Source organism: Odocoileus virginianus, chromosome 23 (assembly GCF_023699985.2).
Source record: "Odocoileus virginianus isolate 20LAN1187 ecotype Illinois chromosome 23, Ovbor_1.2, whole genome shotgun sequence".
NCBI lineage: Eukaryota > Metazoa > Chordata > Mammalia > Artiodactyla > Cervidae > Odocoileus > Odocoileus virginianus.
The window spans coordinates 32,298,610-32,370,698 of record NC_069696.1 but is presented as its reverse complement, the minus strand read 5'-3'; the positions used below and the strand labels follow the sequence as shown (position 1 = coordinate 32,370,698).

Sequence of the window (72,089 nt, the reverse complement as noted above, 5' to 3'; positions counted from 1 at the left end):
TGGGGACATATTTGAAGTAGCCACCTTGAGACCAAAAGGGGAAAGTCAAGAAAATGTAAGATAAGGTGATTCAAAATGCTGATATTACTGAGATGCTTAATTAATCACCCTAGATGCAGATAATTCATCACACGAGGTAATAAATGTCCTGATTGGGCTTCCCTAGTGGCTCAGTGATGAAGACTCGGTTGGCCAGTGCAGGAGACACGGGTTCAATCCCTGGCTGAGGAAGATTCCACGTGCTGCAGAACAACTAAACCAATGCATCACAACTCCTGAGGCTGTGCTCTAGAGCCCAGGAACTGCAACTACTGAAGCCCAAATGCCCTCGAGCCTGTACTGCACAATAAGAGAAGCCACCACAATGAGAAGCCTTCCCACCACAACTAGAGAAGAACCTGCACAACAACAAAGACCTCGCATATCAACAAATAAAATTATAAAAAAATAAATATCTTTATTCCTTAAGCCAATAGTATCTAGGTATACTTTTGCCTCCAACCTGTTAAAGCTCTACTGTTAAATAAGACAGTCAACCATTTGCTTTGCTCGTCTATTAATTGCATGTAGCAAAAGCTCTTCCAGAGGAAAATAAGTCATGGGACCAAATCTGAATTTAGTTCAGTTCACCAGCTAGAAGCTAAAGAGAACACAAGTTTCCAGATTAAGACAGAAACTGTATGGCTTCATGCCCAGAAAGTGAGAAAGGAAGGTCCAATCTTACTCTCTGGTGCAGAGAGGCCCTAAGTACTAGACAAAGTCATGGACTTGCTTTGGCTTCCTGAAGATGATTCAGTGTGGGCAGTAGACAGCAAAGGAAGCAGAAAAGTTTGTAGTCCCTGGAGTACCTTGGTATCTGTGGTCAAAAGACAGGCTGGGTAAAGAGTGGACCACTGGCCATTCCAAGACTATGTCAATGACCTTTGCATTGACATGACTCCTGGGAGTAGTGATCAATGGTGGAGATGATGCTGGAGAGGGGGAACATGGCAGGTGGTATGTGGAAGCTGCAGTACTGGTGGAAGCTGAGCTTGACACAACAAATGTTAATTCATTGATTCATTAAGCTCTCACAGAGCTTACAATCTAGTTTTGAGGGGCTGTGTGTCACATGAAAAGGATGATTGTAGCCAGACAGATCTAGATTCAAATCTGACTCTACCATTTATCATGGGACTGTGATCACACTGCTTATCCTCTCTGTGCCTCAGTTACCTCCTGTATAAAAATGAGGATGATAACAATACCTGGCCACAAAATACTGGTAAGGATTAAATAATAAAATGAATGTGAAGTGTTTAACACAGTACATGGATCATAGGAACCATTTCCTAAACAACATGATTCTTGTTCTTATTGTCAGTTTTTTAATGTGTTGTTATATTATTGTTGTTGTTCAGTTGCTAAGTCATGTCTATGACCCCATGGATTGCAGCATGCCAGGCTTCTCTGTCCTTTACTATCTCCTGAAGTTTGTTCAAATTTGTATCCAAGGAGTCAGTGATGCTGTCTAAGCATCTCATACTATATTATTAACTAATAACAATAATTGTTACTGTTGTTATTCATATTATAATTATTCACATTTGTGCTCTTGTATTAAAGAGGATATGCTTCCCTGGTGGCTCAGTGGTAAAGAATCTGCCTGTCATTGCAGGAGACTTGAGTTTGATCCCTGGGTTGGGAAGATCCCCTGGAGAAGGAAATGGCAACCCACTCCAGTATTCTTGCGTGGGAAAGCCCATGGACAGAGGAACCTGGTGGGCTACAGTGCATGTGGTTGAAAGAGTTGGATACAACTTAGCAACTAAACCATCACCACCACCTCTACCACTACAGAGGATAGAATTTTGCTGAAATTAATCTATCCTAAAACTGAATGTAGCCATTTCTGCAAGACCACCAAAGGAGGTTGGGTTGGGTTCATGTGCTCCCAATGCTGGAGTCAAAAAGCATTCATTGCTCTCTTTCTCAACACCTTTCACATAAGCACCTGAAAGCTTGAGTGTCACAGGCTGTGAAGGTCTCAGGAGTCACATGAGTATGCTCCCTCCAATCAGCCATAATATCTCCTGGAGAGATTACCTCAACCTGAGAAGCAATAATGCACTTTTCCAAATGCACAGAAAACATCACTCACTTTGGAAGCAATTTGTACCGTTAAAAGTACCCCCAAGCCAGAGGTCTTTCAGAAAAGACTTTTCTCTCTCCCCCTGGTGCCTCACGTACTATATCTCAAGGAAGAAACTATGAAAATAAGAAACAAATTATTTCTGTATCCACACAAAGGAACTTTAACTGTGTAGTGTGGTCAGAATATCACATTTGGCATTGTTTTGAAAATGCCTGGATCTCATCAAGTGCCATCAGTAGGACATTTGGCCTTGTATGGGACTGCTTGTTAATCAAATGCTCTTCATTTAGTAAACTCAAATGTCACCAGAGACACTACTGCTTGTTCTTATTCTGGAAAAAAAACAACCACACAGACAACAGAGGCATTTGGTAAAGCAGTAGTTCAATTACTAAAAGAACTCCCTTAACTCAAGTATCCTTAGTTTCATCCTTTACCTAGACCCAAATTTCACTTGCACACAGTGACGCCTAAAATAATAACGACAAAAAAACCCACACTTTTCTTCCTTCAGGCTTCCCAGGTGGTGCTAGTTGTAAAGAACCCACCTGCCAACATAGGAGATGTAAGACAGTGGGTTCATCCCTCCAGGGAAGATCCCCTGGAGGAGGGCACCGCAGAATTCTTGCCTGGAGAATCCCATGGACAGAGGAGGCTGGTGGGCTACATTTCACAGGGTCACAGAGTCTGACATGACTGAAGTGACTTAGCACCTTTTTCTAAGGTAAAGAAAACTTTTGCTCAGAAACATTCCTTCCCTCAGTAAGTAAGTCTTCAAATCTCATTGGTCAGAACTGAATTACATGTTTACATCTAAACCAATCACTGGCAAGGGGATTGGGGCCACTATGATTGCCTTGGTCAATCAGCATCTAATCCAGAGTCACGTCCAACAAGGGTAGATACCTGAGCAATAAGAGGAGGAAGTGGGAAAAGGTGACTGGAGCGGCCCTGCTAGAGTATTTTGTGTTTTGCCCTGTTTGTTAAGCAACATCACTCAGAAATTAGTCTGTATCAATCAAATCAGTCAGGAATTTCTTGGCGGCCCAATAGTTAGGACTCCATAGTCTCACTGCCAAGGGCTGGGTTCAGTCCTTGTTCAGGGAACTAAGATCCCTCAAGCTGTGTGACATGGCCAAAAATAAAATAATAAAATGTCAGTTACAAATTAAAAGAAATAAAAAACCATCATCCTAAGCAGTCAAATTGAGACAAAAACCATGTAACCCTTGGTTAGTAACTATTCTGTGACACTGAATATTAACCAGTCTCCTAAAAACCATGATTGATAGAAAAAGAGATCCAACAACTGAAATTTAAAAAAGAAAACACATAAAAACTAAAAACTTAATTGATTTACACTTCATGAAGTTATATGAAAATTGAAACTAATCTCCTAGGTAACTAACAGGTCCACCCTCACACACACAATCACCCATTTCAAATTAAGTGTCCTGTGGGCGAATTCTAACTTTCTCCAGTTCTGCTTGGCCATAAACCTGGGAACCCTTGATTTGAAGATACTGTCTCATTCAGCCCTAAACCAAGGTGAGCAGTATAATGTTAGGCAAAATTTCACTGGCCAATTAATTTAATTTTGCTTCCTTGGGACCCAGTAAGAACTGGACATCTTACTACATTTGTTGGCTCAATCTGTTCTCTCCTCTCTAGCCTAGGGTAGTTTCAGGGTCTGTAAGAATGACTTCAGCTAGCATAACTGGGAAACCCACCTGCCATACACAGAACATGTTTTCCTTTTTTCCCTCTAACCTTTCATTCAGGTGCAAACCTCTCACAGATCTTTTTCCTCCCTCGTGATGCCCCACCCCTTTTAAACCTTGACTCTCTTGCCCTTGTTGTTGTTGCTGTTGTTCAATTACTCACTCGTGTCCGATTCTTTGCGACCCCATGGACTGCAGCACGCCAAGCTTCCCTGTCCTTCATCAACTCCTAGAGCTTGCTCAAACTCATGTCTGTTGAGTCAGTGATGCCACCCAACCATCTTATCCTCTGTCAGCCCCTTGTTGCCCTCAATCTTTCTCAGTATCAGGGTCATTTCCAATGAGTCAACTCTTCACATCAGGTGGGCAAAGTATTGGAGCTTCAGCATCAGTCCTTCCAGTAAATTTTCAGGGTTGATATCCTTTATGATTGACTGGTTTGATCTCCTTGCTGTCCAAGGAACTCTCAAGAGTTTTCTTCAGCCCAGATCTCTCACACAGATATCCATAGCTTATTACCCTTCAGCTTTTAAATATTTTGAAGCAACAGTTAGAATCAGACATGGGACAACAGGCTGGTTCCAAATTGGGAAAGGAGTACATCAAGGCTATATATTGTCACTCTGCTTATTTAACTTATATCCAGAGGACATCCTGCAAAATGCTGGGCTGGATGAAGTACAAGCTGGAATCAAGATTGCCAGGAGAAATATCAATAAACTCAGATACTCAGATGACACCACCCTTATGGCAGAAAGCAAAGAAGAACTTAAGAGCTTCTTGATGAAAGTGAAAGAGAAGAATGAAAAAGCTGGCTTAAAATTCAACATTCAAAAAATGAAGATCATGACATCCGGTCCCGTCACTTCATGACAAATAGATGGGAAAACAATGGGAACAGTGACAGACTTTATTTTCTTGGACTCCAGAATCACTGCAGATGGTACCTGTACCCATAAAATTCAAAGATGCTTGGAAGAAAATCTATGACCAACCTAGACAGCATATTAAAAAACAGAGACATTACTTTGCTGACAAAGGTCCATCTAGTCAAAGCTATGGTTTTTCCAGTAGTCATGTATGGATGTGAGAGTTGACCATAAAGAAAGCTGAGAACCAAAGAATTGATGCTTTTGAACTGTGGTGCTGGAGGAGACTGTTGAACTGCAAGGAGATCAAACCAGTCAATCCTAAAGAAAATCAGTCCCTAATATGCATTGGAAGGACTGATGCTGAAACTGAAGCTCCAATACTCTGGCCACCTGATGCAAAGAGCCAGCTCATTAGAAAAGACCCTGATGCTGGGAAAGATTGAAGGCAGGAGGACAAGGGGATGACAGAGGATGAGCTATTTGGATGGCATCACCAACTTGATGGACATGAGTTTGAGCAAACTCTGGGAGTTGACGGACCGGGAAGACTGGCATGCTGCAGTCCGTGGGTTCTCAAAGAGTTGGACACAACCAAGCAACTGAACTGAGCTGAACTGAACTGAATCATTCTGAGGAAATATTTCTTAGTGATTACACTGCTAGTATTGCCATGTCATATGGGCAAATAATTTCTGTTATTATACATATAGATAATGTGGTGTCTATATAGTCCCCGTTTAGATTCTTGCTTTTGTGGAAGTTACATTTCTGTGGGAAGAGACAGATAAACAATAAACCTGATACATGAGTAAATTATATATTATGTTAGAAGTCATGGCAAAAAATAGAACAGAGGAGAGAAATTGGGAGGCACAGGGAGGGGATGAGAGGACTGCAATTTTAAACATGACAGTCCAAAGAGGTCTCATTAAGAAAATGACATTGAAAAAAATGAGATATGATTCATATAGCATAAAATCCATCATGTTAAAGTGTAAAATTCAGTGATTATTTAGTAGATTCACAAGATGGTGCAACTGTCATCATTACCAAATTCCAAAGCATTTCTTTACTCTAGAAGAAATCCTGTGCTCATTAGCAGTCACTCCTCAACCTCAGCCATTCACCAACCTTGTCTCTATGAATCTGCCTGTTCTGGACATTTCACACCAAAGGAATTGTACAATAGGTGACCTTTTGTGTCTGACTTCTTCTGCTTAACATAATTCTTAAAGAGTCATCCATGTTATAATGTGTATCACTACTTCAATATTTTTGTAGTTGAATAGTGCTCCACTGTACAAATACATTAAAAGTTGGTTAAAAAGTAATTGCAGTTTCAGACTGTAAGTTTTTAAATCATTATAACTAGGTTCAAACTCATGTTTATTAATCAGAATAAGAACTATTACAATCAACACATTTTTGCAATGAGAAATAAGTTTGTTTATTCCTTTAACATAAAAATCCATATTTCAGGATTCGGCGAACTCTTGGAAAGCATTTTCTGCATTTTGCTGATTGTGGAAGCATTTCCCATGCAAAAAGTTGTTGAGGTGGTTGAAGAAGTGGTAGTCAGTTGGTGAGAGATCAGGTGAATGTGGCAGATGAGGCAAAACTTGGTAGCCCAAGTCATTCAACTTTTGAAGCATTGGTTGTACAACATGTGGTCAGATGTTGTCGTGGAGAAGACTTTGGCCCCTTCTGTTGACCAATGCCGGCGGCAGGGCCTGCAGTTTATGGTGCCAATTTGCTGAGCATACTTCCCAGGTGTAATGGTTTCACCAGGATTCAGAAAACTGTAGTGGATCAGACTGGCAGCAGACCACCAAGCAGTGACCATTGCCTTTTTTGGTGCAAGTTTGGCTTTGGAAAGTGCTTTGGAGCTTCTCGGTCCAACCTCTGAGCTGGTCATCACTGGTTATCGTATACAATCCACTTTTTGTTGCACATCACAATCCGATTGAGAAATGGTTCATTGTTGTGTAGAATAAGAGAAGACACTTCAGAATGACGATTTTTTCAGTGTTTGGTCAGCTCATGAGGCACCCGCTTATTGAGCTTTTTCATTTGAGCAATTTGCTTCAAATGCTGAACAACCATAGAGTGGTCGACGTTGAGTTCTGGGGCAACTTTTCATATAATCAGCTTTGATGATGGCTCTCCATTGGGCATTATCAATGTCCAATGGCCAGTCACTGTGCTCTCACCTTTGAGGCTTTTGTCTCCTTAGCAAAACTCCTTGAACCACCACGGCACTGTACATTTGTTAGCAGTTTCTGGGCCAAATGTGTTGCTGATGTTGCGAGTAGTCTCTGTTGCTTTACCATCCATTGTGAATTTGAATAAAAAAATTGCTTGAATTTGCTTTTTGTTTAACATCATTTCCCTAGTCTAAAATAAATATAAAATAAAGAGCAAGTAATAAGTCATTAGCAAAAAACATAAAGTGATAAATGTGCATTTAAAAGTGATATATAATATAACCATGTTTGTTTAAGAATGTATTCTAATATCAAATGTCAAATTTCAACTATGTAAAACTGCAATTACTTTTGCACCAACCTAAATATCACATTTTGCTTACCTGTTCATCAGTTGATGGATGTTTGAATTGTTTCTGTTTTTTAGTTGTTCTTAAATGCTGCTATGAGCATTCACATACAGGTTTTTGTGCATATATAAATTTTCAGTTCTTTTGGGTTATAGGTCATTGAAGGCCGTTGTAAAGATTTGGGCTTTTATTCTGAAAGAAATGGGAAGCCTTTTCATACTGTTCATGGGGTTCTCAAGGCAAGAATAATGAAATGGTTTGAAAAAGACCTGATGCTTGGGAAGACTGAATGCTGGAGGAGAAGGGTCTGACAGCGGATGAGATGGTTGGATAGCACCACTGACTTGATGGACATGAGTTTGAGCAAGCTCCGGGAGATGGTGATGGACAGGGAAGCCTGGTGTGCTGCAGTCAGTGGGGTTGCAAAGAGTCGGACATGACTGAGCAACTGAACTGAACAGAAATGGGAAGCCATTGAAGGTCTTTGGAGCAGCGAGGTGATGTGATTTGACCTACCATATCACTCTGACTGCTGAATTACATGTGGGCAAGGGTGGAATCACAGAGAATCAAAGAGAGAATTGGTGGATATTTGCAGTAATGGCAGCTTGCAAGGCAGTTGGTATCAGGGAGGTGACAAGAAGTGTCTGAACTCTGCATATGTCTTTAAGATACAATCAACAAGATTTTCTGCCAGACTGTGAGCAAAATATAAAACAAGAGTCAAAATTTGTGGTTCATTCATTTTTGCTGCAGGAAATAGTATGTCAAAAAAATTTCTTCTCTTTTAGTTCAGACCCCAAATTCTTAATTAGATAATGTAACGTGTTTAAAAATATCATCCAAGATAATAACAATAATAACAATAACACCCTACAACTTATTAAACATCAGATCCTTTAATCCATCTATCTCATGAGGCAGATATTATTTTCCTCAATTAATTAATGTGTAAACAAAGATGTGGTTAACATCTTCCCTAATTTTCATTCGCCTCTTAAACTTCAGACCAACCAGAAAAGTCAAACATGCACCCGCCAACCACTACATAGGATGCCCTGCTTCTGGTTAGTCCACCAACATCTTCCCCAGGCCAATAATCTTCGATTAGGGTACAATCAAAGCCTTCCTCTTTTTCCCCTATAAAGCTTTCCAACTCTGCCTTCTTGAGTCTCTGCTGAAACACATGTAAAGGTGATTGACTCCTTTGCTTTAACAAGCTCCAAATAAATAAACCTTTGTTTGCATTTGGTTAGTATTCTTTTCCACGGGTGTCTTGAGTCAAGTTTCCCTGAAGTGGAACTTGAAATGAAGGCCTCAGTTTAGATTTGAAAATGAAAGTGAAAGTCATTCAGTTGTGTCCGACTCTTTGAGGTCCCATGGACTACACAGTTTTTGGAACTCTCCAAGCCAGAATACTGGAGTGGGTATCCTTTTCCTTTTCCAGGGGATTTTCCCAACCCAGGGATCAAACCCAGGTTTCTCACATTGCAGGCAGATTCTTTACCAGCTGAGCCACAAGGGAAGCCCCAGTTTATAAGAGAATATTCTGAAGATCATCACATTTAAAGAGGGTGGTGGGAACAGGACTGAAAAGAGGGAGACGTTGAACTGCCATATATTTGCATTAGAGAACTTAAGCTATCCCATGGGAACTCTGAGTCTGGAATGGCCCTTAAGAAATGTACCTTGGCCTGGATCAGTCAATGGATATAAGAAAGGTAGAGGAAACTTAGGTGTGAAACAGGTCTCTCTGACCAAAGGCAAATCCCAGGGAAGATGCTAGCTGTGAGCTCTTAGCAGCCAGCACTCTGAGCAGCTGGGGAACCGTCCTTGGGTTCTATTTGAGTGAGGGTGTGGGGGTGCAGAACAGGTGGAGATTGGCATACAGTTGGCAGCAGATCATGACTTGAACTCAACTTGGAACACAAGTTTAAACCTCGTTTTGCCACAGCATAGCTGTATTCACTCAAAAAAAAAAAAAAAAAAAGACAAATGCAGAGTCTGAGACCACTCATTTTCTTTTCTCCTAATCCAAAACCAAGGCTATATTTGTAAAGTGATTCCAACATTTTTTGTAAGTGATCTTGAGCACAGCAGTTGACCAATTGAATATGGCATTTTAAAGATCTGAAATAAAACACCAACCAAAGAAGTAAACTGAATTACCACACATAGACATTTATATCACCTTAATATTACATTGCTCTACAAAGTGTTTCCCTCTCTCAGTAGAGAACACTGTGATATCCAACTTTCCATCTTGAGATGCTGACAAATGGGAAATAAATTGATGTGAAATAGCGCCATTTCTACTTTTAGGATCTTCATCCCACAGGGAAAATGATTCCATTTTAGTGAAAATCCTAATAAAACATATCTTGGAAGTTAGTAAAATATTAATTTATTCTTTAAAAGAATCTAGTTCCTCTACCTTACTTCTTTATTTGTGTTGTATACTTATTGCAATAAGTAGCTTTATTTAAGCTAAACTCAATGCTTCTATTTTGGTATTACAAATAAATCAGCTGATACTGTTCCCAGCAGTGAGAATTTACCTGAAGCTTATAAAAAACACACTCCAAGTTCTGTCTACAAATTGGTCTGAACAGTCTTTTTATCTATAAACAAGTCTGTGACTTTTTTTTTTTTCGTTCTGTCAGCATATTCTCACTATCACAAGACCTTTTGAATACATTACTCATTGTTCCCAGAGCTTTTAGCTCTTTTCCTTTCTGTGTGTCCTGGAAATTCCCTCATTCATCACCCTGATTCCCAGCCTGCCCCGTAAATTTACTCACCTCTTGTTTAACCTCGTATGAGATCTCAGTCAAATTAAAATTCCAGGTAACTATTGCCCGTAGCATAGCATGCTAGTTCTTAAACTTTGAGCCCCAAGAATTACTAGGGGAAATGATTAACATAGAAAATATCAGAGATTCACACTAGACCTAAAGATTCAGAATTTCTGGAAGTGATGCTCCGTGTGTGGTTAGTTGCTCATTCATGTCCTACTCTTTGCGACATGACTGTAGCCTGCCAGGCTCCTCTGATTGTGGGATTCTCCAGGCAAGAATACTGGAGTTAGTTGCCATGCCCTCCTCCAGGGGGGCATGGAGGAGCCCTGGAGGAGGCTCCTTCCCAACCCAGGGATGGAACCCAAGTTTCCCACATTGCAGGCAGATTCTTCACTGTCTCAGTGACCAGGGAAGCCTAAGAATACTGGAGTGGGTAGCCTTTCTCTTCTGCAGGGGATCTGCCCAACCCAGGGATCAAACCCAGGTCTCCCACATTGAAGGCAGATTCTTTACCAGCTAAGCCACAAGGGCAAGCCCAAGAATACTGGAGTGGGTAGCCTATCCCTTCTCCATGGGATCTTCCCTACCCAGGAATCAAATGGGGGCCTCCTGCATTGGAGGCAAATTCTTTACCAGCTGAGCCATCTGGGAAGCCCCAGACAAATGTGCAATTAAAAGTCTCTTTGTGGAATCCTGTTAAATATCACAGCTTGAGAACCACTCACAAGCGAACTTCACATTTTCAGGTACTGATGTAGCTTGCTGGCTGGAGGCTATCAGGATAAAACTGGCATTTCAAGTCTATTCTTTTCTAAGTTTGTGCGAATAACAGCAGTTTATGAAGTGGAAACAATGGGCTGGCTCGTCTCAGTGCTAATCCATTTGTTTGATAAGGCCTATCAGAATGGAAACATTATAAATGCAAAGAACAGGGACTGATTTGAGTAAATTTACTGTAGAAGACTATAAAGGGCCTGGTGATTCCTGGAATGTTAAAATGAAAAGATAGTAAAAGAATTGAAGATTACTTCAAGGGCATGAGGAGATGGGGACACTGGGAAGATGGCTATGAAGAAAATTTGTGATATTTCAATAAATATTGAAGGTAGCACTTGATGAGGTGATGGGAAAGCCACAGAGGTAAGAGCAACTAATTTAACTTGCTTCAGCACATATTTATTGAGTACCTACTCCATGCACAGCATCATCCTAAAGTGTACTAAAGCATGGTTCCCAAATGTGGATTTATATTAGATTCACCTGGGGAGATTTTTTAAAAATATTTATTTATTTGACCATGCTGGGTCTTAGTTGCAGTATGTGGAATCTGGTTCCCTGACCAGGGATTGAACCTGGATCACTACATTGGTGGTGCAGAGTGTTAACCATTTGACCACCAGAGAAGACAACTGGGCAGATGTTTACAAATCATGTTCTGGGGCTCCGTATTAACTCAGCTGAATCTAAATAACTGGAGATGGGGGTGGAAATCTCTACTATGTGAAGTGGATCTGATGCATCCAATCGATGGACCATAATGACCACAAAACGAACAAACTATGCTGTTGAGGGAAATGTGAATTGGTGCAGCCACTGTGAAAAACAGTGGGAATTTCTTAAAAAACTAAAAACAGAACTACCTTGTGACCCAGCAATGCCAATCTTGAGTATATACCTAAAAAAACCCCAAAACACTAATTCAAAAAGATATATGCATCACAATGTTCATAGAAGCACTATTTACACTAGATATGATATGGAAGCAACCTAAACTGTCCATCAACAGATGAAAAGATGAAGAAGACGTGATACACACACACACACACACACACACACACACACACACACACACAGAGTGGAATACTACTCAGCCATAAAAAATAATGAAAATTTGCCATTTGCAACAGTGCGGATGGACTGCGAGGGCATTGTACTAAGTGAAGTAAGTCAGACAGATAAAGACAATATACTGTATGATATCATGGATATGTATAATCTTAAAAATACAACAAAAAAGAAGCAGACTCACAGCTATAGAGAACAAACTAGTGGTTACCTGTGGCGAGAGGGGAGTAATATGGTAGGAAAATGTGAGGCACAAACTATAGGGTATGAGATAGGCTCAAGGATGTATTGGGAGAAGGCAGTGGCAACCCACTCCAGTACTCTTGCCTGGAAAATCCCATGGACGGAGGAGCCTGGTAGGCTGCAGCCCATGGGGTTGCAAAGAGTCGGGCACGACTAAGCGACTTCACTTTCACTTTTCACTTTCATGCATTGGAGAAGGAAATGGCAACCCACTCCATTGTTCTTGCCTGGAGAATCCAGGGACAGCAGAGCCCGGTGGGCTGCCGTCTATGGGGTCGCACAGAGTTGGACACGACTGAAGCAACTTAGCAGCAGCAGCAGCAGCAAGGATGTATTATGCAACACAGGGAATGCAGTCAATATTTTGTAGTAACTGTAAATGGAAAATAACTTTCAAAATGTATTTTAAAAAATTCTTTAATTAAAGAAAAAAAAAAGAACATGCAAGCATACAAAGTCTGTTCCTGACTCTGTCTTCCAATTATGGCTCCTAAGTTTTACTCATAATGTTTTTTTCTCTGAAATATCTTTTCCTCATCTTTGTTATGAAAATAGTATCCATCCTTCAAGACCAATTCAAATGTAAAGAGAACTGGGCTGCATTCCATACCTCCCTGTCACCATTCCTCCAACCCCATATCTGTTACCTAAACAAATATCATAAAATCCACCCTTATATATCTACCTCACCCATCATCTCCTTTTCACTCCCATTCTCACCTCTTTAGCTCAGCTGAACCACTGAATGACCTTTTAACAAATCTCTCACATTCCATCTGCCCACATACTCCAATTTATTCTTCATGGTTCTATTCATCTTGTACAATTCATTATAGCTATTTTTCATACTGCAAATAATGTTCACTTCTTCAACATCACCTACAAAACTTGGGATAAGAATATCCTAGTCTGGCTTTCAAAACTACTTTATCAAATTGTTGTTGCTGTTCAGTCACTAAGTTGTGTCCAATTCTTTGTAATCCCATGGACCACGTCATGCCAGGCTTTTCTGTCCTCCACTATCTCCCATTGAGTCGGTGATACCATCCAACCATCTCATCCTCCGCTGCCCACTTCCCCTTTTGCCCTCAATCTTTCCCAGCGTCAGGGTCTGTTCCAGTGAGTCGTCTCTTCACATCAGGTGACCAAAGTATTGGAGCTCCAGCTTCAGTATCAATCCTTCCAATGCATATTCAGAATTGATTTCCTTTAAGATTGACTGGTTTGATCTCATTGCAATCCAAGGGACTCTCAAGAGTCCTGTCCAGCACCACAATTCAAAAACATCAGTTCTTCAGTGCTCAGCCTTCTGTATGGTCCAACTTCACATCGCGTACATGACTAATGGAAAAATCATAGCTTTGACTAGACAGACCTTTGTTGGTAAAGTGTTATCTCTGTTTTTGAATGTGCTGTCTAGGCTTGTCATAGCTTTCCTTCTAAGGAGCAAGCATCTTTTAATTTCATGGCTGCAGTCACCATCTGCAGTGATTTTGGAGCCCAAGAAAATAAAATCTGCTTTTATTTTACTGCTTCTACTTCTCCCCATCTATTTGCCATGAAGTGATGGGACCAGATGCCTGATCTTCATTTTTTGAATGTTCAGTTTTAAGCCAGCTTTTTCGAACTCTTTTTTCACTTTCATCAAGAGGCTCTTTAGTTCTTTGCTTTCTGCCGTAAGGGTGGTGTCATCTTCATAACTGAGGTTATTGATATTTCTCCTGGCTATCTTGATTTCAATTTGTGCTTCATCCAGCCCAGCATTTCACATGATTGTGGCTCAGTTTGTTAAAGAATCTGCCTGCAATGCAGGAGACCTGGGTTCGATCCCTGGTTTGGGAAGATTGCCTGGAGAAGGAAAAGGTTACCCACTTCAGTATTCTGGCCTGGAGAACTCCATGGACTATAGCCCATGAGTCGCAAAGAGTCAGACACGACTGAGTGACTTTCACTTTCACTTTTCACTTTCAATCTGCATGGAAGTTAGATAAGCAGGGTGACAATATACAGCCTTGATGTACTCCTTTCCCAGTTTGGAACCAGTCCTTTGTTCCATGTCTGTTATAACTGCTGCTTCTTGACCTGAATACAGATTTTTCAGGAGGCAGGTAAGGTGGTCTGGTATTCTTATCTCTTTAAGAAATTTCCACAGTTTGTTACGATCCACATAGTCAAAGGCTTTGGCATAGTCAGTAAAGCAGAAGTAAATGTTTCTCTGGAACTCTCTTGCTTTTTTGATGATCCAACGGATATTGGCAATTTGATCTCTGGTTCCTCTGCCTTTTCTAAATCCAGCTTGAACATCTGGAAGTTCTTGGTTCACGTACTATTGAAGCCTAGCTTGGAAACTTGAGCATAACTTTGCTAGTGTTTGAGATGAGTACAATTGTGTGGTAATTTGAACATTCTTTGGCATTGCCTTTCTTTGGGATTGGAATGAAACTGATCTTTTCCAGTCCTGTGGCCACTGCTGCATTTTCCAAATTTGCTGGCATATTGAGTGCAGCACTTTCACAGCATCATCTTTTAGGATTTGAACTAACCCAACTGGAATTCCATCACATCCCCTAACTTTGTTCATAGTGATGCTTCCTAAGGCCCACTTGACTTCACATTCCAGGATGTCTGGCTCTAGGTGAGTGACCACACCATCATGATTATCTGAGTCATGAAGATATTTTTTGTACAGTTCTTCTGTGTATTCTTGCCACCTCTTCTTAGTATCTTCTGCTTTTGTTAGGTTCATACCATTTGTCCTTTATTGTGCCCATCTTTGCATGAAATTTTCCCTTGTTATCTCTAATTTTCTTGAAGATATCTTTAGCCTTTCCCATTCTATTGTTTTCCTCTATTTCTTTGCATTGATCACTGAGGAAGTCTTTTTTATCTCTCCTGACTATTCTTTGACACTCTGCTTTCAAACGGTTATATCTTTCCTTTTCTCCTTTGCTTTTAGCTTCTATTCTCTCCTAAGTTATTTATAAGGCCTCCCTAGACAACCATTGTAAGGCCCCAATTCAACTGAAGTAAAAATGGAGAGAATTCTGTACTTTCCTTTCTGAGATATCAGAGGTCAAAATGGAGGGAACAACCACCCATGAAAGTAATACTTAGTCTCAATGTCCACAAGGTTGGGGGAGAAGACAGGTTAGTAGTTTGAAAGAAATGTTTTTAAAAATGTGTGCAAAGATTCATTGTGAGTCATGAGGATAAAGATAACTGCTTTCATTTTTTTTCTATCTTTTATCAGCAATTTCTGCATAACTATAATGTCCTCCACGAAATATGCTCTAGGGTTTTGTTTCTTAATTTTATTTTTAATTGGAAGATAATTTCTCTACAACATTGTGATGGCTTCTGCCATACATCAGCATGAATCAGCCATGGGGATACATATGTCCCCTCTCTCTTAAACCTCCATCCTATCTCCTCCCCGTCACACTCCTTTAGGTTATCATGCAGCACCAGCTTTGGGTTCCCCTCATCAAAGAGCAAATTCCCACTGTCTACTTTACATGTGGTAATGTACATGTTTCAGTACTACGCTCTCAAGCCATCCTACTGTCTCCCTGCTCCACTGTGACTGTAAGTCTGTTGCTTACATCTGCATCTCCTTTGAAACTGCCTCGAAAACAGACCATCAGTACCATCTTTCTAGATTCCATGTATATGTGTCAGTATATGATATCTTTCTCTTTCTGATTTACCTCACTTTGTATAATAGGCTCTAGGTTCATCTGCCTCAGTAGAACTGACTCAAATGCATTCTTTTTTCATAGCTGAGTAATATTCCACTCTATAGTGTTTTTCAAAAAATAAGTTAACCATCATAATACAAGAACAGCCAGCATTTTATTGGGAAGAAAGTCAGTAGGGTAACAGTAACTTCTGTATCTTTAAGAAGGTAGCAAGTCTTCCACTTCCAAATTCAAGAAAGGTGTAAGAATCTCCCGCAGTTCCCACATCCTGCGGCGCCCAAGAATTGTAGGGAGCACCTTTTCAAAGATAAACGTAGCATCAAAAAACAGTATGTAACATGAAAGTCCAGTCAAGGTGAGGACATAAAACATGATGAAAATCCTCAGTGCACATTTCCTAGAAGGAAAGAAAGACATTTGTGGTTAAGAACATCTGAAGGATGTAGAGAACAAACTAGTGGTTACCAGTGGGAAGAGGGCAGAGGGGAGGGGCAGGATAGGGCTAGAAATTAAGAGACACAAGCTATAATGTACAAAATGAATAAGCAACACGGATATATTGTATAGTACAGGGAAGTATAGCTATTATTTCATAATAAATTTAAATGCAGTATAATCTATAAAAATATTAAATCACTATGTTGTATAAATCTGTCCAAGAGTGTTTAATCGTGTCTGACTTTTCTGCAACCCCATAGACTGCAGTCCACCAGGCACCTCTGTTCATGGGATTTCCCAGGCAAGAATGCTGGAGTGGGTTGCCATTTCCTCCTTCAGGGAATCTTCCCGACCCAGGGATTGAACCCGCATCTCCTGCAATCGCAGGCGGATTCTTTACCACTGAGTCACCTTGGAAGCCCCTTTACCTGAAACCAATATGATATTATAAATGAGCTATACATCAACCAATTAATCAATAGGTAGATAAGTAAATAAACAAACAAAAGAACATTCTGAAGAAAATCACACTGATGTGACTCCTGGTTCCTCCATCTGTGTAGCTCTACAACTTCAAGTAAATAATTGAACTTCTCCTAACTGCTGTTGATGTCTGCAAAAGAAGGAACTTGGAGTAGATAGACTTAAGTCCATCCTAGGGCTGGCATTGGAATTCTAAGATTCTGTAGCCATGAGACAATAAAACCCTGATGCTGTGGAGCTCTTTGCTTTGAAATGCTGGTCTCACATCCAGTGGTTACTGCCACCCTTACTTCACTTGTGGGGTGCAGGAAGTCTGTTTGGGGAGAAATAAGGGCACAGCCAACTAGCTAGATTTTCCTCAGGGTACAAAATACCATGTGACAAGTGAATTCAGCTCTCTTTAACCCCGGTTTTATCCCACCACCAGACATGCCCTTTTTGCATTGTATTTATTTGCTTTGAAGTTTTTGCATTATTATCTAATTAGAAATGCAATACATGATTAGGGTAGAAGATCTGGAAAATCCAGAAAGACAGAAAGAACTAAAAGAAATGTCACAGATAATCCAGTTACCTGGACATAATTACTTTCTATAATACATTTCAGAAGAGAAAGTCTAGGGCACAGTTAAAGCTAGTTATGTGTATATTTTGTGACCCAACTCTTTGGATTCCATGAACCTGAGCCAAGTATCTTGGCATTATTGCTACTGGTTATCTCTTGGCAGGTACACAAATAATTGCTTCTACTTCACATATTTATTAAAGAGCCAGTGATGTTAAAATACTCTGTTTGAAAGAGACTTTGATGGCTAGCGAGGTGAAGCAGAAATAGCCTGTCCTCCAGGAGCACTAAATCTAGATTTGTTCCTTCTTATGCAAAGAAAAATGACTCACTACCAACACATACCTCGTAAATAAACACTATCTTCCTAAATTCCAAAACTAATCATATTTGGAAATACTAAGCTGGAACATTTTCCAAAACAACACCACATTTTAACATTAATTTTTAAAGAGAAAATAGTTTTTTTTTTTCTAAATTGCAGATAACTTGGAAAATAGAGAAATGAAAAACTATAATCCTATAACTTTAATATAATCAGTTATTGCTGCCTAGTTTCTAAGTCATGTATGACTCTTCACATCACCACCAGGCTCCTCTGTCCATGGAATTCTCTAGGCAAGAATACTGGAGTGGGTTTTCTCCTCCAGGGGGTCTTCCTGACCCAGGAATTGAACCAGTTTCTCCTGCTTTGCAAGCAGATATCTTCACTGTCTGAGCCACCGAGGAAGCCCCAACATCAATTAAAAAAAAAAAAAGAACTTTCCTTGCATAAAATCTTTAATCTTTTCCAAATGTTCACATTATATGTGGCCAATAAATAGAAGAAAACTATAAGAGAATTGAGGGATTGGGGATAATACCAGGAAGAGGCCACCCTCTGAAGCTAAAAACAACAAAATTGGTACAGAGTAATTGACTTTGGAAGATAAACCTCCTGAAAAGGGATAATGTATAAATATGCTTTAGTGGAATCAGAATGTTTCCAGTTCTCTGACAGGAGACTCATAAAAGTCTTAGACAGTCTTTACTAGGATGTAATTCTGTGATGTGTGTGCCTGCGCAGTTGTGCCTGATGCTTTGTGACCCCACGGACTGTAACCCACAAGGCAAATCTGTCTATCGGATTCTCCAGGCAAGAATACTGGAATGGGTTGCCATTTCCTCTTCCAGAGGATCTTACTGACCCAGGGATTGAATCCATGTCTCCTGGGCCTTATGCATTGGCAGGCAGATTCCTTACCACTTGAGCCATCTCTGAAGCCAGTTATGTGATGAAAGATGACCAACTAACCTGGGTTATCTGCCTGTATAACACAATTAAGTGAAAGTGAAAGTCACTCAGTTATGTCAGACACTTTGCGACCCCATGGACTGTCCATGGAATTTTCGAGGCTAGAATACTGGAGTGGGTAGCCTTTCCATTCTCCAGGGGATTTTCCCAACCCAGGGATCAAATCCAGGTCTCCTCATTGCAGGCAGATTCTTTACCATCTGAGCCACAAGGGAAGCCCAAGAATACTGGAGTGGGTAGCCTATCCCTTCTCCAGGGGATCTTCCCAACCCAGGAATCGAACTGGGGTTTCCTGCATTGCAGGCAGATTCTTTACCAACTGAGCTATCAAGGAAGCCCATAACACAATTAAGTGATCACCAAATGACATTCACTTACTCACTTATTTGTCTGTTTTTGAGATATAATTCACTTGCCATAAAACTTACTCTTTAAAGTGTATAATTCAGTGGCTTTTAGTTTATTCACAAGATTGTACAACCATCATCACTAATTCCAGAAAATTTTCATCAAAATCCCCCCACCCCCAAACAGTCACTCCCTATTTTTCACTATCCCTAGGCCTGGCAGCCACTAATCTAGTTTCTGCATACCTGGATTTTCCTATTTTTAATACTTTATATGAATGAAGTGATATAATATGTGGCCTTTTGGGTCTGACTTCTTTCACTTAGCATAATGTTTTCAAGGGTCATTCATGTTGTAGCATGTATAGATACTTTACTGTTTTTCATGGCAGAATAATATTCCATTGTATGGATATACCACATTTTGTTCACCTATTTAATCCGTTGATGAGTATTTGTAATGTTTCCACTTTTTAGCTACTGTGAATACTCATATACAGATTCTTATGTGGACATATATTTTCAGTTCTTTGGGTGCATACTTACAAGTGGATCATATGGTAGCTTAACATTTTCAGGAACTGTCAAACTCTTTTCCAAAGTGCTTGCACCATTTTACAATCCCACTAACACTGTCTGAGGATTCTAATTTCTCCACATCCTTTCCAATGCTTGTCATCATCTGTCTTTTTAATTATAGTTACCTTAGTGGTGTAAAGTAAGCTTTGGGAATTGGTGGTGGACAGGGAGACCTGGCGTGCTGCAGTCCATGGGGTTGCAAAGAGTCGGACATGACTGAGCAACTGAACTGAACTGAACTGAACTAGAGGTGTAAAGTGATATCTCATTATTTATTTGTTTATTTATTTTGGCTTGTGGGATCTTAGTTCCCTGACCAGGGATCAGAACTGGGCCTTGGCAATGAAAACACCAAGTCCTAATCACTGGATCGCCAGGGAATTCCCAGTATCTTATGATTTCGATTTGCATTTCCACAAAGGTCAATAATGCTTTCATTGTGCTTTTTCTGAAAATATTTTCAAGTGATTTTTGGCCATTTGTATATCTTCTTTGAAGAAATTTCTATTTGAGTTTTTTGCTTATATTAAAAATTAGGCTGTTTGTCTTTTGCTGTTGAGTTTCAAGAGTTCTTTATCTTTTCTGAATACTAAATATTTACTTTACAGAATTTTGAAAAAGTTGATTCTGACCATTTTTTCCAGCTCCCTCATTGATTTTTATAGAGGAGGAAGCTTTCTTTGATGGCCCTTACTTCACCATCAACATCACTCTTCACCTGTTACTTTAATTAATAAATAGGTTAAATATTTGTTGAGCATGATGAACATATTTTATATTTAATATCCACAAATGATCAAGACTCCTGCCTTCAAGTAGCCCATGGGTTATTAAGATAAGACAGATTGGAAATAATTTAACTACAATAGTATGCTGTGGGCACTATGTTGGGATTATGAGCACACACAAAAGAGAGAGCTGAAGATTCTACTTGGGTTAGTGCTTGGGGATAAAGAATCAAAAGAGCTTTCTTAAGCAAAAGAGATAAAATGGTTTTTATACCATTTTCATTATATTTTTATAAAACTGAGTTAATAGTATTTGTGCACATATGTGTTTGTGTGTGAAAACATAGCCAGAGTCTACTTAATTTTCACATTTTCTCTAACAAAAGAATAAAACAAAATAAAAAAAGATTTAAAAATATCTTTCTTAGAGGAAAGTACTACTCAAGGCATATATGATGGTATGGCATCTCCAGAATAAAAGATCCAGAGTCAGAATTTGCCAGCATGTGTGTCTTCAATATCATACAAGGGAGAGCCACCCTGCCTAGCAAACAAAGGTTTTCAAATCTGCTTAGCAGGTATGTTCTTTCAGTAGAGGTGGCTGCATTATAGCTTGCAGACACCATTCTTTAAAATTTACGTATATGTAGTTTTCTGGGGCTTCCCAGGTTTCTCACTGGTAAAGAATCCACCTGCCAATGCTTGAGATGCAGTTTCAGTCCCTGGATTGGAAAGATCCCCTGGAGAAGGAAATGGCAACCCACTCCAGTATTCTTGCCTGGAAAATTCCATGGACAGAGGAGACTGACAGGCTATAGTCCATTGAGTTGGCGAGAGTCGGACATGACTTGGTGACTAAGCAAGAATACATATATATGTAGTTATCTAAAACGTTAAGAAAGAAATATCTATATCTATATCTATGTCTATATTTATATCTATTGCAATAGGCATATGTCTCGGGGATTCCCTGGTGGGCCAGTGGTTAGGATTTGGTGCTTTAACTACTATAGCCAGGGTTCAATCCCTGGTAGGGGAACTAAGATCCCACCAGCCATGCAACGTGGCCAGTAAATGAAAGAAAATACTGATTGAAAATTTTAAAAATATTAAGAAGAAAAATATTACAACTTAAAGTTTTAAAGAAGAGTAATAAATAATTTATAAAAAAATAAATTCCTTGACGAAATTCAATCTTACTATAGTCCATTTATTTGGGGGACTCTGTCAGTCTCCAGAGATCCCTGTGTCTAACTCACCATGTTGTTATGTGGGGAGGGGAGCTCTCCTCCAAGGATGGTGATGAAGCCTGAAGAAGCAGGGGCTCCCTTTCATACATGCCCATTTCTTCAGGACTCTGAGAGTCTGGATTCCCTTGCATTTGGTACATCCCCAACTTCGTATCCAGCAGAGCCATGTCCTTGCAAAAGTTCTGGGAACAAAAAGAGCGATCATTTAAAAAACTGATTCTCATTGTCTGCCCTTCTCATTGGAGGTGATGCCAAGTATCTTTCCTCCAGAACACATAAAGTGTGTTGCAAATCACACGTGAGTCATGTGTACTAACTGTGTACTCACCTAAGGAAAGAAACTTACACATTCACAGAGTATTCAGATAGAAAGATAACTATTCTTTTATTGAATTCATCTATTCAATTTTTTCATCCATGCAAAACATATTTATTTGACTGACTCCACCAGGCACTATTCTAGGATGTGGCAGGTAACAAAATAGATAAGACATGGGCATTCTGTTATGCATGTGTTTTTTAACAAAAGGGACAAAGAATTCTATGTGTGTTTATAAGGTTTGGGTGGTAAGCAATAAACAACTAAATGCATATATTCATTAGATAACTATAGACTAAAATACATGCTAAAGAGAAAGTAAAAAATGTGAGGACACAGTAGCTGAGGTTTGGTTTGGGGACATCTCCTCTAGGATAGATGGGATGATTAAGCACCTCTGAATGGGTGACAGGTTCATTCATTCATTAATTCATTGTTTCACTCATGCATTCACATTTACCTCAGTGTATAAACTCTTGTGTGAGGAGTTCAGATGGAGTCATTTTTCTGGCTAGGGGATATTGGGGGAGGTCTGGGAGATGAGAGGACATTTGAGTTGAGCTTTGAAGAGTGGATAATATGTAGACATGGAGGATAAGCTGCAGATGGAGGAGCTGAAGGAGCAGCCCCAGGGTATGAGAGCTTGGAAGTACACCACAGCTGTGAGACGTTCTGTCAGTCCAAAGCAGAAGTTCAGGAGGGGAGGAAGAGGTAGAAAGAGACCAGTGTGTGGTATACACTCAACTTCCAGGGAAAGAATAACCTCTGTGTGTAGATTTAAATAATTTCATTTTATCATTATTTGAACTTGTGTAACTGTGAAATCTTACCTCTATTCTTGTAATGAGTTTTTCCTTTAATTTATGAGCTTCATCACAAGCATCTTCCTGAAAAGACACCCACAATTTTGGGTAAAATAGAAGTTACATTTTCTAGTTTATACAATGAAACCATACTCATTCTGATACCACTAAGTTGTGGGGAGGCTTCACTGAAACTTACTTTTATTCAGTAAAACCCTTCCTCTTAGAAAAAATTCATTGTGCGATCACAATAAATTGCAGAAGGTATCACCACAAGATCAATAAATTATTTTCAATACTTCAAAGATATAAATTTTCACAATAGCAGCGTATTACAAATAATTTTTTTCTCTATCTACTACTTTTTCCTTGCTTCTTAAACTTTTACCAGGACACTAGTTGGAGAAACATAGTATGTTTCTGAGAAAAAAATAAAACTATATTTTTTTAAACTATTTTAAAATTTACAATGTATAAATGTAAGTCTTCATTATGTTTGAATATTTGGGCATTCAGCTCAGTTCAGTTCAGCCGCTCAGTCGTGTCTGACTCTTTGCGACCCCATGAATCGCAGCACACCAGGCCTCCCTGCCCATCACCAACTCCCAGAGTTTACTCAAACTCATGTCCATCGAGTCAGTGATGCCATCCAACCATCTCATCCTCTGTTGTCCCCTTCTCCTCCTGCCCCGAATCCCTCCCAGCATCAGGGTCTTTTCCAATGAGTCAACTCTTCACGTGAAGTGGTCAAAGTATTGGAGTTTCAGCCTCAGCATCAGTCCTTCCAATGAATATTCAGGACTGATTTCCCTTAGGATGGACTGGTTGGATCTCCTTGCAGTCCAAGGGACTCTCAAGAGTCTTCTCCAACACCACAATTCAAAAGCATCAATTTTTTGGCACTCAGCTTTCTTCACAGTCCAACTCTCACATCCATACATGACCACTGGAAAAACCATAGCCTTGACTAGACGAACCTTTGTTGGCAAAGTAATGTCTCTGCTTTTTAATATGCTCTCTAGGTTAGTCATAACTTTCCTTCCAAGGAGTAAGTGTCTTTTAATTTCATGGCTGCAATCAACATCTGTAGTGATTTTGGAGCCCCCCCAAAATAAAGTCTGACACTACTTTCCACTGTTTCCCCATTTATTTCCCATGAAGTGATGGGACCAGATGCCATGATCTTAGTTTTCTGAATGTTGAGCTTTAAGCCAACTTTTTCACTCTCCTCTTTCACTTCATCAAGAGGCTTTTTAGTTCCTCTCACTTTCTCCCTTAGAGTTTAGTAAAAGTGCTGTCCACAAAAAGTGTCTTGTTCCTCTTTTCTTCCCATGTATCTCAGTAAGATCAAGGTACAGGCTGAAAGCAAATCATCCTCTTCTGAGATGCAAATGCCATTTGCACATATGTCCTGAGTAAATAATGCTTAGAAAGGTTTTTAATTAATCATCCCATAATAGACTTGTAGGATATGTTGAAAAGCCAAGCCTTAACAGAAAAAAGAGTGTCCTGTGATTCAAGGAGGTGCCATTTCTGGAAACTAATCCTTAAAAATTACTTGCAAAAGCAAGAAAAGTTATGGATTTTTGAGGTATAGTTTGTAATTGATTATAAAACCACAAATATCTAACAAAATAAGTTTAATAAATCCAAAAATCAAATCCTGCCTCATATAAACCATGAAAAGTAAAAGGACATCTAGTGGCATAGAAAGTTGTTGAAGAAAAATGCTAAATGAAAAAGCAAGTTGCAAAACAATATATGTAATATTAACTCATTAAAATAATAATATTATAATATATATATTAAAACATTTAGAAGAATATAAATATACTAAAATGTTCACTGTGTTTATTTTTGAGAGTGGTTTTATTTTTCTTTTTATATGCAATACTTTTATAATTTTTTAACTATTAAAATAAGCATGCATTACTTTTGTTAGAAGAAAAAATAGTTTTTATATTCTTTTTTGTATTTACTTTTAATTAGAGGACAATTACTTTACAAGGTTGTATTGGTCTCTGTGGTACAGCAATGTGAATCAGCCATAAGTATACATATATCCCCTCCCTCTTGACCCTCCCTCCCACCCCATCATCCCACCCGCTAAGCTGTCACAGAGCACAGAGGAGTTGAGCTCCCTCTATGTCACAGCAACTTCCCACTAGCATCTATTAACACACGGTAGTGTGTATATTTCAGTGCTACTCTCTCAGTTCTTTGCTCCTTCTTCTTCCCCTGCTGCGTCCAAAAGTCTGTTGTTCTCTATGGCTGTTTCTCTATTCCTGCCCTGAAAATAAGTTCATCAGTACTGTAATATTTTTTAATTAGACTGCAAGCACAAGACTCTTTTCATGTGGAAATACAGACATAAATAATAGTAAGTTCCCATCTAGGTCTAAAATTCTGAGTCTTGTTTTGTTGAATTTTGGATTCCATTCACTAAAATTTGAAATTTCTTTGCAGAACTATTTTTCTTCTTTAAAGACATTTTATCATTACCTTGACAAAATTGTTATCCATTTCTCCTATTTGCTTTTTAATTTCCATGATCTTCTCCTTTAAAACAAAAGAGTATAGGACAAAAGATGTAACAAATGATGTGTGAAACTGAAAAAGAACAAATGACAATTTTTTAGAAGAATGCTCATTCATGATCAAATAGTCTGAGATTTAATAGAAGCTGGGTTTTCTTCCATCCTGTTCTGGATGCTGATCTGCAAAATCAACATTAAATCAAATCAAAAATACGTCATTGGCCACATCCTATGTAAGTGGCCATGGAGTTAGGCATTGTGCTTGTTGGATACAAGCAATAAGAGTGTTTACCCTCAAACTGCCTATAGAAAATGTATAATCTACACCCTCTTTTTTTTCCCCAAGTTCATTCATCACCAACCCCTGAATTGTGTGATTTAATTATTTAAAAAGGAGCTGTGAGATAATAATCACATTTTACGCAGTGCCCTAGTAAGTATCTTTGCACAGTAATTATCAAAGATAATTGTACCAAAGGTAACTGAGATAGGAATCAGTCTCAGGATGAAAGTTATTGTCATAGAGATATTTCAGAAAGCTTTGTGGACTCAATATCAGGCTACTTCAAAGTCCTTTCCTCAGCTTAAAGATCTCATAAATTTGTTTCTGATGTGTGTGTGTTTAAATACTTTCACCAATTTCCCCGTCCTCCCTCTTTCATGCTTTGAGTCATTCCATTTACTCATGAGAAATAAATGAGCCGATACATGTGATGTGTGTGTGTGTTAGTCACTCAGTCGTGTCTGACTCTTTGCAATCCCATGAACTGTAGCCCGCCAGCATTCTCTGTCCATGGAATTCTCCAGGCAAGAATATTGGAGCCAGACTTCTCTGTCTATGGAATTCTCCAGGCAAGAATACTGGAGTGGATTGCCATTACCTTCTCCAGAGGATCTTCCCAACCCAGGGATTGAACCTTGGTCTCCTGTATCACAGGCAGATTCTTTACCACTTGAGCAACAGGGAAGTTCAATACATGTGATACTACTTATTAATTTACTTCTCCTTGAACTTTCCCACACATTGCTTTTCCTATAGCTATTTCTAACAATAGCTCACTTGATAAAGAATCCGCCTGCAATGCAGGAGACCCCAGTTCAATTCCTGGGTTGGGAAGATCCCCTGGAGAAGGGATAGACTACCCACTCCAGTATGCTTCAGCTTCCCTTGTGGCTTAGCTGGTAAAGAATCTGCCTTCAATGTGGGAGACCTGGGTTCGATCCCTGGGTTGGGAAGATCCCCTGGAGAATAGAAAGGCTACCCACTCCAGTATTCTGGCCTGGAGAATTCCATGGGTCCCAAAGAGTTGGACACAACTGAGTGACTTTCACTTCACTTTCACTTTTCCCTCCACCAGAGTAAACCTAAAGCCATTCTTAGGACTTTGCTTCTGTAACAATTGTATTTAAAGTTCCTTACTTGTTATATTACTGTGTTTGTTTTTACACAGCCTTTTCCATCAGTCTTTAGTCTTAGGACAGAGTTGTGTCAATTTTTAAAGTCACATTTATTGAGGTACAATTTACATAACGTAAAACTTATCTTTTAAAAGTGTACCGTGCTACAAATTTTGACATACGCATCCTGTCCCTGGTACACAATCACCACTACAGCAAGATATGGAATATTTCCATCACACCCCAAACTTCTTTGTGTTCCTTTCTCCGGCCTTTCCCCACTGCAGCCAGTGACCACTAGTCTATTTTTCATTCCTATGGTTTTTTCTTTTTCAGAATGGTGCAGAAATGGGATCATGAAGTATGCAATCTTTCAAGTCTGGCTTCTTTCACTTAGCATCATGCACTTGAGATTTAGATATGTTGTTGGATGATTAAGAAGTCTCTTTTTAATCTCTGAATAACATTCCATCATTTAGTACATACCACAGTTTATCCACTCACCAGTTGGTGCATATTTGGGCTGTTTCTAGTTTTCAAGTCTGTGCCCATTTTTTTAGAGTGTGTGCAAAGCCATATATTTCCAGGATAGAGAATCCTCATGATGCCTTCCTTTTTCATATTTAGTTTGCATTTTCAAAGTATGTCTGTTTAATTTTATTTATTTATATTTCTAAGTTATTTTTTAAAAGTTTATACTGAGTATAGTTGATTTACAATTCTTTGTTAGTTTCAGCTATACAGCAAAATGATTCAGTTACACACATTTCCATTCCTTTTTGGATTCTTTTCCCTTTTCATATTATCCCAAGCCCCTGTTGATTTGTTTTCTTAATCTCATTGCTATTTGTCTCTGTGCTCTTTTTTCTCTCTTCATTCTTTTGATATCCATCCCTCCCTGTCCTTTCCTCCGGTGAACCCACATTTCTGTATTTTCTGACTTTTGGAGGAAATTTTTTAAGGGGAAAAATGTTTCTTGGCCTTTGTCCTCTTCCCTTTCTTCATAGTTTTCAATTTCCAAAACCCTAGATAGTGGGGAAAAAAAGCTGATTTTCCAACTAGCACAAAGTGAGGTTGCTACGTCAAAATGTTGCACTAAGTCATAGTTAAAGCAGTTTTTTCCCTCGGTGAAAAATCTTTACATGGCTTTTAATATGTGAGAGGTCGAAATAAATATTATTTCCCACTGTAAAAGAGGCATTTTTTCTCCTTCTTTTGAAATTTACTTAATTTAAATTTGGCTTGAATAAAGCAGAATCTGGCAATTTCAGTAAAAAAAAAAAATGTAGTTAGACACAGACTTTTTCCATTTTTAGAGACTGTTCTTCAAATGCCTGAAGTTTATTAGAGAAGAAAAACTACCAGCCAGGGCTCTGAAAGTTAATTCTTATCCAAAGTTGGTACCTACTTTTCTAATATTCTATGACTCTTAAAAAGGGAAAAGTAAACCTTTCTCAGAAAAGAATCTCTAAGAAATGCAAGGAGACAAAAACAATAAGAAAGCTTTGGATACTGTGAAAACCAACGTAAGAACTCTTCATGAAGGTATCAAAGACAAACACAAATCTATCTCTTATGTTCTAGGGATGCAGTTCTTCACAAATATGTATTTCTTGCATGTTTTTTTTTTTTTTTTCTGAACTGGTAGGTATTGGGATACAGATATTAAGATGAGAACTTTTCTCTTAAGGAACTCTTCATTATTTCAAGTGGCATTGGGATGAAAACCTGCCAAATTTGACTGAATTTCTAGGTAGAACAGAAAAGTCTAGCCTTTTAGTGTGTTGTTAGAGAATAGGAGTGGTGGTACCTAGGTAAAATGTGCTCAGAACTGACCACGAGATCCATCATACCAGGGATCAAACCTGTGTCCTCTACAGTGGAGGCTTGGAGCCTTAACCATCGGACTGCCAGGGAAACCCTTTAATTCTTATGACATGTTAAACAACAGATGGGGTGGGAAGAGGTTACAGAGTCCCCACAACCTCCCCGATTTTCTCCCAAGCCTTCAGCTTACCTCCATGTTCACCCCCTGATCAGAGTCAAGGTCCTGGTTTGATCCCAGCTTTTCAATTTGGCCCTCCAGGGATATAACCTCACTTAATAAGCTGCAAACAGACCAAGAGAGGGACTTAGTCCTGTGGCTTAAGAAAAATCCCCAAGGGATAATCTTTTTTTATCTTGAAAGATCACTTCTGACCTTTCAAAAATGAAATCCTATTCCTGTATAAAGGGGACTCCTGGGTGGTGATTGTGTTGGAATGGGAAGTTATAAATGCAATTCAAGAAAGTGAAAAACATTCTAAGTTATCTAGATAATTGTAAAGAAGTGTAGTCCTAACTGGATACAGAAGCAGAAATGTAAAATGCACTTATAACTGGTAAGCTCTGAATGAGCTCTGTCATTAATATTAATACCAATATCCATTTCTTGGTTTTAATGATACCATTGGTATCATTGGTAAAGTACCAACCCATTGGTTTTGAGTTGGACAAGATGCTACCGTTTGGAAGGTTGAGGGTAGGGTGCATGGGGTTATGCTATATATTTCTTCGAAAATTCCTGTGAATTTGCAATTATTTCAAAATAAAAAATATAATGAGAACATATTATTAATAATTTTAAGCCAATAAATTAGATAATTTAGATGAAAAGGGCAAGTTCCTTAAAAGATACAATCTACTACTGAAATATACTCAAGAGCTAGGTAGCCTGTGCAGCCCTCTGATCCTATACTATATCATTAAAAAAAATTAAATTTGTAGTTAAAATCTTGCCATAGTGAAAGCTCCAGGCAATATGGCTTCACTGGAGAATTCAACCAAACAGTTAAGAAAGAAATTATGTCAGTTTTACATAAACTCATCCAGAAAATAGAGAACTGTGCAAAAACATCCCAATTTTTTCTTTGATACTAAATATAAGTTTTTTTGATACCAAACATAATTCTGATACTAACACTAGACATTACAAGAAAGCAAAACACAGGTCAATATCTCTCATTAACATACACGTTAAAGATCCATTTTAGTAAGCTGAATCCAACAACATATAAAAAGGATGATATGACCAGGTGGTATTTATTCTGGGAATTCAAGGCTGGTTCAGCACTCAAAAACCAATCATTATAATTCACCATATCAAGAGATTTATAAATGAACAAAAAATATGATCATTCACAGCTGCAGCAAAAGCTATTGAAAAAATTCAGTATCATTCCTGATTTTAAAAACAACTCAGTAAACTAGGAATAGAAGAAATCTTCTCAGTTTGAGAAAGAGCAATTTAAAAACAAAAACAAAAGCCCGGATAATATCACACTAATGCTCTCGCTCTTCCTGTAAGACTGAGAACTAAGTAAGTATGTCTGCTATCTGCTGCCATTCCTCCTGCTCAACATCACCCTAGAAATTCTAGCCAATGTAATAAGGCAACAAAAGAAAGTAAAAGGAATACAGATTGGAAAGGAAGATAGAAAGCTGTCTCTATTTGCTGATGACGTAACTATCTATGTGAAAAATTCCAAATAATCGGTAAAGACTATTAAAACTAATAAATGAGTTCAGCAAGGTCACAATGGAAAGTCAAATACAAAATGTTAGCTGTATTTCTATATACTAGCTATTAACAATAAGAAACTGAAAATTTTTAAGTACCGTTTATAACAGAATCAAAAACATGAAATAGATATAAATCTAAAAAAATGTGAAATATCTGTACACTGAACACTACACAACCCTGATGGAAGAAATCAAAGACTTAACTAGAGAGAAATGCTGTATTCACGAATCAGAAGAGTTGATATTGCTAAATATTAATTATTCCAAAATGTATCTATCAATTAATGGTAGTTCCAATCAAAATCGCAGCAAGATTGACAGGTTGATTGTAAAACCTATGTGGAAAATCAGCCAAGAAAAAGTAGAATAGCTAAAAAATTTTGAAAAATTAGAACAAAAATTAATGACCTACTGTAACAGGGAACTCTGCTAAATATTCTGTAATAACCTAGATGGGGAAAGAATTTGAAAAAGAATAGATACATGTATGTGGGTCTGCATGCTAAGTTGTTTCAGTCCTGTCCAATTTGTGACCCTATGGGCTGTAGCTGGCCAGGTTCCTCTGTCCATGGGATTCTTCAGGCAAGAGCACTGGAGTGGGTTGCCATTTCCTCCTCCAGGGGATCTTCCCAATCCAGGGTTCGAATCCATGCCTCCTGCATTGCAGGTGGATTCTTTACCACCGAGCCACTGAGGTAGCCCCTTAGATACATGTATGTGTACAACTAGATCACTTTGCTGCACACCTGAAACTAATGCACACTAATACTCCTAATAATAATAATTAGCCAGTAATTAGTTATTAACTAATAACAAATAGTTAATAACTAATACTCCATTTCCTTAGAAGAAATGGAGTAGCCCTCATAGTCAACAAAAGAGTCCAAAATGCAGTACTTGGGTGCAATCTCAAAAACAACAGAATGATCTGTTTGTTTCCAAGGCAAACAATTCAGTATCACAATAATCCAAGTCTAAGCCCCAACCACTAATGCCGAAGAAGCTGAAGTTGAACAGCTCTATAAAGACCTACAAGATCTACAACTAACACTCAAGAAAGATGTCCAGTTCATCGTAGGGGACTGGAATGCAAATGTAGGAAGGCAAGAAGTATTTGGAGTAACAGGCAAGTTTGGCCTTGGAGTCCAAAATGAAGTAGGGCAAAGGCTAACAGAGTTTTGACAAGAAAACGCACTGGTCATAGCAACAACAGAAGAGAAGACTACACACCGACATCACCAGATGGTCAATACTGAAATCAGATTGATTATATTCTATGCAGCCAAAATGGAGAAGCTCTATATAGTCAGCAAATAAGATCTGTGGGTCAGATCTTGAACTCCTTATTGCCAAATTTAGACTTAAATTGAATAAAGTAGGGAAAACCACTACACCATTCAGGTATGACCTAAATAAAATTCCTGATGATTATACAGTAGAAGTGACAAATAGATTCAAGGGATTAGATCTGATAGACAGAGTGCCTGAAGAACTATGGATAGAGGTTTGTGACATTGTACAGGAGGCAGTGATCAAGACCATACCCAAGAAAAGGAAATGCCAAAAGGAAAATGGTTGTCTGACAAGGCCTTCCAAATAGCTGAAAAGAAGAGAAGCAAAAGGCAAAGGAGAAAAGGAAAGATAATGCTGATCTGAATGCATAGTTCCAAATAAAGACAAGGAGAGATAAGAAAGCCTTCCTCAGTGATCAATGCAAAAGATAGAGGAAAACAATAGAATGGGAAAGACTAGAGATCTCTTCAATAAAACTAGAGATACCAAGGGAACATTTCATGCAAAGATGGGTACAATAAGGAAATAAATGGTATAGACCTAACAGAAGCAGAAGATATTAAAAAGAAGTGGCATGAATACACAGAAGAGCAATACAAAAAAGATCTTCATGACTCAGATAACCACAATGGTGTGATCACTCACCTAGAGCCAGACATCCTGAAATGTGAAGTCAAGTGGGCCTTAGGAAGCATCACTACGAGCAAAGCTAGTGGAGGTGATAGAATTCCAGTTGAGCTAGTTCAAATCCTAAAAGATGATGCTGTGAAAGTGCTGCACTCAATATGTCAGCAAATTTGGAAAACTCAGCAGTGGCCACAGGACTGGGAAATGTCAGTTTTCATTCCAACCCCAAAGAATGGCAATGTCAAAGAACTACCACACAATTGCACTCATCTCAGACACTAGCAAAGTTATACTCAAAAGTTGCCAAGCCAGGCTTCAACAGTATGTGAACTGTGAACTTCCAGATGTTCAAGCTGGATTTAGATAAGGCAGAGCAACCAGAGATCAAATTGCCAACATCCGTTGGATCATCAAAAAAGCAAGAGAGTTCCAGAAAAACTTCTATTTCTGTTTTATTGACTATGACAAAGCCTTTGACTGTGTGGATCATAACGAACTGTGGAAAATTCTTAAAGAGATGGGAATACCAGACCACCTTACCTGCCTCTTGAGAAATCTGTATACAGGTCAAGAAGCAACAGTTAGAACCGGACCAAGAGCAATGAACTAGTTCCAAATCGAGAAAGGAGTATGTCAAGGCTGTATATTGCCACTTTGCTTATTTAACTTAAATGCAGAGTACATGATGCAAAATGCCAGGCTGGATGAAGCACAAACTGGAATTAAAATTGCCAGAAGAAATATCAATAACCTTAGATATGCAGCTGATACCACCCTTATGGCAGAAAGTGAAGAAGAACTAAAGAGCTTCTTGATGAAAGTGAAAGAGGAGAGTGAAAAAACTGGCTTAAAACTCAACGTTCAAAAAACGAAGATCATGGCATCTGGTCCCATCATTTCCTTGCAAATACATGAGGAAACAATGGAAACAGTGACAGACTTTATTTTCTTGGACTCATAGTCACTGCAGGTGGTGACTGTAGGCATGAAATTAAAAGACACTTGCTCCTTGGAATAAAATGTATGACCAACCTAGACAGCATATTAAAAAGCAGAGACATTACTTTGCTGACAAAGGTCTGTCTAGTCAAAGCTATGGTTTTCCCTGTAGTCATGTATGGATGTGAGAAAGCTTTCTAAAGAAAGCTGAGCCCTGAAGAATTGACGCTTTTGAACTGTGGAGTTGGAGAAGACTCTTGAGAATGAATCCCTTGGACTGCAAGGAGATCAAACCAGTCAATCCTAAAGAAAATCAGTCCTAAATAGTCATTGGTAGGACTGATGCTGAAGCTGAATGTCCAATACTTTGGCCACCTGATGGAAAGAACTGACTCCTGGTAAAGACCCCGATGCTGGGAAAGACTGAAGGCAGGAGGAGAAGGGGACACCAGATGATAAGATTGTTGGATGGCATCAGTGACTTGATGGACATGAGTTTGAGCAAGCTCTGGGAGTTGGTGATGGGCAGGGAAGCCTGGCGTGCTGCAGTCCATGCAGTCATAAAGAGTTGGACATGACTGAGTGACTGAGTGAACTGAACTGAAACTAACATGTTGTTAATCAACTATACTACAACATAAAATAAAATTTTAATTTAAAAAAGAAAAGGAATAAAAACAGATAACAAAAATTAGTATTTGACTTAGAAAAAAATTAGAACAAAACTGAATAGCACTCACTACCTAATTTAAAGACTTCATATAAAGCTACAGTAATCATGGTAGTGTGGTGGTGGTGTTGCTCTTTTAGTTGCTAAGTCATGTCCGACTCTTTTGAGATCCCATAAACTGTAGCCCACTAGAGGACAGGCTCCTCTGTCCCTGGGATTACCCAGGCAAGCTTCTGGAGTGGGTTGCCAGTTCCATCTAAAAGGGATTTCCCTACCCAGAGATTGAAACCACATCTCCTGCCATTGGCAGGCAGATTCTTCACTACTGAGCCGCCAGGGTAGACTCAAGTGGATGTTTACAGTGTGTTTATTAATGATTGCTTAAAAAAAACCTAAATATGCCTCAGTTAGTGAAAGAATAAATTGTAGCATATTTATATAAGGGAATACTGTTCTGCAACAAAAAGGAACAAATTATTGATGTGTACAACACGGATGAACCTCAAATTACATTCTTTATACTAAAGAAAGATGGTAGACTCAAAAGGCTATATGCTGCGTAATTCCACTTATGTAATTCCACTATTCTAGAATAGGCAGAACTGTTCAGACAGAGAATAGATAAGTGGTCACTAGCACCCTGGGGAAGGGTGTTAACTATAAAAGAGTATGAGGGATGTGGGGAGTGATGAAAGTGTTCTTTATCTTCACCGTGGTGGCTAAACAATAGTATACATTTTTCAAAACTTGCAGAACTGTACAATAAAAGATATAATTTTACAGTATGTAAATTATAACTTAGTTTCAAAAAGGGAAAAAAAAAGTTTTTGGCCATACCACACAGTTTGTGAGATCTTCGTTTTCTAACTAGGGATTGAACCCATGCCCTCTGCAGTGAAAGCGTGGAGTCTTAACCACTGGACCAGTAGGGAATTCCCATGGAAAGAAACTTTAATGTGCTGAGTTTGAATTAATAAAAACACAGAATCTTTTAAAATCCAAATATTATTTGTGCTCTGGAAGAAAAAAGAGGGGAGTACCTTGAACAGGATAGTTAGAAAGCTGATACAGAGATGTTTAGCTAAAGGTATGGTGATGTTTAACTGAATATAAAGAAGATGTTTAACTGAAAGGCAAAGAAACATCTAGAAGAGTAGCTCTGCAGTAGGAAAGAGTTTGGAATGTGGTAGGAAGATTCAGACAGCCAGAGGAATTATTTCTTAAAATAGCTTCCATTTATTAATTGCTATTATATATCAGGTACTGACTATATTAAATGCTTTACACATGGCATTTTGTTTAGTACCCGCAATAAACCAGTGAGGTGGCTATCATTACTTCTTTATAGATGAGGACAGTCAAGTCTTAAAAAAAAAGTTGATTAACCTATCCAAGAAAGGTCAATATCAATATTCAAACCTGGGTCCCTCTGACTCCAAAGTCCAGTCTCTATGCCAGTGACTGCATAAATAACAACTTTGTCATTTCTGTTTCACCTTGAAACTTTTAACTTGAATTCAAATATGCATTTTCAAGCACACTTTAACAGTTTTTTCATGTCATACTGGTTGGATTCCTTTGGACAATACTGGATAAAACTCAAGGATCACTGGAAACCTCAATATGTCCTTTTGATAACTGCTAATGTAGCTTCAAGGAGAGAATCTCTGAAGGCAGTCCTTCCCTTGGGAGAAGAGAGAGCAAAGATGCATATAACTTTGATGTAGGCTTCGAGATTCTGTGACATGACTTTTAATTCTAAGGCCTTTTGCTTCCCAGGTCTTTCCAGATGGCGCTAGTGGTAAAGAATGCACCTGTCAATGCAGGAGACAAGAGGCGCAGGTTCAGTCCCTGGGTTGGGAAGATCTCCTGGAGAAGGGAATGGCAACCCACTCCAGGATTCTTGCCTGGAGAATCCCGTGGACAGAGGAGACTGGTGGGCTACAGTCCATAGGGTCGCAAAGAGTCGGACACGACTGAAGTGACTTAACACATATACTTCTTTTCATAAAGACATTACCACCTTACACCTGTAGTTTTGTAAATTTCTGAAGCTATGAAACTTTTCATTATTTTCTGACCCACCCCAACACCCTACAATTACCTCTTCACTGTGTTTTCTGTTAGGCTTATGTTTTGAATAATATTTTTAATTTTCTCCATCCAGCCTATATGATCAGCTCCAAGTTCTTTCACTTGTAGACCCATCTGTGTATTCCAGTGGTTGAGCTGGGAGAACATGTTCTCCTGACTCCTACAGAGATATGATTATGATCAGTTTTAAGGTAGGAAATGGGAAACATCTCACAAAGCCTGAAACCCTCTTTCTATAGGTGGCAAATAAGTCTGCTTATTCATTTTCTGTCACCAAAATAGGCCAGGAGGCACTTAGGCATTAAGAAAGGAGTTTGGATATTTATTTAATACCCATTTTAACAGACTTTTTTAAGGCTGGAGAAAATAAAGTATGTTTTCCATTCAGTAAACAATGTAGATATATTTTTAATTTCCCTGCTTGGAATGAATGTTAAGTGTTGATTTCAGGATGGTGGTTACATCTGGGTGAAGGAGAAGAAGTTATATAAATACATAGGGAACGGGTCCATAAGGATTTAACCATACATTTTTAATAATAATTATAATATTCTTCATCTCTAGAAAATTATATAAGAGTGATGAGATGTGTAATAAGTCCAGGGTCCAAAGAAGAGCATGCAAAGAGAACCCCATGGTCTCCCTACGTCCCTCTTCATCTTTCTTGCTGGAACAGGTAGGTAGTTACTTGTGCATGTGATTGTTTTGTGGTTCAAGACATGTGATGATTTTAAATCTTCTAAGCTTTCCATAAGCTCTCTGCTAAGTTTCATGCTCCCCTCCACAAAACACCACTCAGTGTTCCCTCTTGCATTCACCAAGGCTTACTCTTCAAGGATGTTCTCCTCTGAAAACTGCAAAGATGTAGATGCTTGGGGATCTTCATGTTGAACGTGATCTCTTTCTTGCTCATCCTGTTCACTCTGCAGGTCCTGGCCATGCCCAGCTTTCAGCTCCAACTTATCCTGATAAAGATTATGAAGGGAGCAAAGCAGAACAGAAGGGTTGTCACAAGAGGTGGTGGTCCCTCTATGGTACCCATGCCCTCGTCTCTGGGGGCAAGCACATGACCATTTCCGAGGCTGGAGTCCCCTGATGCATTTGTGAGGTAGGCTGACACTCCCCCTGCTCTGTGACAGAGGAAGGCTGGGGCGGGAATGTGGAGAGTAGGGAGAACAGATCAGCCCCCTATTGATATACCTGTACAGATCATTGGCCAAGTCAATAGGAACAGCATCCACCTACCTCTACAAATGGCCTTCGAGCACATCATCCTTTAAATGACAGCCCTGACATGGACAAATGTAGGTGCTGAATTTCTCTAGGCCATTCATTCATATTTAGTGATTTGGCCAAGGTCACATGGTGCAGTGAGTTAAGTGATGACCCCCCCAAAAGATATTTCTATATCCTAATACTAAGCCCCCTGAGAATGTGACCTTGTTTGGAAAAAAGGGTCTTTGCAGATGTAATGACGTTAATAATGATCTTGAGATCAGATTACCTTGGATTACCTGGGTGTGTCCTAAATCCTATGATGAGTGTCCTAATGAGAAACAGAAGAGGAGAAGACATAGAGAAACTCATGTGGAGATGGACATACATTGAAGTTTATGCAGCCACAAACTAAGGAATGCCTGGAGTCACCAAAACCTGGAAGATAAATGGAAAAATTCTCCCCAAAAGCCTTCCAAGGACGTGTGGTCTCACTGACCCCTTGATTTTGGATTGTTGGCCTCCAGAACTATGACAGAATACATTTTCTTGTGGCTTTAAACCACTAAGTCTAACTTGTTATAGCTACCATAAGAAACCAACCCATATGGCTGGTAAGTATACGGACTAGAACTTGAACTAGGTTTTCTGATTCCCAAACCATGGCTCTTTCATTGTATCTAGGACTTGGGTTCAGATTAAGGAATACCTAGTTCCTATCTCTGGTGCTTTCACAACCCACTGGTGCCTCACCAGAGATGAAGGATTATTACATTTACAGATGAAGAAACCAAGGCTGGATTTTCCAAGTATGATGTGACTCCACTATTTCTTATATCTCCACTATATCTCTTTGTAAATAAAAGGCATCCACAATTTGAATTTCTTTCCACTAAATCTTTGGCCAGGATATTCAAAAGCAGCAGAAACACTGCGATGTAGAGAAAGGCAACCACATTGGGAAGCAGAGAACCGGAGGTCTAAGTCTTGTTCTACCGCTCTGAGTGTTGAACAAGTCACTTAACCACCATAAAGCTCAGCTTCCTGGCCTAGTAAGAAAACTGGGCCAGACCATCTCTAGAGGTCTATGTCAATAATCTGTGATAACATTTCATCATCATCAGTCATTTTACTGTAGTAGTTAACATATCACAAAAGAGTCAAAAGGCAAGAAATAGAAATAAAAAGAGTTTTAAAAAAAATCTATGAGACTAGGACTTCCCTGATGGTCCTGTGGTTAGGACTTTCCCTTCTAATGTAGAGAGTATGAGTTCAGCTCCCTGGTCAGGGAGTTAGGATCCCACAGGCCTTGTGGCAAAAAAAACCCAAAGCATAAAACAGGAACAATATTGTAACAAATTCAGTAAGGACTTTAAAAATAAGCAAATAAAATCTACAGGACTAAATATAACCTAAAGGACTAAACACATAAAGAAATGTGTATGTTTTTAAAATAACAGACTAATGTTGCATAAAATACACAGTCTAAGGGCTTCCCTCATAGCTCAGTCAGTAAAGAATCTGCCTGCAATGCAGGAAACCCAGGTTTGACTCCTGGGTCGGGAAGATCCCCTGGAAAAGGAAATGGCAATCCACCCCAGGATTCTTGCCTGGAAAATCCCATGGAGAGAGGAACCTGGCGGGCTACAGTTCATGGGGTCACAAGAGTCAGACACGACTTAGCAACTAAACCAAGGGCATTGAAGGTGAAAGTGAAAGTTGCTCAGTTACGTTCAACTCTTTGTGACCAGGAGGACTATACAGTCCATGGAATTCTCCAGGCCAGAATACTGGAGTGGGTAGCCTTTCCCTCCTCCAGGGGATCTTCCCAACCCGGGGATCAAACCCAGGTCTCCCGTGTCGCAGGTGGATTCTTTAACAGCTGAGCCACAAGGAAGCTAAAGGCATTACTTTCCATTTATGTGCAACTTTGGAAGAGCTCATATTCCTCGGAAAGTAAAAAATGGAGCTCATCATACTTCCCTTCAGCTTGTCCAGTTCCCCACCCTTGCATATGGCCCCCATTCATCCAGATGTCTCTTTCTGAAGATTGGAAGAAAGTCCTTGAATTGTCATGGGAGACATTCTTTTCCCTCCTTATTACCCATTTCATATCCACTTAGTACAGTATCCACTAATACTTATCTTTACAGTCAGTGTCCTTTTCCCTCATCCTCCCTGCATCTCTGTTCATGGCATCCCAGTCGGGGCCCTATCTCAAGTCCTCATCAGTTCCTGACTCTTATTGGTGTCCTGGTTTCCTGCCTGCATCCTGCTCTATCCCGACCTCAGCATCCTGCCTGCCTGCTTGCCTGTCATGCCTTTTCCTGCAGCCTTCCTCTCTCACAACACTGTGTCTCTTTGACTCCTTTATCTTTGCATGTGCTGTGCCTTCTTTCTGAAATGCTTTTCTTCTATCTAGATCATCCTTCAAAACTCAGTTGTCATATCCCCAGTCTTAAGCCCTCCCTTCTGTGTACTTCATTAGCACATCTGCTACTTCTAGGGAGGATTTTTTCGTACACACGTTTGTTCTTGCCTGAGCCCCTCCTAGTGTGTGAGCTCACTGAAGGGAAAGAATTATATATATATATATATACACACACACACACATACACATATATACACACATACACATATATACACACATACACATATATACACACACATATATATATCCTAGCACATTTGTTGTTGTTCAGTCGCTCAGTCCTCTCTGACTGTTTGCGAGCCCATGGACTGCAGGACACCAGGCTTGCCTGTCCATCATCTCCTGGAGCTTGCTCAAACTCACGTGCATTGAGTGGATGATGCCATCCAACCATCTCATCCTCTGTCGTCTCCTTCTCCTAGCACATAGTGGATCTGCAATAAGTGGTTATATAAATACATTATGTTTGTGAGAGATGCAAACAAAAGCAGGAAATAGGAAAGTCTGCTCACTGACCTGGCATCTGAAATTGGCACTATATATAGCAGAGGAGAGTGAAAAAGTTGGCTTAAAGCTCAACATTCGGAAAACTAAGATCATGGCATCCGGTCCCATCACTTCATGGGAAATAGATGGGGAAACAGTGGCTGACTTTATTTTTCTGGGCTCCAAAATCACTGCAGAAGGTGATTGCAGCCATGAAATTAAAAGACGCTTACTCCTTGGAAGGAAAGTTATGACCAACCTAGATAGCATAGTGAAAAGCAGAGACATTACTTTGCCAAAAAAGGTCCATCTAGTCAAGGCTGTGGTTTTTCCAGTGGTCATGTATGGATGTGAGAGTTGGACTGTAAAGAAAGCTGAGCACTGAAGAATTGATGCTTTTGAACTGTGGTGTTGGAGAAGACTCTTGAGAGTCCCTTGGACTGCAAGGAGATCCAACCAGTCCATCCTAAAGGAGATCAGTCCTGGGTGTTCATTGGTAGGTCTGATGTTGAAGCTGAAACTTCAATACTTTGGCTACCTGATGCGAAGAGCTGACTCATTGGAGAAGACCCTGATGTTGGGAAAGATTGAGGGCAGGAGGAGAAGGGGATGACAGAGGATGAGATGGTTGGATGGCATCACCGACTTGATGGACATGAGTCTGAGTGAACTCCAGGAGTTGGTGATGGACAGGGAGGCCTGGTGTGCTGCGATTCATGGGGTCGCAAAGAGTTGGACACGACTGAGCAACTGAACTGAACTGAACTGATAGCAGTGCCAGGGACTGAAAATGGGAAACCAGAGCAAAATCTTCATTTCTAAGTGTTTTAGGGGGCTTTGACGGTTAGACATGGCAGTTTTGGCAGTCTAGCTAAAAAGGCTATTTTGTTAATTAAACCAACAATTGATCTTTTTTTGCTCCTCTTAACTCTTTGTCCATTTTCTGAAATTGTCCTTTAAATCCTTCTCTTATAAAAGACAAATGTAAGATTATGCGAAGTAGAGACCTTCTGGTTTGCTTTCGGAGAATAAAAGGAAAAGATTTCTTCCTTAAGAAATCATTTACTTGTCCTTTTTTCAGCAGAGAGCTAAATTTATTAATAATTATTTGTTAATTATGTGACTGCATGTGATTTATTTTTAAATTAAAGCATTTAATTTAATCCTGTAATTAAAGGATTTTCCATATAAATAAATGAACATAAAGAAATACAATCATAAATTTTAAAAAATATTTTCTTAAACCTTAATGCCCTGACTTGAAGTTTGTAAGAAATAGTCTATAATAATGAAGGCATTATACCCTTCATATGCCCTGCCAGTGTAGACTATTTGATAAATCTTACAGAGTGAATAATTTTATTATCTAACTAGACTTATTCTATCCTAGGCCAACAAGTGATAGTATTGTTCACTGGCTAATGGTAGGAACATTTCCCTGGAGTCCAGTGACAAGGACCCCACGAAGAAACAGATAACAGTATTTATAGAGTTTTACCTTCAATTTACGCATTCACTAAGTTCATGGCTCCCACATCTCATTTTCCCTATTTCTTTCCCACTTTAAAGCTTCTCTTCTAATTTAGTTCCTATTATTATTATTTATTTTTATTTTTTGTAATGGGTATTTGTCTCTTTCCACTTTTTGTCTGTCTCATTATTATCTATACTCCACACATCTAACTCTATCCCTTCACATCTTCTATTTCTTTTTTCTCTGTATTTATTTTTATTTATTTATTTGGCTGTACCAGATTTAGTTACAGTACTCAGGATCTTCTGTCATTGTAGCGTGAGGCATCTTTCAGTTGCAGCATGTGGACTATTAGTTGTAGCATGTTGGATCTAGTTCCCTGACCAGGGATCGAACATCCTGCATTGTGAGCTCAGAGTCTTAGCCACTGGACCACCAGGGAAGTCCCACTTCTATTTCTTTTGTTTCTTTTTTTCCCCCTTACTGCAGAGTCCTTGAAAGTCCAGCTTGGGATGTTCTTTGAGGACTCTTCCTTATAAGGATTGTAGAGTCGGCTGGCTATCCCCAAGCCCAAAATGTATTCAAAAGAGAAGTAGACAAAAAGATTAATCCTGGACTTCCTTTGAGGGTTGAATAAGCCTGAGAATAGGAAATACCCACTCCACAGATTGGAAACCACCTTCCTCTATAGCCAATAACCTGGGGGAATCTATGGGGGAGATTTGCACATCGATAATAAAAGGAATCTTAGTCATGCATTTCTTTGAACTAAATGAAAGCATAAACTCTTTCCATGACAAACTCTAGCATCAAGTTTCTCCATTCGTGTCAGCTAGATGACTGAATTTCAAAGACTGAGAGAGGTTCAAACTGAATTAAGAGTTAATTAGTGCTCATTTCAGCAGTATATATACTAATATTTGAATGACACAGAGATTAATATGCCCCTGAACAAGGATGACATACAAATTCATGAAGTGTTCCACATTTTTTGAGAAAGTTAAAAAAATAACTTATTTAAAATTGCTTCGAAAGGAATAAAACACCTAGGAATAAATAACTAAACAGAATAAAGACTTATACTCTGAAAAATATTAAAAAATTAATGAAGGAAATTGAAGATGATACAAGAAATGAAATGATATTCTGCGCTCTTGGGTTGGAAGAATTAATATTATTAAAATGATCATACTACTCAAAACAGGCTATAGATTTAATGCAATCTCTATTAAAATACCAATGACATTTTTCACAGAACTAAAACAAATAATCATAAAATTTATATGAAACCACAAAAAAGACCCTAAATTACCAGAACAACCCTGAGAAAAAGAACAAAGCTGAAGGTATCACCCTTCCAGACTTTAGACTACACAACAAGACTACAATAATTGAAACAGCATGGTACTAGCACATAGATCAATGGAACAGAATAGAGAGCCCAGAAATAAACCCACACATCTATGGCTAATTAGTCTTTAACAAAGAAGAGAAGAATATACAATGGAGAAAAGACAGTCCCTTCAATAAGTGGTGCTGGGAAATCTGGAGAGCCACATGTAAAACAATGATATTAGAACATTTCCTTATGCCATATACAAAAATAAACTCAACATGGTAAATTGTTAGAAGAGAACATAGGCAGAACACACTTTGACATAAATTGCAGCAATATTTTTTTGCGATCTGCCTAAGGTGAAAAATAAAATAAAAGCAAAAATAAACAAATGGGACATAATTAAACAGAAAAGTGGTATCACCTCACACCAATCAGAATGTCCATCATTGAAAAGTCTGCAAGTAACCAACACTGGAGAGGGTGTGGAGAAAAAGGAACCCTCCTACAGTGTTGTTGGCACTGTAAATTGTTTGAGACCCCATGGACCATAGCCTCCCAGGCTCCTCTCTGTCCATGGAATTCTCCAGGTAAGAATACTGGAGTGGGTTGCCATGCCCTTTTCCAGGGGATCTTCCTGACCCAGGGATCAAACCCAGGTCTCCTGCAATGCAGGCAGATTCTTTTATCGTTTGAGCTAACTGGAAAGTCCAAGGATGTTCCTTAAAAAACTAAAAATGAAGTTACCATATAAGCCTGCAATCCCACTTTTGGGCACATATCTGGATAAATCAAATCCTTTACAATGACCTAAATCAAATCCCTTGCAACTATACTGTGGAAGTGACAAATACATTCAAGGGATTCAATCTGATGGACAAGAGTACCTGAATAATTATGGACGGGGGTTCATGACATTGTATAGGAGTCTGTGATCCAAACCATCCCCGAGAAAAAGAAACACAAAAAGGCAAACATCCATGTCCTCACAGCTACTAGTAAGGGACTTCTCCCCCACACCAAAGATAATGATGTTTAAGTCTGTCCCTTACCCATTTTTTAGTCTCCAAATCTTGAAGGAATTCAGTTTGACAGTTTTCATAGAAAATGTCTTCATCATCTGTTCTGTCCAAGTTGTGGTCCATTCTGGTAAATTCCCTTAGCAAACTGTAAGTCACATGATGGAGAGGTTGTTATTATGGCTTCAGTCTACAGTTTAAGCCTGCCTCAGACATTTCTAGAGGAAGAACACCTGGATCTTTCTGGCCCCTAAAAGCACCTTCTACTCTTGTACTGATTTTATCCTGTGTGAATAATGTCTAGTGCAGTGCATTACTCGAGATAGAAATAGAGAGGCTGGATAAATATTTGTTGACTGACTTAATAAATGATTTAACAGTGAGATTCTGAATTCTGAAGCCACTGCACAAACATACTGTGTGTGTGCAAATGTATGTGTAAAATAAACAAATAATAAATATTCTTCTTTTAAAAGTAGAGTTAAAAAGTATCATATGGTAAAACCCCGGTAGTTCAGCAGTTGCTGCTGCTAAGTCACTTCAGTTGTGTCCGACTCTGTGCGACCCCATAGACGGCAGCCCAGCAGGCTCCCCCGTCCCTGGGATTCTCCAGGCAAGAACACTGGAGTGGGTTGCCATTTCCTTCTCCAGTGCATGAAAGTGAAAAGTGAAAATTGAAAGTGAAGTCGCTCAGTCATGTCCGACTCTTAGCAACCCCATGGACTGCAGCCTACCAGGCTCCTCCGTCCATGGGATTTTCCAGGCAAGAGCACTGGAGTGGGGTGCCATTGCCTTCTCCAGTTCATCAGTTAGGACTCCACAATTTCACTGCTGAAGGCCTGGGTTTGACCCTGCTTGGGGAACTAAGACCCCATAAGCCGTGCAGCATGGCACCCCCTTCCAAAGAAGAGTGTCCTATGGCTCATAGAAAAGGAGTAAGTCTGTGCTACCATCATGATGTCTAGGCCCTGAGATGTCCTCCTCCCAACATTCACTAGTTTATTTATTCTTCCACAGAGATTCTATGCATAAATAAGCAGCTATGTTTATGTAAATATATATATGCATTTAAAAATACAAATTAGAGGATATTACATACACTTACTGTACTTTATAGGGCTTCCGTAGAAGTTCAGACAGTAAAGCACCCACCTGCAATGCAGGAGACCAGGGTTCAATCCCTGGGTCAGAAAAATCCTCTGAAGAAGGAGATGGCCACCCACTCCAGTATTCTTGCCTGGAGAATTCTATGGACAGAGGAGCCTGGAGCGCTACAGTCCATGGAGTGGCAAAGAGTTGGACATGACTGAGTGACTGATACACATATGCTGTACTTTATATTTCTGTTTTAATGACTTCTTTTGGAGTGCATTTCATATTAGTACTTATAGAGCTGCCTCATTTTAAACATCGTTATATGGTATTCCCTCCTGAGGCTATATCATAATTTGCTAATCAGCTCTCTATTAATGTTTATATGCATTATTTCTAATCAATTACCACTACAAACAATGCTGCAAGGAATATCCCTACACATCTATGTGTAAACGTGCAAGAATATCTATTGAATAAACTCTACACTAGGATTGCTGGCTTAATAGACACACATACTTTAAAAATGTGTTTGTGTGTGCTCAGTAGCTCCGTCATGTCTGACTCTTTACTGCCTCATGGACTATAGTCTGCCAGGTTCCTCTGTCCAGGAAAATTTCTAGGCAAGAATACGGGAGTGGGTTGCCATTTCCACCTCTAGGGAATTTTCCCAACCCAGGGATCAAACCTGAATCTCTGGTGTCTCCTGCATTGGCAGGTAGATTCTTTACTACTATGCCACCTGGGAAGCCCAAAATTTTGATAGAGTACCAAATTATGCTTTAAGGAGGCTAAATCCATTTAAAATTCCAGAAAAAAAATGGTGAGTGTTCCTGTTTTCCCATTCTTTTCTAAAATTATGTATTAGAAAAGTGATCTTGATCAATCTGGTAAACTTAAACTGGTTTATCATGGTAGTTTTAATCTCTTTTTATGAGAGGTTGAACATCTTTGCCTGTGTGTATAAAATTCATTTGTATTTCCTTTGTTGTGGTAATTGTGTTGATAATCCCTTGCCCATTATCTATTAGACTATTGTTATTTCACTGGACTGCATGTATATGTATAGATGTGTACACACACACACATATACTCACATATACTTTTGAATGAATCATAATATACAAGTGATTAAGGCCTATGATGGTAGTTTCTTATCTATAGGTCTTGAACCTTGGGTGGGGGGCCCTCTCTACCCATCCTCCAGAGAAAGTAGCCCTGGAATCAACATACATTTATATAGATTTAAAAAATACCACTGAATGTTTCCAAATGTATATGCTACTGTTATTAATAAGTTATAAATGAATTTTAAAACATCTTTGATGCAGTAGCTTTTTTGACATATGAGAGGTTCTGAGAAATCTTTTCCTTTAAAAAATTTCTTTTGATTTAAAAAGGTTGTAAGCCATTTTTATAATATAGAATGTTATCATATGTTGACAAATGCATATATGTATTTATATGAATATTTGTACTTCCTCTACTCTAGAAACCATTTTAAATGGTTAATGTCTTTAGCAGGTGAAGATAATGAAAGTACAATACATCAACGTTTTTACACAGATGGAAACTAGAATCTTGACCATTCCTATTGACAGCTATCTGCCTAGTTTCTGACCGTAGGTCCCTTTACTGTCTCATTGGAACTACCACACTAGATATTCACTAGGCCAGAACTAGAAGAATTGTAGAGAAGGTTGTCAACCCAAACCCTGAACTTGGAAATCTCATCCTTTGGCCCTACCAGCCTGAGGAAGTCTCCAGACAAGACCGCACAAAGGACCCCTGGGAGCTCAGCCCTGACTTACTTCTGAGTTGTGCCTTCAGTCACATTGATATTTTGAAGAAAGCCATTGTTTTTCTCTGTCAACTCTCGCTCCTTCCCAACTGGCTTCATCTGCAGAGGCATCTCATCACTTAGCTTCATGAGAGCCATCTCTTCAGCGCTGCAGGGACGATAGTGTATTTCTTTGTATTTGTAAAGCTGATGCTTGTTTTACTCTTTTCGTATTGTGGACAAGTAAGTTCTTTCCCATTTTTCACTACTATAAACAATATAATGGGCTTCTCTCGTGGCTCAGACAGTAAAGCATCTACCTGTAATGCAGGAGACCCAGGTTCAATCCCTGGGTTGGACAGATCCCCTGGAGAAGGAAATGGCAATCTACTCCAGTATTTTTGCCTGGGAAATTCCATGGACAGAGGAGCCTGGCAGGCTCCAGTTCATGGGGTTGCAAAGAGTCGGACATGACTGAGCGAATAACACACAATCAATATAGTAATGAATATCCCTGTTTGGGAATTTTCAGTGCATCTCTATTACTTACTTAGAATACTTAGAAGTGGAACTCCTGGTAATATGATATACTGATTTTTTAAGGATTTAGAAAAATATTCCCAAATTTCTTTCTTAAAGTTTCAACCACTATACAGTAAAAGTCCAGTAGCTGTGTATGAGAACAAGAAACTTCCTGCCTTTGCCTTCAGCAAAGAACTGAATTGTTAACAGTATGTAAGTAGTGAGAAAAATCATAGTGAAAGGAAATAGGAAAGAAGGTAGAAAGGGTGAGACAGATTCTGGAAAGCTCAAATGAAAAGCCATAGGAAAGTATTTAAGTGAAATGTAACTGGTAGTAATGAGCAGAGATCAGAGGGTTGTGTGTTAGTCCTTCAGTCGTATCTGACTCTTCTGACCCCATGGACTTCAGCCCACCAGCCTCCTCTGTTCATGGTGATTCTCCAGGCAAGAATTCTGGAGTGGGGTTGGGTTGCCATTCTCTTTTCTTCTGCCATTCTCTTCTTCCCAGCCCAGGGATCAAACCTGGGTCTCCTGCATTGCAGGCATATTCTTTACCATCTGAGCCACCAGAATAAGCAGAGATCAGAGGACTGTACCCAGCCTTAAACAGCAAGAAATCTTCTCCTCTGGGCACTCAAATGGGTGACCGTAGTAAATTGTCACAGAGGGTGGTCTGGACCTCAGGACCTTGAGAGACAGAATTCCTAAGGGACAGGGGGGACTGTAGACTGACAAAACAGGAAGTGATTGGCAAGCATCTTCCTAGAAGAGTGATTTATGGCTATGATTAGGAACAGATGGAGGGAGAGGCACGGGGAACCACAGAGATACTGGAATCATCTGGGCAACCAAGGGCTGGCCAATCAGTCTGTGGCAAAACTGAGCTTTATCTTTTTTTAAAAAAGTTTGTTATCCTGAGTCTTCATTGACGCGCACAGGTTTTCTTTAGTTGCTGCTCTTCTTTGCGGTGTGTGGGCTTCTCATTGCCGTGGTTTCTCTCGTTGCAGAGCAAAGGCTCTAGGCACATAGGCCCCAGTAGTTGTGGTGCATGGCCTTAGTTGCTCCGCAGCATGTGGTATCTTCCTGGACCAGGGATCAAGCCCATGTTCCCTGCATTGGCAGGCAAATTATTAACTACTGGACCACCAGGGAAGTCCTGAGCTTCATCTTTGACCTATGTGGGGACCCACCGTGGATGTCAGGCAAAGGGGACTCCTGTGAAGGAGAAGCTACAGGAAGATGCCAGAACCTAGAGTGTGACAAAAAAGAATAAATCTTTGATCTCTTTCAGGAAGGACACTGTGATCTGCCGAATCTCGTATAGCTTCCATCTGGACAGTTTGTCTGTGTCCTCAAGATAGTAAGCATTACCAAGGCAATTCCAAACTCTATAAGATGAGTGATCACTGAGTTCTGTTGAGTTTTGTGTCTCTTTCCAGTCCAAAAATTAGAATATGCTACAAATAATAAGATTTCCCTATTTTGGTAACTCTTTGGCATCCTAATGGCTTCCATTTGGTTGATTTAAAGGAAAATCTCTTCCTCTCAAATCAAGTAGCTTCACAAATTCTGCCCCCAAACATTTTCTCACATTTCAAACAACAGAGTCCTAATGATGGCTTATGTTTGTGCAGCTCCTAATAGATCACGAAGTACCTCTCACACATTTCTTTATCTGTGTGCATGCTTAGTCACTTAGTTGTGTTCGACCCTTTGTCATCCCATGGACTGTAGCTCACCAGCCTCCTCTGTTCATGGGATTCTCCAGGCAAGAATTCTGGAGTGGGTAGCCATTCCTTTCTCCAAGAGATCTTTCCGACCCAGGGATCGAACCTGGGTCTCCTGCATTGCAGGTGGATTCTTTACCGTCTGAGCCTCCAGGGAAGCCCTTCTTATCCAGTTCCCACAACAGCACAGTGAAGAAGGTTTCATTGTTGTTTGGTCACTAAGTTGTGTCCAACTCTTTTGCGACCCCATGGACTGTAGCCCACTGAGCACCTCTGTCTGTGGGATTTCCCAGGCAAGAATTCTGGAGTGGGTTGCCATTTCTTCCTTCAGGGGATCTTTCAAAACCCAGGAATCAAACTCATGTCTCCTTCAGCTCCTGCATTGGCGGGAGGATTCAAAGGGATTAGCCCTACTTTCTGTGACTCTGGGAGATGGTGTAATGTATTTAGAATCACATAGCAAAGCCAGGACCCAGAACGTCCATGTCCTCACAGCTACTCGTAAGGGATTTCTCCCCCACACCGAAGATAATCTAGACCAAGCTCTCCAATAAAACTTTCTGTGATGGTGGAAATGTTCTTTACACTGTTCAGTTCAATAGTACCAGCTACCTTTGTCTACCTATGAGCAATTGAGGTGTGGCTAATGCAACCGAGGAAAGAATTTTTTATTTAATTCAAACACACTTCAATTTAAATAGTCATACGGAGCAAGGGGCTACCATATTGGACAACTCAGAATTTTCTGGACCAGGGATCCACAAACTATCATTTGCAGGCCAAATCCATCCTGCTTCCTGTTTCTGTAAATAACAATTTTTTTTTTTTAACACAGCCACACCCATTCCTTCATGTATTGTCTGTGAGTGCTTTGGTGCTGCTATGACAGAGTGGAATGGTTGCAAGAGGAACCTAAATTTGGCATGTAGAGCTTAAAATATTCACTTTCTGGCCCTTTGTGGAAAAAAAAATTGCCAATCCCTGTTCTAGACCATCTTTTTCTATGATAGTGGCTGTTTCCTACAATGAATCAACCGATTGCAGTAAATAACAACTTCATGACTTCCCTGGTGACCAGTGGTTAAGAATCCACCCGCCAATGCAGGGGACAGGTCTGATCACTGGCCCAGGAAGATTCCACGTGCCTCAGAGCAACTAAGCCCATGAACCATGACTGCTGAGCTTGTGTTCTTGAGGCCATGCTCCGCCACAAGTGAAGTCACTGCAATGAGAAGCCCACACACTGCAACTAGAGAGTAGACCCTGCTTGCCACAACTAGAGAAAGCCTGTGTGCAGCAACAGACTCAGCACAGCCAAAATTAAAATCAATCAATCAAGTAAACGAAAAGAAAAGATTTTGGATTTTAGAGAGTCAGGCTAAGTTCATATCACAACATCAATACATAGTAGCTGGGCATAATCTTAAGGTTCTAGGTCTTACTTTCCTCATCTGTACAATGGGGCTTAACACAGTGTCAGATAGATGCAAATACTTGGCGATGGTTTCTATCTATTTGTAATTAAAAATGGGAGCTATTGTAAGGTATTTTTGGCCTCAAATATTACAATAATTATAACAACAATAATATGCTTACACACATGCAGCACCTTCAGTTTATAAGGCACTTTCACTAAGTTACTTCTTTAATCCTCATCTCTACCTATGTAGTCAGTCAACCAAGGCAGATTTTATTACTTTTTTAGAAGTAGAAACTGACAGAAATGATCCATGATCTATCCAAAATTTTATTTCTGGAAAATGGTAGAAACAGGATTTTAATCTGTAAATTCTGGCTACAAGTTTTGCCATCATCCTATTATTAAATGTAAATTTGATGCCCACTCTGTTTTCATGCTAAAGAATTCACCTGCAATGCAAGAGACAGGGTTCAATCCCTGTGTCTCTGGATCCCCTGGAGAAGGAAATGGTAACCCTTTCCTGTATCCTTACCTGGAAAATCCCATGGAGAGAGGAGTCTAGCGGGCTACAGTCCATGGGGTTGCAAAAGAGTCAAACACGACTTAGCAACTAAACAGCAAAACAATGTTTTCATGGGTCAGTTAGCAGCCTTCTTACCTCAAAATAAAACCATCTTTTGAAGCATCTGATAAATAGTTATGTAGTGTGGATCCTTGCTACTCAAAGTATGGTCTGTAGATCAGTAGAATCAGTATCAAATGGGAGCTTGAATCTCAGATCCCACCCTAGACCCACTGAAACAGCTTCTGCATTTTCACAAGATCCCAGGGGATTCCTAACCCTGTTAAAGTTTGAAAGTGCCTACACTCTAGGCCTCATCAGCTAGAAAATTCCCTCTTCCACTTTGGCTCTTCATTCCTATATGTTTACACTATGGGCCTCTAGGAATTTGGGGTACAACTGAGTGAATTCCTCCTCCTTCCCCCTCTATACTTCATCAAAACCTTTAAAGTTACAAATTTGGAGAAGTGTTAGTCAGAAGGAACAGAACAACTGTTTCAAAAAACAGCTGGTGAAATCTATAATTTACATTTTTTGGACATTTTCTCCAGGCCAGACCACCTACCTGCTAGCTGGTCAATTTGGGATCTCAAAAATTTTATAGCATGATACTAAGAATCAGGGATTTGGTGTCATCTTGGCCCTGGCTTGGTTATAATGAGCAGGTATGGCTGTGAAATTGTATATACCTGGTGATATCCTTGCTGCATCCAATCTGGTGATCACAGATACCTCTAAGTTCAGTGGGATAGGCTAGAAACAGTCAAGTTTCCCTGGAGAGTTCTGGTGATGCTGGGTCCTCCTTTCCCCAGCAACAAAGGCAGAGGGGAGGCCATTGATGAGGGTGCACGCCTAGGCAGGTGAGTTTGCAGTTGGACTTGCCCTCTTTGACATTCCGCTTAGAATGCAGCACATGTGACCCTTCAACCCCCTCTCACAGGTTGCAGGTACATAGTACTCTCCTGCTTTTCTTTTACCTCTGTCTCCAACCTGTCTCCAAGCTTCCTTGCTTCTCTTGCCAACTCTTTGGAAATGAAATCCTGCCCTGGCCTCAACCCTCTGACCATCCATCCACTGGGGTCTGACAGGAGGCTCTGGGGTGATCTACCAACCTCAGCTTCTCCCACGTCTGCCCTTTCATCTCCTTGCCTAAACAAGGCATCCAAGACCTTCTATGATGGAGAACAGAACTTCACATACTCCTTCCCCACTTCAGCAGGAATGAGGAAGCAGTTGATCAACTTGCAAACCAGGGCTGCTCCCACTCTGTGGCTCGGTCACCTATTTGCCTTTGAGGTCCACATTTCCTCTTACTGCCTTCCACAACCCACTTTCACTTCCTCTAGGAATTCAAAGCCAAGTTTACATTTCCCCCCACATCTCATCTTCTCCCATCATTCTTGGGGAATTCAGCACGTAACATTCTGACTTTATAGGTCCTCATCCCCTCAACTCTTAAGGCTTTCCCCTTTACCTACCAAAATTATTCAGCAGCATTAAGACCAAACACAGAACATTAGAATTAGATTGTTGATGGAGATCTGGGCTTGCCATTTATTAGCTATTTGATTTGCAGCAAAATTTAAACTTTTGTCTGAAAAATGGGGCTGAGGCTACCTGCCTAATTGGTTTGCTGGGAAGATGGAGGCAATCATGTGAGGAAGGAGTTTGGGGTTGGGCTGGACAGTTGCTAGTACTCCCACTAGAATGTGGGCTCCTTGAAGATAGGATGTTTGTGTGTGTTGACTGCTGCATTCCCAGCACTAGAAGGTGGCTGGTACATAATAGGTACTCAGTGAAATTGTGTCAAAAAATGGGATGAATGCATATACGGTGGCCATGGTTTTATGGCAACATTTTAGGTATTGTCAGCACTCTGAGTGTTTCCTCAGCTAGAAGCTTAATGTAAGATGTCTCACGTCCCTCCTGGACTTCCCTAAGCTCCCTTCCTACCTGGGAACCCAGCCTACTTCGCGTTGCGATCTCTCACAGTGCCTGGGAGGCCCAGCTTCAGCCTTGGGTTCCTGCTTGATATGAGGAGCTAGGAGCTACTAGGCTCCTAGCTTTGGTTGTCCTAGGTGACTTCATGTTTCTTTGGAAGACTGTTATGAGTGGTTCCACCGCAACTTAACAGCAATGCATGCAGGCAGGCTAAGTCACTCAGTCATGTCCAGTTCTTTGTGACCCCATGGACTGTACCTGCCAGGCTCTTCTGCCCATGGGATTTCCCAGGCAAGAGTACCGGAGCGGGTTGCCATGCCCTGCTCCAGGGGATCTTCCCAATCCAGGGATCAAACCTGCATCTCATATGTCTCCTGTATTGGCAGGCAGGTTCTTTACCACTAGTGACCCCTGGGAGGCCCTTAATAACAATAACACCGGAAATCAATAGTATCTTACACTTACTGAATGTTTACTAATGTGCCAGGCACTCTTCTAAGTGTCGCATGTATGACCTAATTTAACTCTTACTACTTTCCAAATACAGAGGGATCTGGGATTCAAACCTACAACTGCCTAGTCTGGCTCCTGGGACCGTGTCCTTAAGAACTGCTCTATAGGACAACTATTCCCATTGGGTTCTCACTGTTCCTCAGCACAGCTTTATGCATCTCTTGTTGCCTCCCAAACATGTGGGCCCCTGCAGCTGTTTCCTGTCTTGCTCGGTTCCTTTCCCACTCTGCCCACTGGATCCCTCTGTGAGCAGTGACCCAGCCACTGCATTACTGCATAGATGGAGGCCGCCTGAGACGAATCTTCCCACCACTCACCACACAGCACCTTGCGTAGCACTTCTCCATTTAGAACATGCCACGTATCCCTCATCCTCTCCCTCTGCCCTTCTAAGCTCAGAGAAAGTCTTTTCCCACTCTCCTTTCTTCAGGCTCCCTTGAAGTCCTTTGATTTTTTGTGGGTTGCAGGGATGTGGGAGGGCGGGATCCTCTATCATCAGTCATCAATTTTCTTGCAATTTCAAAAACTCTTTTCCAGATTCACTTCAGGCTTCCCATGAAGGAGTGCACATTTTCTTAGAGGGAGCAGACTTACCAGTATACGTCTTACATCTTCAAGCTCTGCCTCTGTACTTTGCAAACCAGGTCCTATTTCTCCACTTGTAGAAAAATATCCTTCACCCTGTGTATTTGAACTACCATCATTTTTTCTCTCTGTTCTTTTAACATTTCTCAAAACTTCAGAGACTATGTGTTGCTCATCTCATGGTGGTGCTTGCCTTTGGTCACTAAGTCATGTTGAACTCTTGAGATCCTAGGGACTGTAGACCACCAGGCTCCTCTGCCCATGGGACTCTGCAGGCAAGGATGCTGGAATGGGTTGTCATTTCCTTCTCCAGGGAATCTTCCTGACCCAAGGATCAAATAGGGGTTTCCTGCCTTGCAGATAGATTCTGACTGAGCCACCAAGGAAGCCCCCCCACTCTACGTATTCTAAATGCTTTCAGTATGGCTTCTTCATTACAAGGTTTTTGTTTGTCTGGTGCTTATTTTTCTATTTATAGAGCTTTAACAACAATTTCTTTGGTGAGTACACTTTGTTTCTCACAGTCATTTGACTCCACCAGAGTTCCACCTAAGCTCGCAGCAGTGTGTTTCACGGACCACCTTTTGGGAATCCCTTTTTTAAGACGATCGATGCTGTGAATGAAGCTCCATAGCACAAGAAGCTCTAGTGAACAACGGCGACCACAATCATAGGGCATCCTCATTGTCACATCTTAGATTTCACAACATTGGCAGTTTTCTTGAAGGACTTTTTCTCGTCCACTGTCATAATGTCTAGGTGCTCAGAAGTAGGCTTTCTCGCATGCTCTAACCCCAGTATCTGACCCACCCAGTGAGTTGTGATCCCAGTTTATCCTCACTGCCTGTCACCTGGCCTGATCCAGTCCAGTAAGTTCTGAGAGGTGGCCTTAGTATCAAGAAGGACTTTGGATTCTGTTAAAACACTAAGCCTGGCTATGTTGGCAAAAGTGAGGGCCCAGAGATTTCAGGAATTAAACCTAGAAAGGAGTAAATATGTGTATGCTCTTAAAGGAATAGGAACTTCTAATGAGCACCTTTCCTCGGAGGGTTCTGCAATATTTTAATTTACAAACATTGTTGTGAAGCCAGTAGTTAGTTCAGCGAGTCTGCTTTGAATGTGCCTCTTTTTAAACTTTGCCAGGGCAGAGAGATACCTACAAGTTACTCAAATCTCTGAGCTTCCCTTTCTTCAGCAGCAAAATGGAGGAACATCGACCTTGCAGGCTTATTGTGAGTAGGAAGTGAAGCGCTGTGCATAAAGTGCCTGGTACATCCCTGGAACACAGTGGGCACACAAGGAAAGAGAAGCCATGGCCTGAAGGACCTGAATACATGAAACCTCATGGCAAAGCCTTGACCGCTGGAATAGGAGAACATTATTCATTCTGCCTCTGGGATGCCCTGGCTTCCAGGCCCTCAATAGAATGGTAAAGTCACTGTTTTTTCAAAGGATATTGTGCTGAAAGAGAAAAGCACATAAGAGGGAGTGGGAGGAAATTTGTGTTATGTCCTATGATGTTAAGGAAAGGACTTGGAAACCAAAACTCCCCAATGCATGCATGATAAGTCCCTTCAGTCATGTCCGACTCTTTGCAATCCCATGGACTATAGCCCGCCAGGTTTCTCTGTCTGTAGGATTCTCCAGGCAAGAATACTGGAGTGGGTTGCCATTTCCTCCTTCAGAGGGTCTTCCTGACTCAGGGATCAAACCCGGGTCTCCCACATTGCAGCCAGATTCTTTCCAGTCTGAGCCACCCGTGAAGCCCCAAACTCCCCCATTAGACCCTGAACAAGAGTGATGTCTGGCCTTCCCTCATGGTCCAGTGGTTGAGAATCCACCTTCCAATGCAAGGGACACGGGTTCGATCCCTGGTCCAGGAAGATCCCACATGCCTTGGGGCAACCACAACTACTGAGCCTGCTCTCTAGAGAGCCACAACTCTCTAGAGAGCCACAACTCTCTAGAGAGCCTGCTTTCCCGAGAGCCACAACTACTGAGCCCACAAGTTGTGACTGATAAGCCCAAGCACCAAAAGCCCATGTTCTGCGACAAGAGAATCCCCTATTCTCTGCAACTAGAGAAAGTCCGTGAGCAGCAATGAAGACCCAGAACAGCCAAAAATAAATAAGTAAATAAAAGAGTGATGTCAGAGTTGAAACTAAAGAAATTGCTAAAGAGCCTGTAGAAAGAGCAAGATTAGGGAAAGTAGTGCCTACACATCCACAGATATTTAGGACTCAATATCTATGTGAAGTCCCCTTCTTGGTGGTAACAGCATCCTCATCCCTCTTATCAAATATTCAGCAGCTGCTTATTGAATCTAGGACACTGTGCTAAATAAGGCAGGGGATAAAAGGATGTGCAAGACAGTCTTCACCTTCAGCTTGGAAAAAGATAAATAACAACAGTCAGTATATGTTGAATGGCAAACACAGGATTGTGAAGCAAAGGGATTATTGGATGGATGCATACATGGGGGTAGGACAGCTGTTCTAACACTTTTAAAGAGTTTCACACAGTGAATAGGACTTGAATTCAAGGAAATGAAGATAGGGAAGGAAGTCTTCCAGGGAGTGAGAACTGTCTTAAATGCCAACATAAAGAGTTCGAACTTAAATAGGATTTGATGAGGATGTAATTTTTCTGATAAACTTAAAATACAATTTTATTTAATCATAATTTAATTTTTGTCTTAACGTATTAAATAGAAAAGAAGGCAATGATGAAAGGCACTTATGTCAATATTTATTTATGGCCATGTCTATATCTTTACATAGATAATTTGCAGGATGTTGGTCCAAAAATTAAAAGAGTCTATTTTGGAGTGGTAGACATTTTTGTGATTTTTCTGTACAGTACAGATTTCAGAAAAGATAAAGGAAAGGAAGGAAGGCAGGAAGGCAGACAAGGCTGCTGGCATTGGGAATTAGTGAGGATTCCCATGAAAGCACGTGACATGAAACAGTCATGCTGTAGGAACACAACCATTTCAGACAAGGTTTTAGAAAGGAATATGTGGCTTCTAAGCAGGCTGATAGAATAGGAAGCAGTGGTTTGGGGGCACTGGGATGGGCTTTCCAAGGAAAGCCCTGTGAAGCTCGTTTCGCTTCCTTTTGTAGAATGGGATTGCAATTAGTCTTTCCTGCACACCAAAATCTTTTCTCAAGTACTTAACAATACAACTGACGTAAGATGAGAAAAAATGGAATCATTGTGGAAACCTATGTGATTTTCTGCTAATGCAAAAGAAAAAGGAGACAGAACACAGGTTTTCTCATACTTTTCCTCTATCTGAAACATCAGATACCTTCCCTTCTCCAGGGTGAGATAACAAGAATATATTACATTTTAACCAAAAGTTCTGGTTAAGAAGTTTTCATTTCTGAGGTCATATGCAGGTTCATTCTCTCAGGGAGTTCCTATAGAAATCAGGAAGGAATTTGGAAATAAAGTGGTATACACATATTTGGCAGTGACATGCTTTTAACTGCCAAGACTTGAGCCCATATATTGTTTTGCCTGGAAACCCCAGTCATTTAAAGCCATGATTTCAGGACTTGGGTGCTGAGGGTGGCTCAGAACTCTGACTGAGAAGGCTGACTTCCAAGGCTTCATCCCCTCTACCCACACCTACCCTCCCCTTCACTCCCTTAATCCCCCAACTTCCTAACTTTGGTTGGCTATTGAGTGGTTCTGATACTGTGAAGGCAGGGGGAGAAGGGGACAACAGAGGATAAGATAGTTGGATGGCATCACTGACTCAATAGACATGCGTTTGAGCAAGTTCTGGGAGTTGATGATGGACAGAGAAGACTGGCATGCTGCAGTCCATGGGGTCGCAAAGAGTTGGACATGACTGAGTGACTGAACTAAACTGATATTGTAAAAGCACACAAAAGACTTTTGGAACTCAAAGAGTGTATAATCTACTGTCATGACCCACTATGAAATTTGGGGGCCCAGTGACAGTGAAAATATGGGGCCTTTTATTAAAAACTGTTAAGAATTTCAAGACAGCAACAGGAGAACACTAAATCAAGTGTGGGTAATGTTACATGGTGACCTCAGGCCCTTGAAGTTGGTTTGTAATTAAGCCAGCACTGATTTTAGGTTTCCCATTTGTTGGAATTTCACTTAAAAGTTAGGAAGGGAAAGGATTTTTCTGCTAGAAAAAGTAATGGTGACAACAAAAGACAGAAAAAAAACTGCCTTCAATCCTTTTACTTTATACTTTAAAGAGTATTGTTAAAAATCACACAATGAGAATAGTTTTACATTGCAAAAATTAAAATACTATAAAAATATGAAGATTAACTTGCACTTGCCTTATAATCCCATTTCTCTTCTCAGAGATGCATATCAATACTTTGATCTGTATCCCTCCCAGATACTTATCTATTCTTTTATATATTACATATTCAAATACTTTTTATGTAACATTTCTGTGCTGATACTGTGTATTCTGTCCTATAACTTGTTTTTATTCCTCAGTACCTCAGAACTTTCCATGTCAGTCTTATACATTATCTTCATTTTTTAAAATTGATGTTGTTTAATATTTTATACCATGGGTTACTATGAAGTTTTCAAACCATCCATCCCTCTATTTTCTAATATTTAATTTATTTTCAATTTTGAGGATTGTTGTTTTTATAATAAATAACATTACAATGAATGCCCGTGTCTATGCCTCTTTTTGTACAGATGAGTATTTTTCTTGGATACGTAATCGATAAGAGGACTTGCTGGATTGAGAGTATCTAAGATGCAAAAACACTTATCCCATGGTACACAGGTTTTAATGGTAAATATGGTGAGATAATATGCTTAGTAAAAGTATACATTGGGTTAACTTTGGAAAAATAGTGTGGAATATATACTAAAAGCTGTATGACTATCATATCTTTTATCTCAGCAAATGTGTAATTGGGGATAATCAGAGACCTGTGCAAAGATATCTCCATAAAGATGTTCATTGCTGTTCTAGTTGCAATATTGATAAATATGCTGATATCCAGAAAATTGGCACCAATATAACCATGTGTGTATGTGTGCACGCATGCTAAGTTGCTTCAGTCATGTCTGACTCTTTTACACCCCTAGGGACTGTAGCCCCAGGCTCCTCTGTCCATGGGATTCTCCAGGCAAGAATACTGGACCCAGGGATCTAACCTGTGTGTCTTATGTCTCCTTCACTGGCAGGTGGATTCTTTACCACCAGCGTCACCCAGATGTTTATACTGGGACTTCCTGGTAGCTCAGACAGTAAAGAATCTGCCTGCAATGCAGGACACCTGGGTTTGATCCCTGGATCAGGAAGATTCCCTGGAGAAGGGAATGGCAACCCACTCCAGTATTCTTGCCTGGAGAATTCCATGCACAGACCATGGGGTCGCAAAGAGTTGGACATGTCTGAGCAACTAACACTGACGCTGAATTTTTCCTTCCTGAGCACCAGCTAGGAAGCCTTACTATAACTGTAAAAGTGAAAAGTGTTGGGCACTCAGCCACATCCAATTCTTTGCGACTACATGGACTGTTGCCTGCCAGGCTCCTTGTCCCTGGAATTCTCCAGGCAAGGAGACTAGAGTGAGTAGCCATTCCCTTCTCCAGGGGATCTTCCCGACTCAGGGACTGGACTTGGGTCTCCGGCATTGCAGGCAGATTTGTTATCACCCAAGCCACCAGAGAAGTCCCAATATAACCATATGTGTTGTTAAAATTCTAAAAACCTTCTGTTGTGATTGATAAAGATACGCTGTTTGCAGCACCACGCGCTACCCCCCTGCCCCAAATAAGTCCCCCTGCACTGCCTGCCTCCTGATTTCTCCTGCTCAAGATCCTGTCTATTTCAACACTAAACTCAAGTTCATGCCTGGCAGTCTGAAGCCTCCAGAACTTGCTGCTCATTTTGACTGGTCAGTCCATGCCTGCTTGCTGTGCAATGCCTTCTATGTATATTGCAATATAAACCTTGGAAATACTGTGAAAGTTCAACAATAGGGATTGTCAAGAGAATTATAATACTGGTAGATTATGGTGGTTTAGGGATGAAGCACAAGTTGGAATCAAGATTGCCAGGAAAAATATCAATAACCTCAGATATGCAGATGACACCACCCTTATGGCAGACAGTGAAGAAGAACTAAAGAGCCTCTTGATGAAAGTGAAAAGTGAGAGTGAAAAAGTTGGCTTAAAGCTCAACATTCAGAAAACGAAAATCCTGGCATCTGATCCCATCACTTCATGACAAATAGATGGGGAAACAATGGAAACAGTGGCTGACTTTATTTTTGGGGGCTCCAGAATCACTGCAGATGGTGACTGCAGCTATTAAATTAAAAGACGCTTGCTCCTGGTAACCTAGGAGCAACCTAGATAGCATATTAAAAAGCAGAGACATTACTTTGCCAATAAGGGTCCATCTAGTCAAGGTTATGGTTTTTCCAGTGGTCATGTGTGGATGTGAGAGTTGGACTATAAAGAAAACCGAGTGCTGAAAAATTGATGCTTTTGAACTGTGGTGTTGGAGAAGACTCTTGAGAGTCCCTTGGACTACAAGGAGATCCAACCAGTCTATCCTAAAGGAGATCAGTCCTGGGTGTTCATTGGAAGGACTGATGCTGAAGCTGAAACTCCAATACTTTGGCTACCTGATGCGAAGAGCTGGCTCATTTGAAAAGACCCTGATGCTGGGAAAGATTGAAGGCAGGAGAAGGGGATGACAGAGGATGAGTTGGTTGGATGGCATCACCGACTCAATGGAGAGGAGTTTGAGCAGACTCCGGGAGTTGGTGATGGACAGGGAGGCCTGGTGTGCTGCGATTCATGGGGTCGTGAAGAGTTAGACACAACTGAGCAACTGAACTGGACTGATGGTGGTTTAAGGGATGCTGAAAATGGGGGAAGATACACATGTGTGGGGGCAAGGGGTATATGGGAAATCTCTGTACCTTCCACTCAATTTTTCTCTGACTCTAAAAATAAAGTCTATTACTAAAAAATTAAAGTCTGAAGATACATGATACCATTGTAAAATATCTTGAATATACTACCAAGTGGGGAAAGAAACAGTATACAAAACAGTATTGTTGTTATTGTTCAGTTGCTAAGTCATGTCCAACTCTTTGAGACCCCATGGATTGCAGCATGCTAGGCTTCCCCATTCTTTACTATCTCCTGGAGTTTGCTCAAACTCTTGTCCATTGAGTCAGTGATGCCATCTAATCATCTCATCCTCTGTCACCCCCTACTCCTCCTGCCCTCAATCTTTCCCAGCCTCAAGGTCTTTCCCAATGAGTCGGCTCTTTGCATCAGGTAGTCAAAGTATTGGAGCTTCAGCTTCACCATCAGTCCTTCTGATGAATATTCAGGGTTTATTTCCCTTAGGATTGACTGGTTTGATCGCCTTGCTGCCCAAGGGACTTTCAGGAGTCTTCTCCAACATCACAGTTTAAAAGCATCAATTCTTTGGGGCTCAGTCTTCTTTATGGTCCAACTCTCGAGTCTGTACATAACTACTGGAAAAACCATAGCTTTGACTATGCGGACTTTTGTTGGCAAAGTGATATCTCTTCTTTAAATATGCTGCTTCGGTTTGTCATAGGTTTTCTTCCAAGGAGCAAGTGTCTTTTAATTTGATGGCTGCAGTCACTGTCTGCAGTGATTTTGGAGCCCAAGAAAAACAATACAGTATACCCAATATAATCCCATTAGAAACATTTTGTGTTGGCCAAAAAGTTCGTTTGAATCTTTCTGTAACATCTTATGGAAAAACCTAAGCGAACTCCTTGGCCAATCCAATATTTATTCATACTGAGTCACAGAAAAAGTCTAAAACGAAACAAAATATGTCAACAATGATTATATCCAAATGATTTGATTATACTCGATTTTTGTGATTTTGTTTGTTGCTTATCTGCATTTTTCAACACTTTTGCCATGAGCCTGACAACTTTCAGAATTAGAAAAAAAAATAGCATTTTAAAAGCAAAGTGAAACTAAAGTTATTTAGCTTGGAAAAGGCAATCGTTCCTCTTGATTCATACATTTGCTGTACTTGCTGGGAAACAGCTCCCTAGGGAGTGAGCCAAAGAGTAAGCCAAGAAGGCTGACAGAAGTTCAGCGAAAACATCTGTAAGGAGGGAAGCTGGTGGGGAGGGGCAGAGAGGGCAAGAAACCAGCAAACATCCAGGCTCCTTTCACTTTTCCTACCTCTCTTTGTTCAGGCAGCTCATTTCGGTGAGCACAGGCATTTCTGAAATTCTGCAATGGGGGAGAGCTGCAGGGGCAGCCTTGCTGTTCTTTCATGTCTGAGCATACGTGACTGCTTTTCAGGGAATACGTACAAGCAAATGTTCCCTTCTCTAGCTGGGCTTTAATCCAAGGTATAGATTTACAGAGTTGGGTACACAGCCACTAAAATAACACTCATATTCCCCAACACAGGATGGGGCAGCCACTTTTATCTCAGTAGGCTCTGGTTAGAATAGTCTTTTCATAATGACAAACCTTTAAACAAGAGATGGCAGACCCAAATCACCTTTAAGAATCTGGCCCACATTTGAAAGGCTGTCATGGCACATGCTTTCTCAGGCAGCCAGCTGTTGTTGGAGGTACTCCAAGGCCAACAATATCCTATGGTATGATGGATACTCAACTCCAGAATCCCATCTGATTGGAAACTTGGGGCCAATCAACAGGTATACTTCTCCTTGGACGTTGAGGTGAAAGTTTGACATACCCATGGAGAAATCATGAAGACTGGTCTGCAGGCTCTAATGCTCTTGAGATTGCTGGCATCAAACAGAACTCCAAGGACTTCCCTGGTGATCCAGTGGTTAAGAATCCACCTTCCAATGTGGGGGACTCAGGTTCTATCCTTGTCTGGGGAACTAAGATCCCACTTGCCTCGGGTCAACTAAGTCTGCACGCTACAACTACTGAGTCCACGACAGCACAACCAAATAGAAGCCGACACGTTGCAACTAACATTGACACAGCCAAATAAGTATGTGGTTTTTAAAAAAATCACCTTAAAAAAAAACAGAACTCTAGGACCATGGACTTCATAAGACATATTTTACAACCGTGGGCTTAGGAGGAAAATTTCAGTTCCAAGAGTAGATAGTTCCTTACATGATATGATGTCAGAGATGTGCCTTCTTTATCCTCATTTCCTTTAGTATCCATCCTCCCACTCTGTAATCCTTTTGTTTAAGTTTTATTCTATATAATGAAAGAACTGAATTTACAACAGCATAAATATCTCTGAAACAGGTATTAATATATCATATCAACTGCATGCATGCATGCTAATTCACTTCAGTCATGTCCGACTCTTTGCAACCCCATGGACTGTAGCCGGACAGGCTCCTCTGTCCGTGGGATTCTCCAGGCAAGAATGTTGGAGTGGGTTGCCATGCCCCCCTCCAGGGGATCTTCCCGATAGAGGGATCAAACTCCCATCTCTTATGTCTCCTGCATTGGCAGGATGTTTCTTTATCACTAGAGCCACCTGAGAAACCCATCATATCAACTATGACCTCTTCAAATGTAATGGAATTATTGTATCCAATTCCAGTCAGTTCAAATACGTTCCCTGTAAAGAGTAATAGATGTCAGCTGACATTAACAGTAGGGAAGGAAGGGATTCTATTAAGGACTTTGCCTTACGAAAGCAGGTCCAGAGGGGTTCTAGAAGAGAAGACCAAGAGTGAATGAAGGTACTTGTGGCAGAGGTGGCTGGGGAACCAAGAATATGTACTGTTGGTCCTCATTATTCAAGATGCTGTATTTACAAACTGACCTACTTGCTAAAGTTTATTTGTAAATTTCAAAATCAACACTCTTGTCACACTTGCTGTCATCTGTGGACTCATAAAGAGCAATACAAATTTTGAGTCCTGACCACACGTTCCCAGCTGACAAGGTGACGCACTGCCTTCCTGTGTCAGCTTTGATACCATAAGCAACATCCTTTGGGAAACCGTAGTTTTCACATTTTGGTGTTTTTTGTTGATTTCACTGTTTAAAACAGCCCCTAAGCAGAATACTCTAGCGTTGTCTAGTGGTCCTTTGCACAAGAAGGCTGTGTTGTACCCTACAGGAAAAAAGAAAAAAAACACATTAGATAAGCTTCAGTCAGACATGAGTTACAGTGCTGTTGGTCAGCGTTTCAATATTAATGAGTCTTAATATATATTAAATATGGTGTCTTTAAACAGAAACACTCATAAAATGAGGTCATGTAACGTCAGTCCATGACAAACTTGTGACCAGAGGCTTGAAGAAGTCTAGCCCAGCACTCGCTCTTGGAGCAGCTGCTCACTATTTACTAATTCAGAGTGTTCACAGAAACTCCACAGAATGTAACTACAGTAAATAACAAGACCTGCCTGGAATCTGACATTTTGGAAGGAGAAAAAATGTCATCTAATAAATAACTGTCTGTAGCAATAAAATAAATGACACATGTTTATATCTTTCTGTTTTTCTCTTGAGAAAAGAGGAATGAGAGCCTCAGTATTGCAGTTTGTAAAGTTTATCAAAGCCTAGAATTCCTTGGACTATACAATGTCTCATGTGCTTAGACACCAGTCGTGTCCGGCTCTTTGCAACCCCGTGGATTGTAGCCCGCCAGGCTCCTTTGTCCATGGGGATTCTCCAGGCAAGAATACTGGAGTGGGTTGCCATGCCCTCCTCCAGGGGATCTTCCCAATCCAGGGATCGAACCCAGGTCTCCCGCATTGCAGGTGGATTCTTTACCATCTGAGCCTCATAAGGATCCTAAAATTCTTCTTTCACTTCCTGCAAGGAGTCACCCAGTACAGAAATTCTCCCTTGAGAGAATAACCTCGTTCTCTGACGCACCCTTGTGGTATTCACTGTGCCAAGCCAGCAGTAAAACAAGGGTAAGAAGCTTCTCCCTAGAAAGATTCAGAGCATTTTACTTCAATATTTGCTTGTAATTTTCATTATTATTTAATAAGACAGGCTAGTTTGCCTGGAATGCCATTTCTGAATACCTATAGCAATGATCCCTCATTATTTCTAACATTTCTGTAATTAAGGAATTCTCTGCTGCAGCTTTAGATACAGATTTAAAGTGCCATCCTCTCTATGAGGACTGTAGATGCTATTAATGATTTATCACGATTCTTGGAAATCCTGAAATGTGAACTCCCACGAGACCCCTGGGTGGGGGAGGGGTGGATCAATGCAAAATGACACCCATATCCATCACACACTTTATACCGAAGTGACAGTCCTAGACTTAGCAGTGTCAGATTCTAACAAACTTATCTTAAAGGGAAAAAGAAGCCTCAGCTAACAGATAACATCCGCTTATGATGAGCCCACAAGTGGTTCAGTGAAAACTGGGCAACAGAAGAAGCGAGGTTAGGTCAAGCAGCCCCAAGTGTCAGACACACAGCCCCATCTGCAGAGACCGGGGCCTGGGAGGTGGGGAATGCAGGGGGGTGACCGATGCTGAGGCATGAGGTGCTTGTCTTGCACTCAAGGAAGGGATAAGAAGGCCTGAGTCAGGAGTGGAGAGTCAGCAGCCTTGAGGGAAATATGCTTGGGTGACCAGGTGCGACCCTCAGGACAGAACTGGCTGAGGCTGTGGGGGGACATGACCTGCACGGTTTCTCTCCTGAAGGGATGGCGCTGAGTCCTGGAAGCACTGCGTCCCTGCATGTGGTCCATGGAATTCCTTCCTGCTGGAGCTGAAGAGATTACCTGACAAGGCTGGAGTAGGAGCCAGGAGCTAAATCTGGCATATACACAGACAACAGGAGAGACAGAAGGGCAGAAGGTGGAGCCAGCGGCTCCGGTTTGGAAACTCCTATAGGAATGGCTAGAGATTGAGACCCAGATAGCCAGGCAGTCTTCAAGCCAACTGGGTCATTCCTTTCTTTTGCTTTGAGGATAAGACTGCCTTTTTGAGAGGCTGTGGTTCTACTGTAGAACAGATAGAAATATGTAGCCAGAGAAATGGAATTACAATGTGCAAAGAGGGGAGTGAGATATACATGTGTTACCAGTAGATTACTCAGTGGGTTTATATCAGGGGTTTAACTTTCCCCCCTTTTCAGAGGACCAGATAAAAACTAATTCTGTTTTAATTCTCTGGTGTTATATTTAACTCAATCAAAGGCACAATATTTAAACCAAATCTGCAGGAAAAAGTGTCCAGGAAGGCGAAGCAAGCAGAGGAGCCTCATTATTCCCTTTTGTCAGGCTTTTAATCCAAGCCCAGGAAGTAGTTTCCAGTTGTCTTCCTGGTTTTCAGAGAAACAGAAGCAACAGTATATACATGTGTATATTCTGTATGTACTAAGTTATACCACTGGTTTTCTTGGGGCTCCAGCTTGCAAATGGCAGCTTTTGGGGCTTCTTATCATCTGTAATTGCAGGGTCAATTCCTCAAAATGAATCTTGGGCTGCAAATTAGAGCCCCAGGAAACCAGTGGTGTAATTCAGTCTGAGTCCAAAGGCCTGAGAACTAAGGGAGTCGATGGCTTAAATCTCAGTCCAAGGGTAAGAGATAACATATCCAATGAGTCAGGAAAAGAGAGGGAGCGAATTCCTGCTTCTTTTTGCCTTTTGCTCTGTTCCCATCCTCAAAGGACTGGATGATGCTCAGTTACACTGAGGATGGCCACCTACTATATTGGACTCCCCTGGTGGTTCAGTGGTAAAGAATCTACCTGCCGATGCAGGAGACATGGGTTCAATCCCTGGGTCAGGAAGATCACCTGGAGAAGAAAATGGCAACCCGCTCCATTATTCTTGCTTGGGAAGCCCCATGGACAGAGGAGCCCAGTGGACTTCGGTCCCTGGGGTCTGTGAGAGTTGGACACGACTTAGTGACTAAACAACAACAACCTACTTTATTAAATCCACTAATTCAGGTACTAACCTCAGCTGGAAATGCCTTTCCAGACACACCAAGAAATATTTAATCTGGGGACACCATGGCCGGTCCAGATGACACACAACATTGCCCACTACACCTGTATTATTCACAATTAATTTCAATAACTCATTTTTTGTAGAAGAGTTATTTGTAATTGAAAAGTTTGTCAGCTTGTTTTGTTCATTATTTTCTCAGAAGTATACTCCAGATGATGGACTATTTTGTCCCTTACACACAGATATCTAAAATGTAAAATGTTTGTGTATCCAAATGTTGTTTATACAAAAGACCAAAGCAAAGTATCTGGTTTATATAGAGTACTTCAAACAAACAAGCATCTTTAAGACATCTGTGGTGGGACTTCCCTGACAGTCCAGTGGTTAAAACTTTGCCTTCCAACGCAGAAAGAAGTGAAGTCACTCAATCGTGTCTGACTCTTTGCAACTCCATGGACTGTATGGCCTACCAGGCTCCTCTGTCCATGGGATTTTTCAGGCAAGGGTACTGAAGTGGGTTGCCGTTTCCTTCTCCAGGGGATCTTCCCAGCCCAGGGATCAAATATGGGTCTTCCACATTGCAGGCAGACGCTTTACCATCTGAGCCACCAGAGAAGCTTTCTAATGCAGAGGGTGTGGGTTCTAGCCCTGTTGAGGGAGCTAAGAGCCCACATGCTTCACAGTCAAAAAACCAAAGCATAAATCAGAAGCAATGCTGTAACAAATTCAATGAAGACTTTAAAAAATGATCCACATCAAAAAAATCTTTAAAAAAAGACATTCGTGGTATTTCTAGTAACTCAAGCGTTATACTCTGCTCTTGATCATGGGAGCGGGGTGGAGGTGATGTGATCTGTAACAAAATGGTCTTCAGGTTATCCAGGCTCAGAATAGACTTCAGGAGAAAGTGGCTTTAGGTCAAGTAATACAGTTTTCTGACCTATGCAAAACCTGTAGAGTGGCCGGGATTGGGATAGCCTTACAGCCAACATATAGTCAAGTCTGCAGTAGACAGAAAATCCCCCCACCTTGCCTTCTCTCTCCTCTTTCAAATCCCCTTAGTCCTTTTAACCCTTTGAATCTGATGTTGATAACTTTACTCTTCTCTCCTTATTAGCACAACTGTTAGATGAAGCTATGGAGGAGGAGGTTGAAAGGATTTGCATCCAGTGGTTGGAGGGTGGAGGATGTTAGCATGACCTCAGGGTGAATTATCAAAAAGACCTTTCTCAGTGCAAGTTTTCACTTCCAGATTATTCTGCTTAAAGATAACTTCTTCACTACCCCACCTTGAATTATTAATACATTATGAACAGTTCCCTTATTTACTTTAATTTAGGACTTGGGGAATAAAAATAGGGAGAGAGGATTAAAACAATTTAATCACAGGGGTCCCAGAGCCTGGCTGAGAACCCTTGCCTAGGTCCTTAATACCAACTTGTCTTGTGGCCCACATTTGAGTTTTGTCATTCTGACACAAAGCAGAGAAAAACACTGATTTCAGGTCAATTCTTGTTTTTACTGATTTGTTTTTGCTTTAAACAATGGGGAGAAAAACAGAAAGAAAAATGGTATGAAGTTCAGTATGGCCATTCTTTCCATACCAAGGAGTAGTATTCTACTAAACTGAGTCTGCCAACTTGGGAGAACAAAGGGAGAAGACTTAACCTATTCATTGTGCAACAGACCCAGAGGGCCTTGTGTTCTTGATTTATATCTGTATAATCATTAATTCTGACAACTTTATAGGGTAGTTGATGTCATTCTCATTTTACCAGTGAGTAACATGTTTGAACTGTGATGTTGGAGAAGACTCTTGAGAGTCCCTTGGACTGCAAGGAGATCCAACCAGTCCATCCTAAAGGAGATCAGTCCTGGGTGTTCATTGGAAGGACTGATGCTGAAGCTGAAACTCCAATACTTTGGCCACCTCATGCGAAGAGTTTACTCATTGGAAAAGACCCTGATGTTGGGAGGGACTGAGGGTGGGAGGAGAAGGGGATGACAGAGGATGAGATAGCTGGATGGCATCACCGACTCGATGGGCGTGAGTTTGAGTAAACTCCGGGAGTTGGTGATGGACAGGGAGGCCTGGCGTGCTGCGATTGATGGGGTCGCAAAGAGTCAGACACGACTGAGTGACTGAACTGAACTGAACATGTTCTGAAAGATAAATGACTTGCTCAAGGTCCTACTCTAGTGTGTGGCAAAGCAGGATTTTAAGCCTAAATCTCTTTAAACTGGAAAGCTAATGCTTTCCCCTCTTGTTTCCAAAAGTGTTTATTTCTTGAGCATCTGACATGTACCAGGTACTGTGCCAGGTACCATGGAGAATATAAGAATGAATAAATATACAATCCTATCCCCACAGAGCTCACAGGCCCTGGGAACTGGTGCACACAGATGCACTGTGTTAGCTGAAGAGTAACATGTGGCCACAGAGGAGAGGCACCTGGCTGTCTTTAGGGCTCAGAAGCATCGATCCAGAGAAAATATATCCACAGGAGCTTTAAAAAGTGCTTCTCGAATTTGAATGTAAATACAAATCATTCTAGGATCTTGTTACAGTATAGATTCTGACTCAACAGGACTGGCGTGAGGCCTGAGATTCTGCATTTTTAAGAAGCACCCAGGAGAGTCTGAAGTGGCTAGTCCATAAACCCCACTTCTTTGTGGTAAGCTTCTAAAAGGCAGGTAAGGGTTTGCCAGGTGAGAACTTTCCCAGTAAAGATGCAGAGTGTGCAAAAACTCAGGGAGAAAAAGAACAAGATCAGCTGCAGGGAACTGCTGTTGATCCAGTAAGCCTGGATTGTGAGCATCAAGTGTGAAGCAGCCTGCCATGAGGCTGGAGGTGACAGCAAAGGAGTCAACTGGAAATGCACTGTGTGGCCCTGGAAGGTCATAAAGAGCCATGTCTAATTCTGAGGACAGTGAGATGCCATTGTTTTTCACTGATGAGTTCCTTTCTTGGATTTGAGCTTTCCAAAAAGCAAACTGCCTGTGGTGTGGAAGATGCAATAGAGCACTGTTCTCAGAAAACCAAAATAAAAACAGTGTTAGCAACCCAATTGCATATTAGAATCACCTGGGGAGCTTTGAATACTACCATTGCTCAGTCCTCACACTGGACAATTAAAGAGCATCTCTAGGCAGAACTTCTCAAAGGGTGGTCCTTGGACTAGCAGCAGCAGCACCGAGGACCCTGTCAGAATTGCAGATACCCAGGCTCCATTCTAGACTCACAGATTCAGAAACTCTGAGGGTGGGCCCAGCAGTCTGAGCTTTAACAAGTCCACTGCCCCAGGTGATTCTGAGGCAGTTAATGTTTGAGAACCATCAGATTTAGAGAGAGAAAAGTAGGGAAAGAAAGCAGAAAAGGGATGGTGAAACAGAAGGCATCTCCTTTTCCAATTAGGAAGCAGAGAGATGATGGTGCTGTTGATCCCCACATCAGCTTTATTAACCTTGTTGAGTGATGGAGAGCATCATCTTGATAGAGTTCCAGTAGGGTCTTAAGGCAGGGAGGTTAGGATGGTGGTTAGTCATGGGGTAGATACTAGGTGGATATTTGTAAGTGACATTTGGGCAGATTTGTCCAAGTTACAAACTAGGTAAGCCTCTGTGTTGTTGACTGAATTGTGTCCCTCCCCCACCAAGTCTACAAGTTGAATCCTCAACTCCCAATGTGATGGTATTTGGAGATAGGGCTTTGGGAAGTAATTAGGTTGAGATGAGGTCATGAGGGTGGGTCCCTCATAATAGTATTATCACACGTGTAAGAAAAGCATATTAAGAAGCAGAGACATTACTTTGCCAACAAAGGTCCGTCTAGTCAAGGCTATGGTTTTTCCAGTAGTCATGTATAGATGTGAGAGTTGGACTATAAAGAAAGCTGAGTGCAGAAGAATTGATGCTTTTGAACTGTGGTGTTGGAGAAGACTCTTGAGAGTCCCTTGGACTGCAAGGAGATTCAACCAGACCATCCAAAAGGAGATCAGTCCTGAATAGTCATTGGAAGAACTGATGTTGAAGCTGAAACTCCAATACTTTGGCCACCTGATGTGAAGAACTGACTCATTGGAAAAGACCCTGATGCTGGGAAAGATTTAAGGTGGGAGGAGAAGGGGATGACAGAGGATGAGAAGGCTGGATGATATCAAGGACTCAAAGGACATGAGTTTGAGTAGGCTCCGGGAGTTGGTGATGGACAGGGAGGCCTGGCATGCTGCAGTCCATGGAGTCCCAAAGAGTCAGACATGACTGAACATCTGAACTGAACTGAACTGAAGAAAAGATGCCAGGAGCTCATGTGCTCTCTCTCTTTTCCCACTACATATGTGGATATAGTGAGAAGGCAGTTGTCTACAAGTCAGAAGGGAGCTCTCACCAGAAACACACCATGTTGGCACCTCCGCCTTGGATTTCCCAGCCTTCAGAATGGTAAATTAAACAAATTTCTGTTTTTCAAGCCACCTAGCCTATAGAATTTTGCTATGACAGCTGGTGCTAAGACACTTTGGAACAGTAAGCAGTCTTGTTGGAACACTATAGTTCCTGTAGAGTTACTGTTAAAACACTTTGTGCTCTTATCTCTGAACATGTGGGTCTGAACAAGTTTTTGCTGAGCCTTGTAGCTTGTATTGCAAGCTATCAGTTTTGCAATTGTGGCTTCTGTTTCACTTTTTAGTATTCTAAAATAAGGAATTTTTTGGACACCTCCTGCAAAGAGTTGACTCATTGGAAAAGACCCTGATGCTGGGAGGGATTCGGGGCAGGAGGAGAAGGGGACAACAGAGGATGAGATGGCTGGATGGTATCACTGACTTGATGGACATAAGTTTGAGTAAACTCCAGGAGTTGGTGATGGACAGGGAGGCCTGGTGTGCTGCGATTGATGGGGTCACAAAGAGTCGGACATGACTGAGCGACTGAACTGAACTGAACTGATAAGTCATTGAAATTGAACTAAGATTAATATAAGATGCTTAATTATATTTGAATTTCAGATAAACAGCAAATAATTTTTTATTGTAAGTATGTCCAAAACAGCATATGGGTTATATTAAAATATTATTCATTGCTTGTCTAAAATTAAAATTTAATTAATGTCCTATATTTTTGTTTGCTAAACTGGAAACTCTAATCTATATAGAATTAATATAGATAGATGAATATTTATCAGATAGATGATGTGGTTGATCAGATGTATCAAGTGAGGGGCACAAAGAGTCAATGATGCCTTACACCTGTCTTGTTTGGAAACTGGGTAAGTCTA

At 40.5% G+C, this 72,089-nt stretch overlaps 1 protein-coding gene and 1 non-coding gene across 2 annotated transcripts; one reads left to right on the top strand and one right to left on the bottom strand.

Annotated features, from left to right (window-relative positions):
* Positions 1-16,000: 16,000 nt before the first annotated feature.
* On the bottom strand, positions 16,001-51,737 carry SMCO2 (single-pass membrane protein with coiled-coil domains 2). The gene is made up of 10 exons (XM_070454180.1): positions 51,544-51,737; positions 46,655-46,792; positions 43,785-43,899; positions 36,619-36,755; positions 35,801-35,950; positions 28,624-28,714; positions 25,174-25,230; positions 22,699-22,755; positions 21,559-21,731; positions 16,001-16,262 (listed from the first exon to the last, which is right to left on the bottom strand). The coding sequence occupies exons 2-10, from the start codon at positions 46,780-46,782 to the stop codon at positions 16,064-16,066; spliced, it is 1,107 nt and encodes a 368-aa protein (XP_070310281.1). The 5' UTR covers positions 46,783-46,792; positions 51,544-51,737; the 3' UTR covers positions 16,001-16,063.
* On the top strand, positions 42,286-42,388 carry LOC139030764 (U6 spliceosomal RNA). The gene has a single exon (XR_011483165.1). It is a non-coding gene; the product is annotated as a U6 spliceosomal RNA (small nuclear RNA).
* Positions 51,738-72,089: the final 20,352 nt, after the last annotated feature.

What these genes read in the sequence shown, in the direction of transcription:
- SMCO2 (XM_070454180.1), bottom strand. Translation starts at nt 46,782, where the DNA reads ATGGCTCTCATGAAGCTAAGTGATGAGATGCCTCTGCAGATGAAGCCA. An exon ending in ATCAGGGGGTGAACATGGAG is followed by an intron (nt 25,231 to 28,623) that starts GTAAGCTGAAGG and finishes TTTGTTTTAAAG; the next exon opens with GAGAAGATCATGGAAATTAA. An exon ending in TGGATAACAATTTTGTCAAG is followed by an intron (nt 22,756 to 25,173) that starts GTAATGATAAAA and finishes GTGTCTTTTCAG; the next exon opens with GAAGATGCTTGTGATGAAGC.